The 60,948-nt window shown below is 37.9% G+C and overlaps 3 protein-coding genes, 1 long non-coding RNA gene and 1 other non-coding gene across 9 annotated transcripts; 2 read left to right on the forward strand and 3 right to left on the reverse strand.

Annotated features, from left to right (window-relative positions):
* Nucleotides 1-12,470: 12,470 nt before the first annotated feature.
* LOC148781206 (uncharacterized) lies at nucleotides 12,471-13,602 on the forward strand. Of its 2 annotated transcripts, XR_016058842.1 has the most exons (3): nucleotides 12,471-12,561; nucleotides 12,863-12,983; nucleotides 13,434-13,602. It is a non-coding gene; the product is annotated as an uncharacterized LOC148781206 (long non-coding RNA). The 2 variants fall into 2 exon arrangements; XR_016058841.1 differs by lacking the exon at nucleotides 12,471-12,561 and having other exon boundaries at nucleotides 12,785-12,983.
* Nucleotides 13,603-13,894: 292 nt separating this feature from the next.
* On the reverse strand, nucleotides 13,895-19,349 carry LOC18447320 (uncharacterized). Its single transcript, XM_088871158.1, is given in 5 exon segments — nucleotides 13,895-14,637; nucleotides 15,426-16,559; nucleotides 16,592-18,316; nucleotides 18,319-18,393; nucleotides 18,396-19,349. Coding segments are annotated over 5 exon segments (3,579 nt in total). The 5' UTR covers nucleotides 18,700-19,349; the 3' UTR covers nucleotides 13,895-14,296.
* Nucleotides 19,350-20,196: 847 nt separating this feature from the next.
* Nucleotides 20,197-26,772, reverse strand: LOC18447321 (uncharacterized). The gene is made up of 2 exons (XM_088871157.1): nucleotides 21,637-26,772; nucleotides 20,197-20,909 (listed from the first exon to the last, which is right to left on the reverse strand). The coding sequence occupies exons 1-2, from the start codon at nucleotides 24,911-24,913 to the stop codon at nucleotides 20,569-20,571; spliced, it is 3,618 nt and encodes a 1,205-aa protein (XP_088727283.1). The 5' UTR covers nucleotides 24,914-26,772; the 3' UTR covers nucleotides 20,197-20,568.
* A 9,450-nt stretch (nucleotides 26,773-36,222) lies between these two features.
* On the reverse strand, nucleotides 36,223-36,295 carry TRNAE-CUC (transfer RNA glutamic acid (anticodon CUC)). The gene has a single exon. It is a non-coding gene; the product is annotated as a tRNA-Glu (tRNA).
* Nucleotides 36,296-39,673: 3,378 nt separating this feature from the next.
* LOC18447323 (uncharacterized) lies at nucleotides 39,674-60,624 on the forward strand. 4 transcript variants are annotated; one of them, XM_088871159.1, is made up of 12 exons: nucleotides 39,674-39,988; nucleotides 40,061-40,755; nucleotides 43,438-43,598; nucleotides 44,993-45,139; nucleotides 45,296-45,361; nucleotides 45,574-45,659; nucleotides 54,497-54,563; nucleotides 58,434-58,646; nucleotides 59,116-59,181; nucleotides 59,353-59,432; nucleotides 59,782-60,077; nucleotides 60,229-60,624. In XM_088871159.1, the coding sequence occupies exons 1-4, from the start codon at nucleotides 39,856-39,858 to the stop codon at nucleotides 45,003-45,005; spliced, it is 1,002 nt and encodes a 333-aa protein (XP_088727285.1). In that variant the 5' UTR covers nucleotides 39,674-39,855; the 3' UTR covers nucleotides 45,006-45,139; nucleotides 45,296-45,361; nucleotides 45,574-45,659; nucleotides 54,497-54,563; nucleotides 58,434-58,646; nucleotides 59,116-59,181; nucleotides 59,353-59,432; nucleotides 59,782-60,077; nucleotides 60,229-60,624. The 4 variants fall into 4 exon arrangements, with proteins under 4 accessions (XP_088727285.1, XP_011628196.1, XP_088727287.1 ...); XM_011629894.3 differs by having other exon boundaries at nucleotides 45,079-45,139; XM_088871161.1 differs by lacking the exon at nucleotides 44,993-45,139.
* Nucleotides 60,625-60,948: the final 324 nt, after the last annotated feature.

The following is a 60,948-nucleotide window of genomic DNA, read 5'->3' on the forward strand; positions in this document are numbered from 1 at the left end:
TTTGATAACATTAAAGTAAAATACTGGTTGATTCGGAATACTAAAGGTAACCATTTTCTTGTAACAATCAATACTTGCATGGTATGCAAAAAGTCAATCTTTGCCTAATATTACACCAAAATCTTGAATTTCTAGGAGTATTAAATCAACCAACAATTCCTTTTCTTCTATCTTTATTACACAGGATTTGTACACTATATTGGTGTCACTTGAATTTCCCATCGGTGTGGCTACCTCTAGAATGTATTCTAATTGTTCTGGTTCTACCTTTAAGTGGCATACAAAGTGTGGTGACACAAATGAATGAGTAGATCCAAGATCAATCAAAACATGAGCTACTTTTTGGAAGATAGTAAGAATACCTTGAATCACTGATTTTGAGGCCCGAGCGTCTTGCTAGGTGATCGTAAATACTCTTCCCTTCATCTGAGGCTTTTGAGCTATCTCTCCCTACTTTAGAAGCCGTTGCATCTATAAGCTAGGACATTCTCTAATCTGGTGCCCCAATTTTCCACATGTAAAACAAGCTCCAGTATTCCAATAATAAGGGTTCGATCCATGGTTTTTTTCCATATTTTTTACATGGTTCTATTGGGCTTTGAAGTGGCAAGAGCTTTGGCTTCTTGCTTACCTTTTCAAGCTGTTGTCGATTAGATGGTGTGAGTCTAACCTGACTTTTCTGATTTTTCATCTTTTGGTAATCTTCGAAGTCTTTTTCGACAATTTGGGCTCGATCCACTATTTCAGCATAAGTTCTCAATTTTAAGACTGATATTCTGCTTCTAATAGTTAGTTTGAGACCCCTTTCAAAAAATTTCATCTTTCTTGCCTCATTGTTAATCCTAGCCAATTCAGTGAACTTGGCCTCGTACTGTGCTACTGTCCGGTTTCCTTGGATTAATTCCAGAAATTCCATTTCTTTTTTGTCTCGGATAAAATCTGGGAAATACTTTTCATTAAATGCCTTTAGAAATACTTCCCAAGTCAAGGGTTTATTTTATTTGACCAATACTCCTTTTGCCTTTCGCCACCAATGTTGTGCTTCACCTTCTAACATAAAAACTGCCAAGGCCACCTTCCTATCATCAGGACATTTCATTACCTCGAATATTTTCTCCAATTGCATAATCTATCCCTTGGCTTCCAGTGAGTTTACAGCACCCTTAAAAGAATGTGGGTTCAATTTATTAAATTGTTCGATATTACTCTCACCATTTCCCGTAACAGATTGCCTGGGTGAATTGTTGTTTTCCATCTGATGTTGCATTAGAGTAAGCATATTTTCCAAGGCTTTGTGAATTCCTTCCATATTAGCTTCAGCTATTCTGGATCTTGACTTCGTCCCGGTCTGTACACACAATAAATGTGATTTTAAGTACATTCTTTTTTTAAATTTCCTAAGAATCTTAAACCTATTGCTCTGATACCATAATTTGCCACGCCCCAAGAATTACAATACTGATATTCCTGAGATGTGATAGTCCAAACATGTATACATCTCTTGATAGGACAAATTTACAGTGGTGAATTCCTACAAAGTAATAAAAGAAAGTTTAAGCACAACTACAATATCTTTCAGAGTTGATCCTAACGAGCACTCAAAATGAAACCGCAGTTATCCTGAAAAAATGTTTACCATAATTTGATGAGTTTGGCTACTCAGTAAGTGATCATCATAATCCTAAAAATAATCATGGTTGAAAGATATCAATATTTTGAAAAAGGAGATCTATTGACAGAAATGCATCAACAGTATCACTTTAAAAAATGCATAATTAATTATAATTCGAATAATTTAAATGCATCTAACATTTTAACGGCAGTGCATAATTTAAAAGATTTCACAAAATACCCTGCTGGCATCCCAAGTAGGTCACCTATATACCACATCAGAATCCTGATGGGTCCACTTAATCCCTATCGGCGTCCCAGATAGATCCACTTAATCCCTGCAGGTCCACTTATACCTCACCGGCGTATCGGATGAGTCCACTTAATCCCTACTGGCGTACCGGATAAGTCCACTTATACCTCATCGGCGAACGGGATGAGTCCACTTGCATACTTAAAGTATTTATAGATCTCATTAAACATTTGAAAGCAGTAATATCATGTATTCAACATATCACTGAAATTATTAATATGAATTTCACTGAAACCATTAATAACAATCACTTTCAATAACATTTAAAAAATAACCAGTTAAATATTTTGGGCTCAAATTTAGAAAGGTAGCAGTTCGTAAAGACATTCTAGCATAATTGCCAATCTAATATGTATAGAAAAACTCTTATAGAAATTCAAGAATACGGAATTATCACAATTTATGGGATGTCAATTCGCAAATAAACATTTCACAGACAATGCTAAAATCAATTGCAAAAATATTAGTTTTCAAATAATAAGGCAGTCATTTGTACACGAAATTTACAATGTCTAAATATCCAAAAACAGTAGAAAAAAATCTCACAATTTTACTAAAAGCGAAAATATCACATTTATTTCTAATAATTTTACAGTATCTAAAATTTTCTAACAATGGACAAGAAAAATAAATAAATTTATTTCTAAGAATTTACAGCATTTAAAATTTCTAACATAGATAAAATATCACAATTTTATTAAAAAGATTATTTTTCAAAATAATGAGGTCGCTTGCGCATAAAATTTATCGTGCCTAAAATTCATGATAATAAGCAGAAGTAATTATTTCATTTCATTTTTAAAAAGAACGGATTATTTTTCAAGATAATGAAGTCACTTACCTAAAATATTTGAGAAGGAGCTTTCGATAAAAATTCGGCTAGAGAGAGAAATAGCTCACTGCGTTTCGACTAGAGAGAAATATCTCAAAAATTTTCTAGGGTGGGAGTCCTCGCCTCTCGTATTTAAATTCTTAAGATACCTTATTATACTATTTTATTAAGTTACACCTCATACATGAGGTGTGACAATTATATTACACATGAGACGTTTAAAGCCCACGTCCACTAAAGGATGTGGTAATGAAAGGAAAAGTTAACAAAAGTGGTGATGGTCCCTAAGGACCATAATACTTATATGGACCATCACACTATAAAGAATTATTTATTTATTTATTTATTTATTTTTGAAAGTTTAGTATTGTTACACTAAAGGCTACCATTTTCTTGTAACAATCAATACTTGCATGGTATGCAGAAAGCCAATCCATGCCTAACATTACATCAAAATCTTGAATTCCTAGAAGTATTAAATCAACCAACAATTCCTTTCTTCTATCTTTATTACACAGGATTTGTACACTATATTGGTGTCACTTGAATTTCCCATCGGTGTGGCTACCTCTAGAATGTATTTTAATTGTTCTGGTTCTACCTTTTAGTGGCATGCAAAGTGTGGTGACACAAATGAATGAGTAGATCCAGGATTCATCAGAACATGAGCTACTTTTTGGAAGATAATAAGAATACCTTGGATCACTGATTTTGAAGCTTGAGCGTCTTGCTCAGTGATCGCAAATACTCTTTCCTTCATTTGAGGCTTTTGAGCTATCTCTCTCTGCTTTAGAAGCTGATGCATATGTAAGCTAGGACATTATCTAATCTGGGCCCCAATTTTCCACATATAAAACAGGCTCCAGTATTTCAATAACAAGGGCTCGATCTATGGTTTTTCCCACATTTTTTACATTGGGCTTTGAAGTGACAAGGGCTTTGGTGTGGGTCTAACATGACTTTTCTGATTTTTCATCTTTTGGTAATCTTCGAAATCTTTTTCGACAATTTGGGCTCGATCCACTATTTTAGCATAAGTTCTCAATTTTAAGACTGATATTCTACTTTTAATAGCTGGTCTGAGACCCCATTCAAATTTTTTTCACCTTTTTTGCCTCATTGTTAATCATATGTGGTGCAAACCTGGCCAATTCAGTAAACTTGGCCTGGCCTCGTACTGCGCTACTGTCCAGCTTCCTTGGATTAATTCCAGAAATTCCATTTCTTTTTAGTCTCGAATAAAATCTGGGAAATACTTTTCATTAAATGCCTCTAGAAATACCTCCTAAGTCAATGATTTATTATCTTTGACCAATACTCCTTTTACCATTCGCCACCAATGTTGTGCTTCTCCTTCTAACATAAAAACTGCCAATGCCACATTCCTATCATCAGGACATTCCATTACTTCGAATATTTTCTCCAATTGCATAATCCATCCCTCGGCTTCCAGTGAGTTTACAGCACCCTTTAAAGAAGGTGGGTTCAATTTCTTAAATTGTTCGATATTACTCCTACCATTTCCCGTAACTGACTGCCTGGGTGAATTGTTGTTTTCCATCTGATGTTGCATTAGAGCAACCATATTTTTCAAGGCTTTGTGAATTCTTTCCATATTAGCTTCAGCTATTCTGGATCTTGACTTCGTCCCGGTCTGTGCACGCAATAAATGTGATTTTAAGTACATTCTTTTTTAAAAAAATTTCTTAAGAATCTTAAACCTATTGCTCTGATACCATATTTGTCACGCCCCAAGAATTTATAATACTGATATTCCTGAGATGTGACAGTCAAAATATATATACATCTCTTTTTATGACAAATTTACAATGGCGAATTCTTACAAAGTAACAAAAGAAAGTTTAAGCACAACTACAATATCTTCCAGAGTTGATCCTGACGAGCACTCAAAATGAAACCGCAATTATCTTGAAAAAATGTTTACCATAATTTGATGAGTTTGGCTACTCAGTAAGTGATCATCATAATCCTAAAAATAATCATAGTTGAACGATATCAATATTTTGAAAAAGGAGATCTATTGACAGAAATGCATCAACAGTTTCACTTTCAAAAATGCATAATTAAGTATAATTCGAATAATTGAAATGCGTATAACATTTTAACGGCATTTCATAATTCAAAAGATTTCACAAAATACCCTACTAGCGTCCCAAGTAGGTTACCTATATACCCCATCAGAATCCTGATGGATCCACTTAATCCCTATCGGCGTCCTAAATAGGTCCACTTAATCCCTGCAGATCCACTTATACCTCACCAGCGTACCGGATGAGTCCACTTAATCCCTACCGGCATACCGAATAGGTCCACTTATACCCCACTGGTGAACCGGATGAGTCCACTTGCATACTTAAAGTATTCCTAAATCTTTTTAAACATTCGAAAGCAGCAATATCATGTACTCAACGTATCATTGAAATTATTAATATGAATTTCATTGAAACCATTAATAACAGTCACTTTCAATAACATTTAAAAAATAACCAATCAAATATTTTGGGCTCAAATTTAGAAAGATAGCAGTTCGTAAGACATTTTAGCATAAATGCCAATGTAATATGTATAGAAAAACTCTTATAGAAATTCAAGAATACGGAATTATCACAATTTATAGGATGTCAATTTGCAAATAAACATTTCATAAACAATGCTATAATCAAATGCAAAAATATTAATTTTCAAATAATAAGGCAGTCATTTGTACATGAATTTTACAATGTCTAAATATTCAAAAACAGTAGAAAGAAATCTCACAATTTTACTAAAAGTAGAAATATCACATTTATTTTTAATAATTTGACAGTATCTAAAATTCTCTAACAATAGATAAGAAAAATAAATAAATTTATTTCTAAGAATTTATAGCATTTAAAATTCTAACATAGATAAAATATCATAATTTTATTAAAAATATTATTTTTCAAAATAATAAGGTCTCTTGCTCATAAAATTTATCGCGCTTAAAATTCATGATAATATGCATAAGTAATTATTTCATTTCATTTTTAAAAAGAACGGATTATTTTTCAAGATAATGAAGTCACTTACATAAAATACTTGAGAGGGAGCTTCCGATAAAAATTCGGCTTGAGAGAGGGGCTCACTGTGTTTCAACTAGAGAGAGAAAGATCTCAAAAGTTTTCTAGGGTAAGAGTCCTCATCTCTTCGAATTTAAATTCTTAAGACATATTATTATACTATTTATTAACCTCCACCTCATACATGAGGTGCGACGATATTATTAAACGTGAAACATTTAGGCGACACGTCAAGTAAAGGACGTGGTAATGAAAGGAAAAAGTTAACAAAAGTGGTGATGGTCCCTAAGGACCATAATACTTATATGGACCATCACACTATAAAAAATTATTTATTTATTATTTTTTATTTTATTTTATTTTTTTAAAAAGTTTAGGATTGTTACAAAACTCCACCTTTGAGTTTCAAATGCCTCCCCAGCCGAGTTTGAGGGAGCGTAATCAAAAGAAAATATTATTATTATAGAATGTAGCAAGTAGGAAAGTATATATTGAAATATTGCCATTATAGAAAGTAGCAAGATTGGAAAGAGTATAGTACATGTAACAAGATAGAAAAATACATATTATACCATAATATTACCATTATATATACAATGAAAGAGCCACCACAATAAATGAAAGTGGAGCGCAATTATCTTTTCAAAAAATTCTTTTCTCTCTCTAATCCTTTAAAGCCCATCACCAATTTTCATTGTCCTCGGTATCAACTACAACAAAGGTAATAGGGAACATGTCATCATTTGCATTAGGTGATGCAGCAAACAAGGAGTGTCCCATGGTAATGTGCCTTCATTCTTGTACCATTGATGAAGAACAGTGGATAAAAACCACTGTTAAAGCCATACATTGATGATCGAAATGAAATGAATACTCGGCAGAGGCCACAGTTCAAATCCAATATGACTTTCTGGATCAGTCCTTAACAACAGATTTAGGTATGCTGGAAGTTTGTTGTATGACTTTTCTAGAGAGCCATGCAACTCTGAAACCATTATTCATTATATAAAAATCCAAGCCAAAGTCTCAAGATAGGTCATTAATCATCCCTAGAATCTCCTCTCCCAATTTCAATGGCATTGCAGGTAGAACTCTGTGTTGTTGGAGCTTCCATGTAAAATCAACATGTTCTTTATGTCACACTTATTGAATAAGATTAGGGGTGCTTCTTCTTTTTTGGGTAGAAATACGTAAGGATCTTCACAGGCATATTGACTAAGATTAAGAATCGTTCAACTCCTTGTTGTGTCATTACTTCTAAGCATGTTTCTCGACAAACTTCAAGGGGGAATGCATCACCAACGTTGTATTCCATTGACGCCGGTGTGATACTCAGCACCACATGCACAGATTATGAAATGGCTATTCCTTTCCATCTTTTTTCAATTTATTTGAACTACTTTGTAGATGTTATGGTTGTTAGTTACAAACTAGACTACTAATTAATAGTAAGGTTAAGAGAAAAACCTTCACATAATCCTCAATTTCTGTTGTTTGTAATCATCATTCACATAATCGCCAATGTCTTTTGTTTTTAATCATCACTGCCCTTGTAATCTATATCAACTAAAGGATTGAAGCAACAAAAGAGGCCAATACTTTTTAACAACATTTAGCATAATCTAATGCACAACACATTGCAGCACATGTCAAACTTCAAGAACTGAGTGAATGAATGCCGTACAAATGGAAGAAAAAATAGTCATTAGAATGACAGCTTGAAGGAAAAATCATCATCAGAAATAACAGCTTGAGTTCAGAGTTTAAAGTTTAAACCAACTCAATTTTGAGGAAATTGCAATTTCTATACATTCCAATAACCATTACTTTAATCATGAAAACAAAAGAAAGAACCATTATTTTAATCATGGAAACAAAACAACAATAGTAGTACAACCCCGGTACGTTTCGCTCGAATTTTCAGCTTATTTATGTGGTTTATTTCCGAAGGGGTTATGTGTGTCATGAAATACGAGAGAGAGGGGGTTTAAAAAAGAAAAAAAAAATACAAAAAAAAAATCATATACATGTAGAGTACCCAATTTCTTTGTGTAACAGTTACGACCTCATTTCGTATTTGAATGTTAATTAGTTTTTACAAATCCAAATAACAAAGCCAGGGGTAGAGAGAGATAATGTGTAGAGGATGAGGATGAGAATGAAAATGAGAGAGAAGGATTCATGGGAGGTGTGGGATGAGAAATAGAGGTTCACCGTGAGAAGAGGGGTATGGGCGCTTAGGGTTTCACACAGAGGGTGTGGGGTTTAAGATGGTAGAGAAAGAGATAGTCCATTAGTTTTGTACACACTTTCTAAGATGAAACTTTGTTATTGTCTATGTCATATAAAAAAAGGGATAATCTACAATCACAACTTTTCAAATACAAAGATTAATGTTACAATGAGTTGTGAATAATGGATTTATTAACCATGAGTTTGTTTTTTTTCTTAAATTACCTTTGGTGGTATCTTGCTCATCAAATAAGAGTATATGTGTAAATATAACTAAAAGATTAGAAGTACTTTTGTCATCTTCATAAAAGGTAAAGTTGAATTTTTTACTAAAAAATAAAAATATTCTACAAATAAAGTTCCAACACACTAACTTTCAAAATGCAATTGTACTTTTATAAAAATTTCAAATTTATCTTTACTTAATGATTAAATTATCTATTAAAATAAGGGGACAGTTTGTATAGAGCCTAGACTCTAAACAATCAAATTAGAGCGTACCTTCAAATAGTATCAAGAAATGTGGTTTCAATATTAGAAATTTTTTTGATAGCCTTAAAATATCTTTTTAAGTTTATTTATAAAGTTCAAAGTTTCAAAAATAATGTAGATCGACAGATCTATGAAAACTTGAAAATTGACGGTCCAAAAATTTGTTACAAAATACACTATTTCCAGAACTTGAAATATATTTTTTTCTCATGTCCATGCTTCTTGATGTCGAGATGATCAATTTGAAGATATTTGAACATCAAAACAACCTCTTTTAGTGAAATTTTTGAGATAGGCTCAAATTTGATTGTTTAGAGCCACAGCTCTATATAAACTTTTCCTTTAAAATAATTACTTAACAAGTAATAATTTTATGATAAAAACACTTATCTCAACTCATTGTAATATCAACCTTTGTATTTTGAGGGGTTAATTAATTCTAGACTAACCCTATAAATAAAATGGAAAAAAAAAAAAAAAGGCCTTTTCAACATTCTTATTTAATTTTTAAGTAATAATCCATTTTATGATTGATTTGGACACAAATCAATCTCATTTTTTTCAGTTTTTTTGGTGAGTAAGTGGGGAGAGGGTCTCTCACTTTTGATAAAAATTAAACCTAGGATGTAGCGTTACAAATCGTCAAACGCTAACGAATTAACCAAACGCTAACGAATTAACCCGGGCGCTCAATTTCTCTTAGCTCATAAAGAATGTACTTTTCATCAAATGTCGCATATGGGCAAGATCTTTTATCAAAATTCCATCATTGTTTGAATTTCAAAACCCACTTTCTTGCCGTCTCTCTTATTTCTCTTTTTTAACGTACTCTGTCTATTTTGATTTGTCACCCAAATCATCAGAAACTTGATTATGGTAAACAAATTCTTATAACAGTTTGTTTGATTAAAAAGCAAATTGGAAGAAATCTAGAGCCCAAATTTTAGGGGTTCTTTACCCGAAATTCGTTCAAATTCGTCTTTGAATGTTCCAATCACATTGACCTGCAAAGCCTTAAACATATTTTATTGAATCAAAACAAGAAATGATCTAAGATCATTTTTTGTTTTTTTATTTTTATTTTCTGCCATTCTGCTATTTTCTTGTCAAAATGTTTTTTGATTTTAGTGCTTTAGTTTTGATTTTAATTTATACATCAACCAATACTTGGTTTTGGAAATTTGATTTTATACATTTTCTTTATCTTTTGCTATTTTTTATGTGTTTTTTATGATTTTCTGAGAAAATGATTGGCCAAGTCAACTCAAATTTGTCCTAGCCGACTTGATGTCTCAACCAGTTCAACTCAAGAGGGTGGCTGGCGTTGGGTGTGTGTGGCCATTAAAGCCGAAATTGAACTTTTGAGATAAGGGAACATGTACTTAGTAGGAGTGTGGTCATGTGTGGACCATACTATGCAAACGATATTTGTTAATACCAGCATGAGCTTGACATGCTAAGTGAGCTGGTTGGAAAAAACCCATATTACCTGAATATAGAGATTAAACCGATAAGGTTTATAATAGGTCATCCCATGATGAAATCAGAGTATGCCTGGATGAGTTAGTCGAGGGACTGCGTGGCCCTTGTACATGATGGTGGCTTTCAGAGATGGGGCTAAAGCCTCTTCTATGTACCATCACATGGTATACTCATATAATAGTCATTTTCAGAAAAACAAACCATTTTTCAGTGTGAAGCTTGTGCATGTGCAAGAGATTACCCTTATGCACTATAGAGTTGTGGATTGCATCATGTTTAGGTGACCTTGGTACGTCTCTAGGGGAGAACTTAAAATCCATAAATTGATATTACGGCCCCTTACCTATTGGCTAGACTTTGGTGACCCACTAGTGAGCCCCTGCATAGAATGTGGGTCATGAGCAACCTTGGGTCGATTTGAGAAAGCAAGTGTGGACCGTAGTCCACGGTAGAAGGTGGAGTGCCTCAATGTTTGTTTATTTAATCCTATACCATATGGATCATTTTTTCATCAAAAGTATTTAATTATGTTTGTTTTTTATGTTATATTATTTTTAGAATTGTTATTTGAATTTTTTTGGATCTATGATTATTTTATTTATAAAAACAGAGATATTGATTTTATATTGATTTGAATATTAAAATGAATTTAATAAATTTTAAAATATTTATTTGAATTTAAAATTATTTGAAATTGCATGTAGGCCCGTTTGTGTACATGGACCTGCCATCAAGTTGGTGGGGCCCAAGAGATGCCATCATGGGTGGCATGCCCAACCTCTTGAATCTTTCCATTTTATTGTGATCAAGTTATTTAGCTTGAAGCCCAATATATTAAGTGTTTTGGAAAGACTCGATTTTTTAGGAAGTTTTGAAACATAATCAGGAATGTGTGAAGAAGTTTGTGCATGAGTATGGAAAGCACAATATTATAATTGATATTTTTTATTTATTTTAATTGATGGGAAATAGTTTAGAAAAAAAGGATAAAGGTTTTATCATATTCCATATGATCTTGATGGTCTATCTATGGAATAGATGGCTCGTATTTCTCATCCCACAAGTCACCCAAAGTCAATGGTGCACAAGAAGAGACAAACAATGGAAAATAATAAATCTTGAAGCACTATTAAAGAGGATGACCCCCACCAATATTCTCTACACCATATCTCTTCTCTCTCTCATAAGACTCACATAGGAGGCATGCCCCATATATAGTATCTCTCTCTCCCAACATAGAAACTTTCTCTCTCTTTTAGCAACTCTCTCTCTATCTCTGGTAAGAAAAAAAGGGCACGGCCCACTCATGGTTGTTTGGATTTCTCTCTCCCATCTTGTTGAGATGTTGCCTAAAGGCTTAAGGGTGTAGAAAGGATATAATATATCTCTCAACTAGGTTATCAAGGGGTTCTGCTTAAGTTTGAGATTTTGATTGAAAGGAGCTCTTGTTCTATTGGAGGTAATCTCCAACACTCTCTTTATTGTTTGTTGTCATATTTAAAATCTATTTTTATACCTAATTATGAAACTTTAAATTTCAAATAGGATACAAATGATCTATAAATACTTTAAAATACTGAAAATAGACAGTCCAGATAACTTGATATAAGATGTGCTATTTTTAATATTTGAAATTCTTTTTTTCTTTTATATTCATACATCTCAAGGTTTAGACGATCAATTGGAAGGTTTTCCAATGTGATGACACTCTCTTCTGAAGGATTTTTTTATGGTCATATCACTTCAATCATATAATGTTAAAGCAACAACCCACCTATTTTTTAAAAAAATATATTAAACAATCACTTAAGGGGTTCAAGGGATGGAACTCTTGAAATATTAAATACTGTGTTTGGATACAACAACACACTGTGTTTGGATGCCTCTTAAAAGCTAAAACCATGATACGGTGGAATTTAGCAAACTAACTGGTTGTAAAACTCAACATTTGAACGCTTGAACGGGTGGATTGAACCGGTTGAAAGTAGGATTTTATGTGATCTAGTCAGTATGTACCTATTTCATGTAAAGTATTTTTTTTATAATTTTTTAATATTTATTTATTTTTTATCAACAAATTTTTAAAACTTCAAGTGATTTGGATTTGTAGAAAAATAAAATAAAATTAAAACACTTCCGGACATCTATAATCGTCAGATCGGCCCAGATTCAATCTCGACCGTTGAGCTCATATGTTCATATGAGCTAGTGGACTAATCCCAGATTTGGGCTCATATGTTCATATGAGCTAGTGGGCTAATCCCAAATTTGTGCAAACTTTACCCTCGAATAAAACAAAAAAAATCATAGATTTGAGCATATAAGTGTGGGATTTATTTGGGTAATATTTTCCTTTCTCAAATGAAATTGGCAATAAAATGTTGGATGCCATGTTTATAAGCCCTAGGCCTTATGAGCAAAAAGTAAAGCTTAATCTCGAAATCTTGTTGGGAAAGCACTTAAAAATAGTCCGTAAATTGAGGTGATATCTATGGTATATCGGAAAGTTTTATTTGATGCCAGAACTATAATTTTTGGTGAGTCTTGCAGTGAGGCTATGCAGTTTTTCCTTGGCCTTATTTTAACCATTTTAACCTTTTTCTAAAATGTAACTAATTTTTGCTTATGGTATGGTTTGTATAAGGTTGCAACCTTAATTTTGGTTTTAAAAATTTTTTAAAATTATTTAAAAATCTATTTTCATATCTAATCTTAAAATTTTAAACTCTATAAATAGTTAAAATCAAGTAAATCTAGAAACATACGAAAATACTATTTCTGAGACTTAATTTTTTTTTTGGTAGTTCATTTATTTATTTCCTGACATTTTCATTGTAGTTAACGTGGTCAGGTGATCGTTACTTGGTTATCAAGGATTAGGGTTTGTGAAAATGCCAATTTCTTTTCTGTTCGCTGTGTCATCGGCTGATAGAGCTCGCATACCTTCTTTTGCTTCACTGTAAGTTGCTGATACGAATTGAGATGTTAAACCTTATAATGTCTAAATTTACCTGTAAATAGTAAGATTTCTTTGCACATTCATCATGTTCTTCTTTTTTTTGCACATTATGCTCATTTTTTGGGTTCGATTATTATGTAATTTTTTACTTTTAACGGCTAGTTTAATGGTAGAAAAGTACTAGGGCCTTTTACATTTGCATCATTTCTGTCTGATTTCAAGCAGAAGTTAGTAAAATTAAGGTATACCAGTATGAATGTTTATGCCATGATTTGTATTGCCTTCACACAAAATTCGCCCCCAACTTCGATTTTTTTTTTTTTTTTTCATTACTTAATGGTTTGTCTACCGCGTAAACCATATCAATCATATATGTTCACCTATAACTGAAAGTATGGTTCTATGCGGAAAACTCATTCTTTTATTATTGCCCATTGTTGGATTTGACAGGGACAAGAATTAGCTTGCCTTTTCATGAGGATTCGAAGAAGATCTTCACTTTTTGTTTCATACTTAATAACAATGAGTTTTATAGATGTTGTGGTGAATGTCGATTGTGAATTTGAAGGATCAATTGTATGTATATCAGTTTGTTTTAATGAATGATAGATGAATACCACTTTGTTAGCAGGTTTAATATTCATAGAATACATCTGGTCATGTTTTTCGTAAGTCACTTTGTGAGTAGGGTTAGTATTTATTCATAGTTGTTATCTGGTGTGGTTCTTTGGGCCCCCATTTTCCTCAACCACCAAAACAGCATCGTGGCTCAGAGTACTGATTCTTAATACCTTAGATTCCACATTCTAATTCCAGATTACTATACATCGAAGGAGTTAAAAATGAAAAAAAAAAAACCCAAATTTTTCCTCAAAAAAAGAAAGTAATCTCCTCATAACAATTTACACGTACTTTATTGAAAAACCATTTACAGATTTATGCTAGCCTGCTTGGCTACAATACATTATGGCCATAAATAGAAGGCTTACAAAATCATGTGCCTCAAGGAAAATTTAGATCCTCCAAGAAACACGTTGTTTGAAAAAACAAACCCTATGTTACATTTCAAATAAAACAAATCTATATTGCCGTACAGGACGTTTAATATAACTCCAACAAGTCCTTTGTGTGAGAAACAAGGGGAATCATGAATGCTTGCAACAGGATAAACTGCTTTCAAATTGTTGAATGACAGAAATTCACACTTTCCTTCTAGAAATAGTACTCAAATTCCCTTCGAACAAGTATATCTAACAACTCCTATGAAATAGAAAAGACTAAGTATTTGCCATCAATAAAAAAGAAGTTATTATTTACATGTATTTGCTCATTCTGATGGTGCCCAAGTGCTCTGAATGGAAGTCTTGTATAGGAGCTGATAACTCTTGTGATATGTATCTCATGGTAGGGCGAGACTCCGGAATGGTACGAATGCAAGCCATTGCTAGCATCACTGTGAAGACTACTTCCTCAGCCAGCTGATCAGTTGGGGGGAGGAGTCGTGGGTCCAATGCATCGCTTAAAATTACTTCTTGCCCATTTGATAAGCAATTGAGCAGCTCTCCTGGATGCTTTCCTGTCAATACCTCAAGAGCGATGACTCCAAAGCTATAGACATCACATTTCTCTGTCACCCTCATTGTATATGCGAGTTCTGCCATGAGAGAAACATGAGCTGATTTCAAGTAAGAGGAAATGAAGTTCGAGACTCTTTATAGATTAGGTCTGGAGGGTCAATGAAGTATGGCATACATTTAAGTCTGTGGAATGTCCGTTTTATCCTGCCAGACAGATGATTAATGAACAGTTTAAGTGGAGTTTTTACTGATTCAAATGCTTAAATGGGTTTTACCAGAGGAATCAAAACTCCATTCAACAGTGGCTACGCATCACCTTAGATGGATTTTAGAGCCAAAAACTACGGAACTTTTGATGATTGACCAATGTTTTATGGACTTCTGTAAAGTTTTAATGGGAATTCAGTTTGCAGTTTAAATAGGATGACCAAATATGTGTTGATATCTTGTGGTACATTTGAATTCAATGTATCTTGATATCTGATGGTACATGTGAATTAATTTGGTTGGTCTACCTCATCTTGGCTTATCGGTCAATCATTGTTTTGCAGTCTGGCCCAATAGAACCAATAGGCCAATTCTGGATCGATTTCTTCCCCAGTTTGGCCAAAATTTTGGACAAAAGTCCGAACATTTCAATGCACTCAAATTTTGTGTCTACATACTGAATATATGTGATGGTTGCAGGTGATAAACTATCATATATTTCAGGGTGCGATTAAATTGTTATACAAGCACCAGTGAATGTCCATGTTGTCAACATATTCTACATTCCCATCTATTCTTAGGTATGCTGGAGCAAGAATAGTACGAATATCTATGATTGCTCTCTCTCTCTCTCAATATGAGTATTCAAAGATCTTACCTGGTGCCATGTAGCCATATGTCCCTGCAGCTGCGGTCCAATTCGATGAATCTGGATTCAGCAACTTGGCAGTACCAAAGTCAGCGATGCAAGCCTCATAGTCTGAATCCAACAGCACATTGTTACTTGAGACATCCCTGTGCACAATAGGCGGCACACAATCATGGTGTAGGTAAGACAGGGCACGGGCCACTCCACGCACGACATGTAGCCTCTTCCTCCATGGCAGCTCTTTTGCCTCTTTCTCATCTTGGAGAACCCTAGCCACGCTTCCACCCTCCATATATCCATACGCCAAGTACATGAATCCTTGCTTTCCACAAAATCCATAAAGCTTGACGATATTCTGGTGCCTCACATTTGTGAGTGCCCTAATTTCATTTTCAAAGCTTTTCTGGACAACCATCTCGCCATTCTGAGGCAATTGCAACCTTTTCACAGCAACTATTTGGTCCTCCTGGAGCACAACCTTATACACTCTCCCATGGCCACCCTCCCCTACGCAAAAGTTCTCAGTTGCCTCAATAATATCATTAAATGTAAACTTCCCATCGCTACTCCATATCAGTGGCTCACTCTCGTCATTTGTTTCCTTGGATGATTTTGGAGTATGTAGGGTTTTGTGGCAGAGGGCAAATATTCCAGCCATGGGGGCTAGGAGGGCAAGGGCTGCAGCAATGGATACGACGATTGCAATCACAATTTTTTTGCTGTTTTTTGGTTGTAAAACTGGACTTTGGTTTTCATTACATGGGAGCAGTCCATTTATTTTGCCACATAACCTGGGGATTCCAGCAAGAGATGTTGCTGGAGCTCTTTGAAAGGCCAGAATATCTGGCAAGGGTCCTTCGAGATTGTTGTGTGATATATCGACTGACAATAAGCTGACCATGCCAGAAAGTGCTGGAATTTCACCAGATAAATTGTTGTGAGAGAGGTTGAGGTTCTCTAGTGAGCTTAGCTTTGAGAAATCTGATGTGATAGGACCCCAAATTGAGTTCCGGCTAAGGTCCAAAAGAGATTGTAAAGAGACCAGGCTTCCGATCTGGTAAGGTATGGTCCCATTCAAATCATTGTCCCTTAAATTTAGTGACAATAGTTTTGTGCATTTCCCAATTTCTTTTGGTATAGGCCCTGTGAGATTATTTCCCCAGAGGTCTAGATACCCTATATATTTCCCCAGAGGTCTAGATACCCTATACTAGCGAGTTGGCCGATTTCCATTGGGATATCACCAGAAAGTTTGTTATTGCTCAAGTTAAGCTTGAACATATGGGCCATCTCCATTAGCTCTTTGGGGATCTCCCCTGTCAAAACATTGGAAGATAAGCTGAAATCTTGAAGCATTGACAATCTGCCGAATTCAGGTGGGATCTCACCGGAAATTTGATTTCCTGTCATGTGTAAGAAGGTTAACTTCTGGCATTTGCTTCAATTTGTGGAGATCTCACCAGTAAGTTGGTTCTTACTCAAATCCATGTAGTTCAATTCAGGGTACACTCCAAAGGATTGCAATAAATCACCTGAAATTTGGTTCATTTCTAAACGAACTCTAATTAATGTTAAGCAGTTCCTTAGGCTTTCTGGTATGGTCCCTGTGAAGCTGTTGTTATTCGCTGTTAAATAAATGAGGCTCCTACTGTCGCAGATTCCTGAAGGCAAGGCTCCGGAAAAGTTGTTATTTGTGAAGCTGACATTTGTCAAGGGACTATTCCGGCCAAACTCTGCTGGACTTTGGCCAGAAAAGTTGTTCGTATAGGCATAGAACAGTTGAAGACTTGGGAGCTGAGAAATAGTTTTCGGTAATGAGCCTTGGAAGTTGTTAGAATTGTTATCAATGGCCGTTATGGATGTCAGATCTCCAATTGCCGGTGTGAGATTTTCAGTGACTTTATTGACGAAAAGGTTCAGAATTTTAAGCTGCTTCAGGTTGCCAATTGAAGAAGGAATGGAACCACTGAGCTGGTTCACTGAGAGGTCTAGTTCTATTAAATTTCTTAGATTTCCTATTTCAGTGGGAATGCTTCCACTAAGTTTATTCTTGAACAGGTAAAGGATTTGGAGCTTGGTAAGCAACCCGATTTCTGTTGGGATTTCCCCTGTGAGACTATTATCCTGGAGTTGTAGAGAGATGACCTGTGTCCAATTGGCCAAAAGCTCTGGCATGATTTCTCCAGTGATAAAGTTGCTTGAAAGTCCGAGTTCTTGGATTCTAGTAAGGGAAGCAAGAGAACTGGCTAAGTTTCCAGTGATGCTATTTACTGCCAGGGCAAGAAAATGCAGATTAGTGCAGAGGCCAAGTTCTGGAGGAATACTTGAATTCAATCCTGAGCCATGGATATCCAGCCTCTCAAGCATATGGAGTTGACCGAAAGAACTCGGAACCGGTCCACCTAATGGATTCTCATATATTTCGAGTACTTGAACAGTGGAGATTGAACCGAGCTCTTCCGGGATTGGACCCACTAGCTGGTTTTTCCCCATCAGGTGATCCCTGAGCTCAGTCAAGCTCGTTAGCTCCTTTGGAATCTGACCTGAAAAATTATTGGACGTTAGATTCAGGTACATAAGATTTTCCGGGTCAGAATCAAACCTGACAGGTATATCTCCAGTAAATTCGTTATTGGACAAGTCTAGGTAGGTCAGATTTTGGCATTGGAAGATGAATTCTGGCAGGTCTGGACCAAGTTTGTTGTAATTGAGAGAGAGGTTGGTTAGAGAAGGTATGGAGGAGGGGAACTGAGATGAGTCTGGGTTCCTCAAGAAATTCGAGCCAAGGTCAAGGTGTTGTATCTTCTGGAGGTTTCCAAGCTGGTAAGGTATGCTTCCATCGAGGCTGTTGCTTGAGAGACTTAGAGACAGAAGCTCTGTGAGGTTTCCGATGGATGGAGGATTGGACCTGTGAAATTGTTGCTTCCAAGATCCATGAGAGAGATCTTAGAGAGGCTGCCTATGCTTGCCGGAATCATTTGTTTAGGTTGAGATTAAGGTGGGTGAGGTTGGTGAAGGCTGAGAAGTTTAGGTTTTGTAGGGTTCCTTGGCGGCCTAGGTTTTTGAGGTTGATTTCTGATATGTTTCCCGAATTATTGCAGCGAATTCCAGTGAAGTTACAGGGGCTTCTTGCAGTGATCCAGGAGGAGAGAGCAGGTGCGACCAGGCTTGATTTCCATGCGACATGGGCTTGGACTTCATTAATTGCTTCCGCTATGTAGAGAGGAGAGACAAAGGGGACTCCGATAAGATACAGGAAGAATATCACAAGGTGTGTATCCATGGCTGCCTGTTCAGCTATGGTCCAAGGATCATGCTGGAATTATTGTCATAAAAGTATTAGAGGGTGGGAATAGGTGGAGTTGCTGATATAGAAAGTAATGGATTCAGAGTCGTGAATGGCTGAGACCGTTTGCAAGTAGTAATTAGTTATGTTTCTTTTTCCTTGTACCTTTGACTTACGTTACATATCACGATAAGAGAGAGTTGCGTGTGTGAAAAGGTGAGATTGATTTTCATGCCTTAGATTACTAAATGCCGCTGTTTGTCTTTTCTAGTTTTGACTTGTGAGGGGTGCATGTATTGTTGCATTTGGATTTTTGATTCAGGTGTCCCTAGCATATTCAAATGGAATGCTGTATCTTATTCGTGCTTGTAATAGAATATATAAGAGAAAATTGAAAACTATGCCTGATTATACCAAATGAGAGAAGGCCAGACATTTGCAACTGTCTCCTGATTTGAGATTGGCTAAGCAATTAAAGATATGGTAGGACCTGAAATGGATGGGTTTGACTTGGGATATTTTTTTGTTAGTGAGTCAAGTGTTTGTGAAAGTCCCAGCCTTGCCTAAAGCAGGTGTTGAATAAAGGAAGTTATGTGAAGGCACAAAAGCACCAGGGCAACAGCCTTACGGTTCTGAATTTTCAATTATTCTGGGTAATGGTCGGTAAAGAATTTTTCAATGATATATCTGGTTTTTCTTGCTAAGTTAGATTTATCTTTGCTCTTAATTCTATTTCTACCTTTATGGGTCGTTCCAAATTCCATATAAAGCACATTTCATAACCCCTTTTATATTTTGGCCGTCTCTGAATTCAGATGCTCAAGCATGTAAGAAATCAGGATATTTAGATGCGAAAAGTTTCTTTTCTCCCATGAATTGCATGGGGAAGATCAAAATTTAATAACGGTTTGCATTTCTAGAACATTAATTGCCAGCAGCGCATTTCCTTATGAGTAGCATGTAACAGAAAGTATAGAGGGGGGAGGCAGAAGTCTTGTGCTCGATTTGGTTTTCCAGTTCTGATAGGATTTTTCTTTTTCGTTTTGTCTTTTCTCATCATAGGATATGAAGACGGTGTTCAATCCATACTTTAGAAAAGACAAAGAGATGTTTTCATAAACTACTTAAAAACAAGGAAGTTTGTGGACCTTGTTCTGAAGAGGGATTAGAGATCAAAACATCGAGCTACGGATAACAGTTACATAGGATGTATAGTTGGACAGGTCATAATTCCTTGGGACATTATTTTCCTTAATGACCAAGTTTCCTTGTGTCATGAATTCTTTTTGTAAATCCCTTGATATCCTTTTTAAACATTTAGTCAGCCAATAGAAGGGGATCTATTCATTTCAACCATCCCCTGTAAGCCTCTTGGTTGTTATTCAGTATCATGGATCATGCCAAGAAAAGACTTTATAATCAGAGTTTGAGGTTAATTTACCTACGGAATCATTGGTCAAAAAAAATATTACAACAAAATTCTGGGCAGTCAGATTCTTCAATAAACAATAGGTATACTCCTTGTGATTTACGGATATATACATGCTGCTTTATGCAGCACAGGCTGGCGATAATAAGAGGTTCACAAATCATGTGCCTCAATAACTATTGACCTTCACAAATCCTCAGGCACTCTCAATAGGTTTATTGCTTCTATCAACACTTGAATGGTGAGAGAGAGGGATAAAACCCCATGAATTGCAATACAAAGAAACACACTCTAGACTCTACATGTGAGGAGAATAGGGTTTTCCTAACTCTTGGCCAAAAATATGCCGGGCCCCAATGCTCAAAAGAAAGGAGAGGAAAGTAATGCTTGTTTTTCTCAAGAAGACAAGAATACCATCTGATTGTTTGTGAGGTAATCTACAAATACTTACTCATCCTGATGGCACCCAAGGGCTCTGAAAGGAAGGTTTGGCTACGAGCTGATAGCTCTTGTGATATGTACCTCATAGTAGGGCGGGAATCTGGATTGGCTCGAGTGCATGACATAGCTAACATTACTGTACAGACTATTTCCTCAGCTAGCTGACCAGTTGGAGGGCTGAGTCGTGGGTCTAATGCATCCTTAAGGATTGCTTCTTGCCCTTGTGATAGGTTAGTGAGCAGCTCTCCAGGGTGCCTTCCTGTCAAGATTTCGAGGGCCACGACGCCGAAGCTATAGACATCACATTTCTCTGTCACCTTCATTGTGTATGCAAGCTCTGCCAGGAAAAAACATAGGTAAATCTAAGTAAAAGTTGCTTATCGGAAAAAAGAACAGGAATCTACAGATTGGTCTGGATGGTCAATAAGGCATAGCATACCATTTTACTCGCGTAGTTATGCTGCTCAATTGGGAAAATTTGAATTGAGTTTGTATTTGACTTCAAATTCCTTTATGGGTTTTAACAGGGAAGAAAGCTCATTCAACAGTGGCTAGGCATCCTCTTAGATATGTTTTCAGCAGGGCCAAAACCATATTCAACACTGATGATTGGCCATTGTTTAATGGGTTTTTATAAATATTATGTAAAATTTGCTTTGAAGTTTCAAGTGAGATTCAAAGCAAGTATTTCTGGAAATGGAATCAGTTTCTTGTCCATTGTTCTGTATTCTAGTCTAATTGAAGACCCATTCTTGATGCATTTCGTCCACATTTTGGCTGAAATTTTGACAGAATTTTAAATTTGTGCAGTTTGTCTTCAATGCATGGAACTTTTGTTGTAAATATCATACATGTGTGACAGTTGCAGAGTGAGACATGACTACAAATGTTTAAGGGCGTGGTTAGAGAAGCACTTCGCATGGGACCCATTAGTACTTCAAAGCTATGATATATTTTTCAAAGCTAAGCATGCTAGTGCCGTGTAGAGTTAATATAGGTTACCTCTCTCTCTCTCACACACACACACACACATGCACATCTCAGGATTCAAAGAGTTGTCTTACCGGGTGCCATGTAGCCATATGCCCCTGCAGCTGTGGTCCAATTTGATGAATCAGGATTCAGCAACTTGGCAGTGCCAAAATCAGCAATGCAAGCCTCATACTCTGTATCCAACAACACATTGTTACTGGACACATCTCGGTGCACAATTGGTGGCACACAGTCATGGTGTAGGTAAGCCAGAGCATGTGCAATTCCACCCACCACATGTAGCCTCTTCCCCCAGCCTAACTCTCTTGCCTCATCCTCTTCTTGGAGCACTCTAGCCACACTCCCGCGCTCCATATATCCATACACCAAATACATGTAACCATGCTGCCTGCAAAACCCGTAAAGCTTCACAATGTTCCTATGCCTCACCTCTGTGAGTGCCTTTATCTCATTCTCAAAGCTTTTCTGGCTAGTCAGGTCACCATTTTCCGGAGTGTGCATCCTTTTCACCGCAACAATTTGGCCCCCAAGGAGCATTGCCCTGTACACGCTCCCATGACCACCTTTCCCTATACAATACCTCTCATCAAAATTATCAGTCGCCTTTACAATGTCATTGTATGTCATTTTCCCTTCGCTGCTCCATATTGAGATCTCACTTCCAACATTTGTTTCACCAGCAAAATTTGACTTCTCTTGCGTTTTTCGACAAAGGCAAAAGATCCCAATGATGAGCAATGCAAGTGCGAGTGTAGCTGCAATGGGAACTGCAATTGTAATGGCAAGTTTCCTGTGATTATTTCTCTGTAAAGTGGGGCTCGATGACTCGCAAGGGTGGAGACCATTCTCTTGGCCACATAACCCCAAGTTTCCGGTCAAATAAGCAGCCGAGGCATTCTTAAAGGCTGAGATATCAGGCAAGGGGCCTTCTAGTTGGTTGTAAGAGATATCCGCTGTTGATAAGCTAAACATGTTTGAAAATGATGAGGGGATACCGCCTGATAAATTGTTGCGAGAGAGGTTCAGCATCTCCAGTGCAGTTAGCTTGCCAAAATCAGGCGATATGCGGCCTGAAAATGAGTTTTGGCTGAGGTCCAAAAGAGACTGTAATGAAACAAGGTTTCCGATTTGGTAAGGTATGGTTCCATTCAAACTATTGTCACTTAGATCCAATGATAACAGTTTGGAGCACTTTCCAATCTCTTCTGGGATTGGACCTGTCAGGTTATTTTTTGACAGGTCAAGGTTTGTTAGATTGGTGAGCTGGCCAATTTCCATGGGGATCTGCCCTGAAAGTCTGTTATCGCTCAAGTTAAGCTTGAACAGACGAATCATCTCCATTAGCTCTTTGGGGATCTCCCCTGTCAAAATATTGGAAGATAAGCTCAGGTCCGCCAGCTCGGTAAGCTGCCCGATTTCAGTTGGGATCTCCCCCGAAATTCGATTTCTGGCCATGTGTAAGTAGGTTAATTTCTCACACTTCCTCCAATCTGGCGAAATCTTTCCGGAAAATTGGTTATCGCTGAGGTCCATGTATACCAATTCTGGGTACACACCAAGAGCTTCGTCTAAGTTTCCTGAGAGCTGGTTCCTTTCTAACCGAACTCTAACGAGAGTTGAGCAATTCTTTAGGCTTTGAGGCAAGGGTCCAGTGACGTTGTTGGAGTCCACTGTAAAGTAAACCAGTTTGCCCCCATCACAGATTCCGGCAGGCAAGGTTCCGGAAAACGTATTATTTGACAAGCTGACATTTGTGAGGGGACTATGCTGGCCCAAATTAGCGGGAAGTTCGCCTGAGAACTTGTTGGTATAGGCATATAACAGTTCAACATATTCGAGGCTAGAGATTGTTTTGGGAAATGGGCCTTCAAAGTTGTTTTCACTGAGGTCAATTATTACAATAGATGTTAGGTTTCCAATCTCTAGAGGGAGATTTCCACTGAGTTTGTTCCCAAAAAGACTGAGGCGGGTGAGCTGGGCTAAGTTGCCTATAGATGAAGGAACCGGACCAGTTAGCTGGTTTGCAGAGAGGTCTAATTCGGTTAAGTTCCGTAGGTCTCCTATCTCGGAAGGAATACTTCCATGGAAGCTATTAGCAAACAAATAAAGTACTGTGAGCTTAGAGAGCCTACCAATTTCATGTGGGATTGTTCCGATGAGTTCATTCTCCTGAAGTTGTAGAGACATGAGTTCTGTCCAATTGACCAAGAGCTCGGGAGAGATTTCTCCTGTGATTTGGGTGCCAGAAAGACCAAATTCTCTCATTTTAGTGAGAGAAGAGAAGGAAGCTGGTATGGTCCCAGTTATATTATTATTGGCCAGGGCAAGATATGATAGATTAGTACAATAGCCGAGCTCTTGAGGTATACTGGAATTCAACAGAGCATTTCGGAGATCGAGCCTTTCGACCATTCGGAGCTGACCAAATGATCCAGGGATCGGTCCACCTAATGGGTTCTCATATAACTCGAGAATGCGAAGGTTGGACATCGAACCAAGCTCTTCTGGTATTGGCCCTTCTAGCATGTTCTTAGCCAACCGAAGGTCTTTTAGCTGGCGTAAATTTGTGAGCTCTTTAGGAATCTGACCCTCAAAGAAATTGACTGTCAAGTTTAGGTATTCAAGTTTTTTCACGGCAGAAGCTAACTGAACTGGAATTTCTCCACTGATATTGTTTTGTGAGAGATCAAGATAGGTGAGATTCGAGCATCTGAAAATGAATTCTGGTACACTGGGACCGAGAGAGTTCAGGTAGAGAGAGAGATTGCTTAGAGAGAGGAGAGAGAGGAAACGAGGGGAGTCTGGATTTTCCAAGTAGTTCGAGCCGAGGTCAAGGTGGCGTACCTTTTGAAGGTTTCCCATCTGGTAAGGGATGGGCCCATTGAGCGAATTATCTGAAAGGTTTAGAGAGAGAATCTCGGTGAGGTTTCCTATAGAAGAGGGAATTGAGCCTGTGAAGTTGTTATGAGCAAGGTCCAAGAGAAAGAGAGATGAGAGGGTGCCAATGCTTGAGGGGATAGAACCCACAAGGCTGTTTCGGTTGAGATTGAGAGTGGTAAGGGCAGGAAGAGCTGAGAAGTTCAGGTTTTCAATGTTTCCATTGAGATCGAGGCCTTGGAGGTCAATGACCGATACACGTCCAGCTCTGTTACACTGGATTCCAGTGAAGTTGCAGGGGTTTCCACCAATGTTCCATGAGGAGAGTGGCGGATCGACTAGGCTCGATTTCCAGGCTAGAAGGGCTTGGGCTTCAGTTTGGGCTGATGCTAGTGAGAGAGGAGAGAGAAAGGGGAGCGTGAGAAGAGAGAGAAAGAGTACGGGCAGTACTGGCTCAAGATCTCTGTCCATGACCACCGGTTCAGGCCAGTGTGGGTTTGGGGATCACACCATGGTGAGGGACGGGCATATAAGAGCCAGAGGGTCAACGGATCCAACTGGGGATGGAATTGTAGAGAGAGAAAGAGAGGTGTGAATGGGTGACGCTGGATTGTACGGAAGAATGGTTGGGTGGCGAGAGAGGAGTCGAGGGTGGGTTGTAGGTATTAAATACATGGGTGGCCATCTTCCCTTTCTTTCCACCTTTTTGACTTGGCCAACTATTTACGATAGACAAGACTGGTGTGAATGGTTGACAGTTGAGAATGGCTTGTGTGAAAAATGACACTTTCTATCTAGCTCCGACTTCTGAGTTGTGTATTGTAATTTTGTGCTGGAGCTTCTGATTTATTGAGGCGTCGGTTTTGAATAGGGGTTGTTCGGTGTCCATAGACATTGGAAAAATTGATGAATTCTAAGAGTGAAATTCACAAATATTTTCTTTTTTAGACAAATGTTACTGCTTTTGTTGATAACTATGAAAAAGTGAATTACATCATCAGAAACAATTAGAGACGGTAGAGAGGCTCCGCCTTTAGCCAACAAATCAGCCACACTATTAGCTTCGTAGCTTCGTGATAAAAATGAGAGAAAGACCGAAACAATAACTGCAATATCTATAATCTGTACGTTCTTATCATGAAACTCTCTGAATTTTAGTACACCATCTAATGACATTAGGGAGTCCCTTTCAATCATACAGCTATTGCCAAGATCTTTACTGATGAAAAGCTTCAACCTACTAAGCACTCAATTCTGTGTAGTTAGCCGTTGCAATATCTATCGGACCTATATAGGTAAATAAAATATTATCAAAGTAATTGCAATATCTATCGGACCTATATAGGTAAATAAAATATTATCAAAGTAATTGCGCATCACACCTCCAATCTCAACTCACAAATATCTCCCTGATTTCTTTGGTGAGTTGAATGGCATGAAGAGAGAAAGAGAGGATCTTCCTTGTACACAAGGACATGAACGGGGTTGCTTTGCCCACTCATCTCTCTCTCTAAAACATCTCTCTCCCTCTCTCTCTCTCTCTCTCTCTCTGGAAATAGGGTGGTCGGGGCATGGTGGCTCTGTAGAAAGTCGTTGAGTGGCATGGGTGGTTACGTTCACATTCCCGAACATTTTCCGTCTGAAGCATCCGAGAACGATGGGATTTGTGGAGCAAATGGTGGATTTGTTTGACTTCCTCATTTTCAATTTATAATATAATGTTATTAAAGGGGAGCGGTCACTCAAAAATTGCAGTGCCGACGTGCCTGCAGCTGGATTGGGAACCCAGCATTTTCTTAGGCAAATACTAGCATCAAGCCGAGTTTGTCAAAATAAATACATAAATAAAACTTTAGCGTAATCTAGGGTGTCCTTTGCTTCTTTTTCTTTTTTCGTTTTGTTAAATTATAAGCTCTAACAGATTTCCGATTCATTCCAGTCGGATGGACGCAAATCCTGAAACCGAGACCTGGTACTAGAACCACGAAAAGCATTGTATAAAAGCACGGTTCGGGTATGGGACTTAACCCATGCTCGAGCCATGTAACTTGGACCAAGTTCAAGTTACTTTGTTCGAGTCGGGCTATTTCCCGTGTAACTTGGGCCACATTTAAATGAGGTAACAAAAGTAGTGAAAAAATGGATTTGGAAAAAAAATCAATTTGTCATCATCATCGTCAGAGTTTTTTTCCAATTAATTTGGATCCGCTATACGAATTTTAGTGGAAGGGGGGGTATTTTAAAAATAGTCTAAAAAAAGGGAAAAACATAAAAATTAGTATTCATAAACAAACACTTATTAATCTTTGCCAAAATGATAGAAAACATAAAAAACACATTTCAAATAAATAAATAAATAAATAAATAAATATATATATATATAAAATACTATGCAACGTCTATAGGTGAAAATGAACAGTGATTTCGTTTACTCCTATCACTGTTCAAAGTTCATCACGTGGTCACGATTGTCCGTTAGTGTTTCATTTTTTATTTTTTTTCTACAAATTCGAATGACTTGAAATTTGGAATCTGTATTCATCAAAAATAGGGAAATTTTTAAAAAATATAAAAAAAATATTTTACATGAAAACAATTGATCAAAACACCCCTGAAAAGTTTTGGGGGTATTTTAGTTAATTTATTTTACGGATAATTATTTTTATATTTTTATTAGATGCGCTTCAGTAGGGTGTACATACTTTTCAAATTTTAGGTCATTCCGATTTGTAGAAAAAAAATAAAAAATAAAATACTATCGGACAGCTGTGACCATACGATGAAATTTTGACAATGATGAGGATTGATAAAATCACTACTTCGTTTATAGGCGTTAAGAAGATTTTTCTATATATATATATATATATATTTATTTATTGATGTCTTACAAATTTGGTGAATTCTTTTTTAAGTTCTTGATTTGAACCACCGCACCTGTTGACCGGATTCACCAAGGTGACGAGTCTGAGTTGGCTGGCACGAGTTTTTCGAACACAGTGAAGGAGAGGTTCGCTCTCTCTTGATATATGCTTTCAAATCAAGGAACATTTCAAGCACGTTCTTAGCAAGTCGATAACAGTAAGTATTATTATATTATGTAAATTAATATTAGGGATTGGGATAGTTGCCACCTTTGACCCAGCTTTTCAAAAACTGATGGTTCTTCTCCCCGCATCTCTCCTTTTCTTCTAGTAGGGCTGCGGTTTAAATGGGCCCCTTGGTAGCCATGGTTTTAGCATCTGGAAACCACTTAATACCCTAGAAAATCTATTTTTATTCCAAAAAATGGGTTTGGATTACCTAAAATGATCCGATAAGTTGAATCTCTTATTATTGAAATGGACATTCTTGCACGACTAATGATTTAGCTTACCATCTTGCAAAAACGAGTGTCATCTTATCCGAAGATAGAAAAATTGGCACAGACAAGACTATATATAGGGTTTTTTTTTTATCCATGATCGTGGGGTCCACAATATGGCTAGCAAGTCTCCTATTAAAAAGTAAATTTAAAAAAATATCCAATTTTTTGAAATTAATTGAGAACAAAGGACTTTAAAAGAGAATATTTTTTTCTTTTTTATATGATTTGTGCCATGACAAATGATATTGTCGTGTTTATTGAAATTTTTAACAAAAAAATTGGTCAATTAGGACACTAAATGCTACCATTGCATAATGTCTGATGAAGTAATTGTGTCCGTACAGCGAAATCAAATTATGCTCCCTTAACAAATTCTAAGTTTATTTGGTACAAGGTGGTTACAAATATAAAGAGACCATTTACCTTTGGTACAAGGTGATCACAATTAATCTTATGAAATTTGGTAGTTGTATTTATTTCATTGACCAAGCTCAAAGTTCAAAACAAATTTTTTTATACTTCGTGACAAACCCAAGCTATCAGATTTCACATCAGATGGTTGTAAGTAATTGTGACCTCCTTGTATTAAATGTAAATGGTTTCATTGTATATAATCCCTAAAAAAGATATTACAAATACATTTCTTAAGATTTTAATAATTTTTTTTACCTTTTTTATTTTTTATTTTTTAATATCTCAAAAAAACTCAAGCTCGGCCACTGCCCAAGCCCACAAAACTCGGCCAAGTTTTAGAGCACGGCTCTCTCTCTCTCTATCCCTCTATTTTGTTCAATTATAACATGAGGCATTACATATTTCCCAGACGTGGGATGCTTCTTAGAAGTCGACACCAGCTTTGGATGTTGAAAAAGGGCTCACTCTTTCTCCCATTGCTAAGAATTTCTTTGGCATTAATTCTCATGAGTTTTGCATAATAATTATGGGCTCTCACTTTTTCTAAGCGTTCCCTCCCATTTTCTCCCTTTCACTAACTATATTAATTTTCTATGCCCTTCCATGTTTTTATATTCCTCTAATAACTTCTTTTCAATTTTCTTTTTTGTTTACTTTGAAAAGTCTAACGAGCGTGTTGATAACTTATAAAGTATTTAGAGAGTTTATGAGGAAGATACTACAAAAAAATAAACAGCAATTTCGTCTATTCTCATCACTATCAAAAGCTCATCGCATAATCACGATTGTTCGGTGATAATTTATTTTTTAATTTTAATTTTTCTACAGATTAGAATGATTTGAAATTTGGAGCATGTGTTCATCAAAAATAGGTGAATCTATGAAAAATATCAAAAAATATTTTACTTAAAAAAAATTAACCAAAATACCTTCAAAAATTTTTGACAGTATTTTGATCAATTTTTTTCACGAATTATTATTTTTATATTTTTATTAAGTGCGTCTCACTAAGATGTATACATGCTCCAAATTTCAGGTCATTTCGATTTGTAAAAAAAAAATGAAAAAATGAAATACTACCGGACAATCGTGATCGTACGATAAACTTTGGACTGTGATGAAAGTAAGCAAAATCACTGTTAATTTTTGCCTATAGCTTTGGGAAGACTTTTCTACTTTATAATAAGGGAATATTATTAGGGTTTCTATTTGGTATGTGTAAAAATATTCTCGTAAAAGTATTTTCACATGAAAAAACTCCTTCAATTTACAAGTGATTTTTTAAAATCTAATTTTTTACTATTTTTAACTTCATTTTGATATGTTTTGCTTAATCTTACTTGAAACATTCATTTCCTATTTTTTGCATTTGTAAATGTTTTAACCTTTTTCTTCTGCTACAGTACTTGGCCCAACTCGGGTGTGGTTACTCGGACTTAAGCCAAGTACTTGGGTCGGGCTTGGGCCCACTACTCACCCCAAGTAAAGATTTTTAACACTGCTCTATAATATCATGATCGCAGCTGATTATTTGTTTCCTTGTTTCTGAAGATGATTGGACAGAATGGGTATTCATAACATTGGGTTTTAATTATATCCCTTTGTATAGAGCCTAGGATCCAAATAATCAAATTAGAGCCTACCTTTAAATGGTATCGAGAAATATGGATTCAGTACTGAAAATCTTTTTGATAGCCTTAAAATATATTTTCATATTTATTTATAAAGTTTAAAGCTCAAAAAATAGTGTAGATCGAGAGATCTATGAGAACATGAAAATCTTGAAAATTGACAGTCCAAAAATACGTTGCAAAATACACCATTTTTGAAACTTGAAATCTATTTTTTTTTATTATGCCTATGCATCTTGATGTCGAGATGATCAATTTGAGGATATTTAGGCATCAAAACAACCTCTTCTAGTGAAAATTTTGAGGTAGGCTCGAATTTGATTGTTTAGAGCCTCAAGCTCTTTGTATAAATTTTTCCCCTCTCTAAATTGCTATGCTTTTGCCGTTCAAAAAAATTGCTATGCTTTTCCTTAAAGAAATTTGCCTGGTGGGCCTGCGAACTCATGCCTTTGCTTCCATTGGTTTTATATATATATAAATATAAATATAAATATAAATATATATATATATATATATATATATATATTCTAAACTTCACAACATTTCAAATTACAAAGGTTCAAGATAGAGAGAGTTGTGAATGGTGGATTTATTAATTTTGTAGTCTATTTTTTAAAACAGTTATTTTTGTGGGGCAATTTTGTAAATATTTACTACAAGACAAAAGGTACTTTTATTATCTCCGTAAGGGGTAAAATTGAAATTTTAACTAAATAACAAAGGCATTCTACAAATAAAATTTTAGGATACTAACTTTCAAAATGCCATTGTACTTTTGTGAAAATTTTAAATTTGTCATTGCTTAATGGTAAAGTTGTATATTTAAATAGTTTTTTAATAAAAAAATAATGATTGTTTTAATAAATACACCCATCACAACCCCTTCTAACTTGAACTTTTGTATTTTGAGGGGTTGTTAACTCTAGACAAACCCATATATATATATATATAGCTTTCAAGTCTCAAAAAGTTAAAACGATAATCTTATACAACATTATTTGAACTGTCTAGATTCAAAATTTTCAAGTATTTTTAGATCTACCTGATCTTTACTGTTTTGAGAGTTTTAAATTTCATTAGGGGAAAAATAAATTTTCAAGCTATCATAAGAATCTTTGACACGAAACCGCATCTTTAAATAGAGTTTAGAAGTAAACCTTATTTTGATTGTTCGTTTAAAGTTGATGCCTTGTATAAACCACACAGATGCATAAATAAATAGCCGGCGATGGAGATTGTTGGGGAAGGCCATTGAAGCTGCCCCCACAACAAACTTTGTAACTCTGTAAAGTTGTGTTAGAATGGTATCCATGTCTTCTTCCAATAGTCATTATAAACACTCCTAAATTATCACACGTTGGAATTTTGATAACTAAAAAACTTTCAAATCATAGTGCACTTTCTCTAAACTAAAAAAAAGAAAAATCTTACTGCACTTTCTTGTGGAGAATGAACCTAATTGGCAATTGACAAAGTAGAGTTGGAATTAAATAGAACAAGTAATGACTGTTAAAAGTCTGATCCTGAAGTCTTCACACGAAACTGAGAAAATCAGCTTCTCTCTATCAATATCAAGAAAATCGGCTTCTTTCTATCAATATTAAAATGAAATTTCTCTCTCTCTAAATAAAGTCTTCACAGATTTGGAAGTGACCTATCCTTCCTAAAGTCCAGGCTCTTATTTGATTGGTGTTGCAAGATACAGTGCTGACTTTGGATAATCTAATAAAGAGGGTAGAAAATTCCGGCAAATGTTTGTCTAATACAATTAGGGATATTCATTAAATGTCATCAAGTCATGGAATAGGTATGGATGTTGAAGTCTCCTTGGGTGGAAGTCATTGATTTGGCTAGTTCCTTGATTATCTCCTTCAATCACATTTATAGAGAAGCTTATAAGGTTGCTAATCTATTGGCTAAGAGTGGCGCTTCTCTTCCATATTTTAGATCTAATATTATAAATGACTCTGATTGTAACCTCTCTAATTAAGGAATAAAAAGTTTTGAATCTATCAAAAAAAAAGAAAAAAGAAAATAAAATCTCTCTCTCTCTCTCTCATCAGCTCCTTTCCATCAAATATCGAATTGAAAAATCTATCTCCACAGATTAAGAGAGGTGTTATTTTTTATAAGAGAGATTGGACCTTGTTAAACGTACTGTCTCCTTCAATGATCTCGTTGCTCCAATGGCTTTCAGGAAGGCAGTGTAGCTTTTTTATGGACGTTTGGGTAACATGAAACATGAAAATTTTTTCATGCGGTCAAATGTAGAAATATGTGGTGGCAATGGGCAGGAGGGCTAGCCGGGCCCAACACGTCAGCTCGGCCCTAAGAAACCTAGGGGCAAGGGCATAAAATATGGCCCGAGGGCCAGGCTGGGGCCGGGCAACCACGACCCGAGGGTAGGGCAAGGTTGGGCATGAGCCAAGGTCGGCTCCACCTAGCCCTCTTTTTCTTTGTTTCCCTCTTTTATTATTTCAATTTTTATTTGGCGCAACCTGGCCCTTAGCGCTAGGCCGGGCTTGAACCAAGTTTTACGAGCTTTTCACACGAATTTGTCCCAACCTATATTTTCACACCAATTGGTGTGAAAAAACTCCCACACCTAATCACAAGGGAAGTTCTTTCTTTTAGAAATATTTTTATGCGTACCAAACTTGCAATAAACTATCTGACTCACAAGTCTACGTTAAAATTCTCCTTGTCTGTGCCCAATTTCTTTTATTAATTCCTCTTTCCCTTCGAACCTGATTGGATCCTTGGAAAAAATTGTCTAGCAAAACTTCTTTTTTATAAAATATATTTGCACAAAAAATATTGTTTGTAAATAGCTTTTTGTTGTTTGGATAGCATCTTGATGCAACCTAGAAGATATACTTCTAAGTGGAAAAATGTTTAAATGCAATATTTTTTGGAGTGGAAATGAGGTAGAGATAGAGAGAGACGTGAAATAAATATATAAGGATTTTTAAGCATGAGAAAAGAAAGAGAGATGCGTAGGGGAAGAGAGAGAGAGAGTCGGGTTAGGGAAAGTTGGATTAGCATGGAGAGAGTGTACACGAGGGGGAGAGATGAGAAGAGATTTCCCTTTTTTGTCCGAGCCCCAACCAGCTATATGCCATTTTAAGTGAAGGGGAAATTAATTTTTTGTTTTGAAAAAAAAAGTAGTTTTTCTAATTTGGGCTCAAAATAGAGAAAATAATTTCTGGCACAAAAAATACCCGTGCTAAAATTAGTCAAAAAGGCAGAAATGGGCAATCCCCTTAGAAAGCTGTTTCCCAATTAATTGTTTCTAGCGATCCAAATGGTCCATTGAGGTTAAGTTGCCAGGTCATCGACCCCATTTTGTGCTCAAACAAAGGATATTTGCATTATCATGAATAAACATAAACTTCAAACAACTTTCCAATACAAAAGGAACTAAAATTCCTCTACGAGACCTATAAAAAAGACCCACTTATAGGATTTTATCTCCTTCATCAGTATAGGGTCACATTCTAAATTGTTGAAACCGTTTCCTCCATTAAATCTCCTTGTTAACATGTGAGCTGAGGTTTATATGTGGTGCCCATCTTATAATACACATGCAAGGCGCACCTCTAAATTTTGTCGAGATGTATTTTCGCACCAACTTGCCATTATTTTGTCCAAAAGAGAGATCACAAATGTGATGCTCAGTGCAATTTGAAGACAAGGGCCCCTATGGAAAGTCACTGCAAATGTAATTTTAGAGAAATTTACGTACAGTCCATATTGGGGGGGGGGGTCAATTACAAAGGGGTATCACGTTTGTTTCAAATTACGAACAGTACCCCCCTTGCGGCTTTTTTTTTTTCCCAAGTTACTCCTGTCCAGTAATACAAACACCAACATATGGGGTTTATATCTTGCAAAGCACAAATATCGGACAACTAATTGATATCCCCAAAGCCAGGAAGCCCTCTCTCTCTATATATAACCGGAGGTACACTCAATCAACTATGTTGCTGATCTTAGCGATACAAAAATGGCAACACAAACGTGTGATAATCAACAAAGTGTTTTGCCAAATTTTGAGAAATTTCTCTCAGAGGGTTGAGTGAAGGGTTCGAAATCTGATGGTCAATAAAACGGAGAAAACGGGGCAAAATTTTGATGAATTTTTAGGATTCCAAATAGTTTTTTGGCCAATTTTTTGCCATTTTAGCTAAGCATAAAAGCTGGAATTGATTGATTTAACCGATATTTCTAAGTGATGTAGGTAATTTAGGTGAAATTTGCAGGGTTCCAGTCACCTTCCTGTGTATTTTAGGCCATAGGGTGAGATTTTCAGGCCAAAATTAAGACAACATTGCAGCTTGTTTTTCCCAGAGATTTAACTTTGGCTTTTATTTTTGTTGTCTTTAGTTTTTACTTTTCAAGTGTAATGTTTTCTTTGTTGGAGCATTATCTTTTTGCTTTGAGCTTTGAAGCTTTAACTTTTCAGAGATTGGAATGTGTTTGTTGGTGTGGCTTTGCAGGTAAAATCCCTAGGTGGAGATTTAGGAAATTCGGGGGTGAAATCAGATCCCTGAAGTGGAAATTCGAGGTGATTTAGGAGTTTCAAGGTTGCAGAAGTTGCATCTTTACTGCTCAACCGATAGCTTTGTTTCATTGTAAAAAGACTAGAGGATTTAAGTATCTCTCTCTACAGTGAACATGAAAAGCTTTTTTTATTCGGAGCTCAAATCCTTTTCAATCAAGCTGTAAACTGTGGTTGAATTGCGGATTCTTTCCATGACAGTGAACATTTAGGGTTTCTTTATTTTCTATATGGTGGACTTGTATTTGTAGATAGAGAGAATGATGACGTATAAATATTTGGGGTTATTTTGTAAAGCAAAGATAGGGTTTTTTGGTTTTGGAGATAGCAAATAGCTGTTTGGTATTTCAAACATCGGATAACTGTTTTGTTCTGTACGGTATAAACCTCACTTGTTTGGTGTTAAAATTACTGGACACGGAGATAACTTGAAAAAGCAATACGACAAAGAGAGATATAGTAAATAATTTGAGCCAAACATGATCTCATTTTGTAATTGACTCTTCCAATACAGTCCATAAATAAATTTCTCGTAATTTTATGTTGAGTTAAAAAGTTTCCTTTTGCACATAGATGGAAACCATGAGGCACACATTTTGACAAGACAGGTTTTCTTGGGGCTCATGGAGTTCAATTATGAGCTACACTTTTAGTTCTATTTTTTTGCTTTCCTTCCCTTTTTTTATTTTCCTTTGCTTTTTTTTTTTGGCAAAAGTATATATATGGTTGTAACTATCAAATGTAGAATTATAAATGCACCTCAAAAATCTATTGGAGCAAGTTGTTTTAATGCTGAAAAGCCCTCTAATTGATCATCTCAACATCGAGATGTATGCACACATTATCCAGATAGTACATTTTCAAGATTTGCATATATTTATATATCTACTTGATTTTAACTATTTTTGGAGTTTAAAATTTTGTACTTAGATATAAAAATAGATTTTTTGATAATCATAAGAATTTTTTACACCAAAATTGCATTTTTATGATAAATTTGGAAGTGCGCCTTAATTGAATTGTTAAGGTTGCAACCTTATAGAAACCACCCCCTATTTATTAGAGGTGCGCCTTAATTTGGAGGTGTGTTGGGTCTGGTCTGTTTAGCCTATCCCAATCCAGCCATGAGAGGCCCAAGACTGGCTCTGAGGGGGCACGGTTGGCCCACCCAGCCCAAGTTCGGTCTATTACCGGCCTTACTAATAAAAATGTGTTTTGCGCATAAGGGAACACATTTTTATACTATTGTACCCTGATGCATCAAACATCCATCTCTTGCACTTACCCACTCGTCCCAATCTCTACTTTCTTTCTTCTTCTTCTTATTTATTTATTTTAAATTCATGCTTCATTTTTTGCATCTTCTTATTTATTTATTTATTTTAATTTCATACTTCATTTTTGCTTCTTTAAAATTTGTATGGGGTGAGTCGGTTGACTCATATTGTGCATATGCGGGCCCCCACTTAAGTCTATTTTAAAAATGGATTTTTAATCCAAAATTTTAGAGATTCACGATCTATGTTAAGATGATTATGAAAAAAAAAAAAAAAAACTCAACATTTAAAATGTGAGTTTGTTTTTAATGAAAATTATGTTGATACTGAAAAAAGAAAAATAAACACTAAAAATAATTTTTTTAGCCGAGAGAGATAGCATTAAACTCGTTAATATACAAACTTCTAATAGGATGCAGGAAAATATTTTTATTTACTGTAGATAAAACTTAGTCAATTCAAAGTTAAAAAAATAAAACAATTGTATTAGTCAATTATAAATTAATTGTATAATTCGAAGTTAAAAAGGCAAATTCCGTTGCCGGGACTTGAACCCGGGTCTCTCGGGTGAGAGCCGAGTATCCTAACCAACTAGACTACAACGGATTGTGTTGAACGTACTACAAATATAAAACTTGACAAAAAACTAACGATTAGGTCCCGCACCCATGAGGGAATCATAACTTCATGACTAAAATGTCCCCACCATGAGTTTGGAAGCCGATAATATATCGGATTGGGCTCAAAAAATCAGATAAATTTATAATATTAAAATTTTTGAAATTCTAAAAAATAAAAATTATGTGAAACCATCAATAACTAATTCATCTATAAAAACTTTACTAGAATATTTAATTACGTCAATTAATTTAGATGCTTCGTGACTCTAATGCAATCCTTCAATATTAAATACATAATTAACTAGTATATACCAAAACAATTGTACCATATAAATCTACCCATTACATACCAATAACAAATATAATATATAAATTTATTCATTAAATAATTTAACTATAGTATGGTGACAAATATACTATATAAATTTATTCATTAATACTTAAACATCACATCTACGGTAGGTACAAAAATTTATTCGTTAATACACGATTTTTGTTTTCTCATTACAAGGATTTAACTATAGTATGGTGACTGTGATCACACCATAATTATGGTTAAAGTTTTATGAATTTCTTCAATTGAAAAGAGGCCCGTAGAAATTTGGGTTTCACAGTTGTGTTTACGGTTTAGAGAGAGGAGGAAGAAGGAAGAGAGAAAAGAAGGGCACCGTTTAAAGAGAGGAGGAAGAAGGAAGAGACGAAAATAGAGCTAGGCTCATAGCTGTTTATAGAGAGAAGAATAAGGGCTTCACAAACCTAATGGAAGAGGCCATAACTGATTTTTAGAAAGAGAAAAAGATGGGATGTTGATTTGAGATAGTTTGAAGAGAGTTTTTTTCTCTGATTTGGGATGTTCTTTGAGAGAAAATCCGAACGATACTAATTTGTCAAGAGGTCTTAACTGATTTTTAGAGAGAGAAAAAGAATACAATTTTCCATTTTTTTGGGGAAACACCATGCAGAGCTCAAAGGTTAGGTTTGGGGACTAATGATTTATGTACAATTGCTTGCTCATCTAAGTTTGCACAATGACACTGAAATCTGCATCTACTTGTTTAAATTTTTTAAAAAAGGGAAAAAAAATTCATACATTCAATCTGCAATTGTGGCTTTGAAGAACATAGTGGGGATACAAATTTCTATTTTAGGTTTTTTTCTTTTTAAATAATATATTTTTTTCAAAAGCATGAAAGTAGCAATGGCTGCAATGCACAAAAGGGCAAAAAAAAGTTTATCTTTCAAAAAAAAAAATTATAGGTAAAAAAAGATGCGATTTTTTGGCTGGATTTAAATCGTGTTATGAAAAAGCGTGTTTTAAACATTTTTAAGAAAACTACACGATTTTTTTCCAATCTTTTTTAAAAGTCGCCATTTAAAACTGTTTCCATAAAAACATCGATTTTTTGAAAAAATTGCTGATTAAACGGCGATTTACTAACTATAGTTAAAAATATTAACTGCAGGCCACTGGATGGAATTGAGTGGCCAATTCAAAGTTCAGAACTACTTTGATTTCTTATATGGTGTGGTTTATATGAGGCTCAGGCCCCAAACACTCAGAGTAAGACGTACCTTCAAACGGTATTGAAAGACATCGTTTTAGTACCAAAAGTCTTTTTGATGCTTTGAAAATTTATTTTTGATATCTAATTATACAATTTAAAGCTTAAAAAAAGTTTAGATCACGTAAATCTATAAATACTTAAAAAGCTTGAAAATTTACAGTCTAGATAATACATTACAAGATGCACTATTTCCAAACTGTGAAGTCCATGTTGTTTATATCCATTATCTCAAGGTTGAGATGATCGATTTTGGTGCTTTTAGTATGGAAACAACTTCTTCTAATGAATTTTTGAGGTGCGCTTTAGTGTGATTGTTTAGGGCCTCAATTTTATATAAACATTTTCATTAGGCAGTTTGAAACTATTAGTTCTGCTTTGATTCCTTACAATGAGGAATTAAATTTTTTTCTGTTGAACTTTGAGCCTAATAAATAGAACAAATATAACTGCCCTGAAGATTAATTGTGATGTCTATATACCAAGTATGAATAGTATTCTTGTACACTTTTTACACTTTTAAAAGGATGTGGTTTCTATAAAGCCTAGGCTTAAAAAAAAGAGTACACCCTCACCTTGAAATTTTATTAGGAAAACACACTATGTGTATGTGAAATCCCTATGATGGTTCTAAAATTTATTTCCACCGGTGATTATAAATTTTATAGCTCAAAAAGTTGTATAGATTTCGCAGATCTATGAACCACACTGCCCCTACAAAATTTCGGATTGCCATATCAAAACACAGGACTGCCCCTTCAAAATGCCGGACCGCAACTTCAAAATGCCAGGATTGCCCCTTCAAAATGCCGAACCACAACTTCAAAATGCCGGAACGTAACTTCAAAATGCTGAAACGTACCTTCAAAACTCTGGACCACCCATTCCAGCAAAAAAAATAATACCGCAACAAAAAAAATAATCGTTGGATAAAAAATCGCCCGATTGCTTGTTCAAAATGCCGGACCGCTCTCTCTAACAAAAATAATTTGCTATGTGAGGGAAGGGTATTTTTTGTTCAAAATAAGTTAATTTTTTGTGTAGGGGGTATTAGCTAGAAACATCATTTTTTGGGGGGGAGTTGCCAACAAAAGTTTGGTGGATGTAAAGTGGGTAAAAAGTCCATCTTAGGGGGTTTTAGCAATTTTCCCAATAATATACATTATTTTTAGATATTAGAATTATATTTTTTTCATATCCATAATAGTCGAGATTAAGATAATTGATATGAAGGTTTTTGGTCTCCAAAACTATGCTTTTCGATAAGATTTAAAATGCGGCTTTACTTCTTTTTCATAAGGCCTAGGCTTTATTTTTATCTTTTCTTTTTTAAATGCTGCTATGAGAGATATCAAAGTATTTTTTGCAAAAATCTAATACTATTTTGACTTAAAAACAAAAGTAAAAGGCAAGAATACAATTTCTATAAGGCCTAGGCTTTATGAAAACTAAGTAAAGCATCACATTATATTTCATCCCAAAAGCACTTTGGGGATTGTAATCTCCACTATGGTTCTAAAATAAATTTCCAACACAGACAATGAAACTATACATATATGAAACTATATATATTGTAGATCTATGAACACTTATTTTTAAGTCTTGATTACAATATACACAAGTTTTAGAGCATGGAAATCTTATTTTCTTCAGAAATATAATTTTTAAATGATTTGAAGGTTTTGGAGAGTTGCGTACTCGCTTATTTTGATACGGCTCATCCCCATGAGAACAATTTTAAAAAACCAGACGGTGGCTGCTGCCCAGGCCTTATTTGTAAATTTCATAGTAGAAAAACCCTCGTTTTTCAGTTTCTGACTGTGGAGTCCCTCCCTCGCTCAGCCCATGGCCGACTGAGGAAATGAGACTCCGCCAGTGAGAGCGAGCTTCGCGAATGAGACACAGAGAGAGAAAAGAGTTCAGCCCATAAATCTCTCTCTACTGTATATTGAATCTATCTCATTTTCTTAGAGAGAGAGAGGGCATGGCGCAGTGGCGCATAATTCCTCGGCCTCTGTTGGAGACGGTCCTGAACAACTACGGTCGGTCCCCTAAAGTTCCTCAGCCCCTCATCTTCCATGGTCCCAGAGGCGCCGGCAAGACCACAATCCTCCACAGTACTAATCTCTATCTCTTTATCTCTCTCTCTCTCTCTCTCTTCTCTTACAGTCTCCACTTTCTCATCTCAGGGCTACTTGACAACTGGTGCAAGCCCCCCCATGCCACTGCATACCTCGACCTCCATTCTCTTCACAGCAATAACAATCATCCCCGACAACAACCACCACCCCAATGGCACCACTCGCCCCCTACAATATCCCTAACCTCCCTTCGCATCCACCTTGAACAATCTCTCGAAGCCCTAACTCTAAAAGCCATCCGACTCGGCTCCATCAGCTCCTCCCAAGTGTACACCACCCTCCTCAAATGGCATGGCATAGACTCAGCCCTTCGCCAAATTCTCAACCAATATACTAACCATGCGCTACCTCGTGCACACACAGCTGACCTCTGGCGCCTGGTCATCAGTACTTTGCACAAAGGCAACCAATCCTTAGAAACCGAGCGTCGAGCCCGCTTAGCTGAGCTCAGGGACTGGTTTGATGTTCTGAGCCCCGATAGCTCGGTTTATGTGCACCCCAAGGGTGGTGGGTTTGGGCTCGATGTAAAGAACAAGGACGAGGAGGCCTGCTTTGAGGAAGCGCTTCTGGCCTTGCGATTGGCCAAAGAAGTGTTGTGTAGGAAAGAGAAGTGGAGGGAGGGGGCGATCAGGGAGCTCAATCGCAATGGTGGGTTCTCGAGATCGCTCACCAATGCGGCCACAGATTGGCCCTCACTATTGCTTGAGTTGCTTTCGGCCTCATCAGAGCTTGGATTCTTCCAGGTCTGTGCATTTTCGATTAATATGTTTATGATGAAATGCCATTCTTGTTTCTCTTTGTATCCCAATTCAATTGTTTTTAGGAAATAGTAACACAAACTGATTGAAAAAGCAACAAGAACAATGGCAAGAAGAACAATAATAACAATGTAGTAGCAGTGGCTGTACCAGCAACAAAAATATTAGTTGGAGTGGTGGTCTTTTCTCTTTGTATCCCAATTTAACTGTCTTTTGGAAATAGTAACACAACTCATTGCAAAAGAAACAAGTACAAGCACGAGAAGATCACCAATAACAACGTGGTAGTAGCAGCAACAAGAATAGCATTTGGAATGGTGGTGGCGGCTTACTGGTCGTCACAGTAGTACTGGTAGTGTTGGTGATGGGTGGTAGTAGTAATATCAGGAGCAGCAGGACCGGTTAGTGCTGTTAAGGGTGCTTAGCAGTAACATTAGTTGTAGACTAGTAGTAGTCATTGTTGTTGTAGAAGTAGCTAGTGGTAATACTAGCATTCGTTCTAGTTATTGTTGTATGGTAATTGTAGTTGTAATATTTCTTGTAGCTTAGTAGTATTAGCACCAAAATTGGCCTGATGGTAATTATTCATTGTAATAATAGCATAATTAGTGGTGGCGGTAGTAGTAGTAGTAGTTGCAGCTGCCACAGTGGTGGTAACAGCAGCAACAGTAGTAGTAGTTGTTGTAGTAGTAATTCTTTTACGATAGTAATTGTAATAGTAGTACTAGCATCAGGATCAGCAGTTTGTGTGTTTCCCATTTTATGTTTTTGTAATCATGTCAGCTTAGTACATGTTTTTTCATTGATTGGAACTGCTGAATGTCAATCTGTGCATTACAACTCCCATATTTGATTTGGTAGCAATATGGATTTTATGCGGAGTCAGTTTTTTGATGAATGCAATGTCTCAAAGCTAGTATTGAATATCCAAGTTTCCTATGATACTGACAATTCTCAAACTGAAGACAAATATGATGACTGTCAGAAGAAACAAGATATATTTATTTATTGCATGGTGAGAATCTCGTCATCGTTTTTTATGTATTTAAGACTATCAGTTTGATTTTGGGATGACTCTAGCCAACGTGTTGCATCCTTCATGATTTATTTGAATACTTCGAGGTAATTATGAGGCCAATCGATGTGGTTGCCTAATGTTCTTTGTTTTTTCTTCATAGGGCAAGCCTGGGATAAATATACTTTAGCATGAATAACCGTGTGTATGTGTTTTTATTTTGACTTCCATGGAACTATTTTTTCTGCTGCTAAGTTCTCACTAACTCTCAATGCTTATTTAGTTCAACATCTTCAAAATAAAACCATATACTATTCATTTTTTTGGATGACCTTCAACCTTGATCTCCGATTCTCATTGAAAGACTTTCTTGCTTTTCTTTCCTGGGAGGTATGGTTGGGATCTTAGAGTTTTGGGGTTGTATCCCTTTAAACATTTTCTGCGTACTAACTTTATGTGTTTATGATTATCAAAAAAATAAGTTGAATGCCACAAAAGATGAAATAAATACCATATGCTCTCATTCCACTGATTCAACTTCCTTGGTGATCAAGACATGCTAAAAAGCTCTGCTGGTATTATTATGATATTGATTCTTGACAACTTAGGGTATGTTTGACAAAACAGGACTTAAATATTCAGAAATCTGAGAATTTGAATAAAGGCTTTGTTGGCTTCAAGAACCTCAAATGCCCCTTCACTAACAGCAGCCAATGTCAACCTTGCTAGTCGGGTTTTCAACTCGATTGCCTGTAAGCCAGGCAACCCTACAACTGAATCTGAGCTTGACTCAGTTTCATGTCTTTCTTTGTGACATTCTCTGGAGTATATGATCTTCATCACAATCTTCAGACTCTAAAGAGCTTGGAGCGTGGACCAGTTTCTCAACTGGTGATTTAGAGTCATGCGTTCAGAAGAATAAGGCTCCATTACTTCACATCTTTCATGTTTATTCTCAAAAAATCTTCAGATCCCACCTGGATTATTGTTAGGCCCATGAATCTTTGAAACTTCCTTTCATATTGATTCAATTTCCTTAGCAGCAGATGATTGATGACCACCATAGCTTCTTGTCACTGGACAGGCCGCCCCTGAAATCGAGGGTCCTCTATTTTTAGGCATTATTAATCAAGGCTCTTCTTAATTTCAGTAGCGGGGACAATTATTTTTGGTGAGATTGACAGCTGAATGTGGTTGAACAAACTATCCTCTTTCGACACAAATGCATTTGTAGCTGCTTGCTCTTGATGGTTAATCTAACATAGTGGAAAGAATGGGCTAATATTGGGACAGGAAATGGAAAGCCGGCCAATATTGTTTCTAGTATTCCCAAAAATTTAACTCGAGTTGAAATTTTTGGGATACGGATATTAGGCGATTAATTGAATCTTAAAAGATATGTTTTGACCCTTTCAAATAGGGTTCATAAGCTTCCACAATTCAAATTATCTTAGATTCTATAGTATCTTTAGATATTAGGATATTTGGGTGCCCTAAACCATACCCTTAATATAACAAAAGAAATTCTGAAATCGTGTGAACTGGGTAATCTTTGAGCTGTTTCTCTATTCAATGCAAGTTATCAAATGACTTATAAATGTTAGTTGGTGGTTTATGTTTTGACTTTTCTTTAAACTGATTTGCGTGAACAGCCCAAACTAATCATAAACAACATTGACATTCTTCGCAAGGCAGTCTTGACAGACAATTCAATGGTCAATGCCTCTATGTATCATGACAGCTTTCTGTGGAGGTTAGTTTCTCTGGGTGTGAATGAGAGGTGCTTACCTGTGATACTATCAACCTCGGACAGGTACTTGGACATTTTTTTTCTTTTTGGGGCAGTCTACAGTACATTGTTACATATTTTGGGAATATATTGATAGCTATCAATATGCAATTTCAGGACGTAGGACGTGTTTGTTGAAATATTGAAACTTTGGTTCTTTTGATACTTGTCTTTAACCTTGAAATATGAATTAGCAAATATGATTCAAGAAAACTTAAGCATGATCCGTATCAGATCTTCTCCTAGCATTAGTTGAAATAAATTAAGCATGTTATGAGTTGCTTCTTGTATGATTGTTTTGCCACTGTCTCCTCTCCTATTGCTTCTGTTTTGCATCCCTCCATAAACTTATTACTGTGCTTGCCATTAGATATACAATTTTGTTGTCATAGAAACTATTAAATCATAGGAATCAAGCGCTTTGAAACAGGAATCCCATAAATTGTAGATCTTAAACAGGTATGTTTGCATTTTGCACTACTTAAGAAATTCCGTTTAAGAAGCAATAAATAATTGTGCCCAAACTATCTCAAAGCCATCTCAGGTATTGACCTAAGACTTACAAAGCACCTACCTGTTTTTCTCTCTCAGCAAGATTAAGAAATAGTTGAAGGTTAGTAGCAATCCACAGTAATACAAGAAAGAAATCTCTCAATGCCATATGGCCCGAGTTTGTATCCAATAAAGACCCACAATACAGTTCTCCACCATTGATGCTGGCCTTCGGTATAACCACACAAATTAAAGAATGTGTGAGTGGCATTAAGCAAAGAAATGGTAATTCATATTTCTAGGGCTTATTACAACTTTCCAACTAACTTCTAATTACAATGCTGCTGTCACTGACCTTCAAGTTCTATACCATATGATAGGTTTGATTCCAAAGTCCATACCTCCTGCCAAAATTCTTTTAGGAATTCCTTTCAATGTGCAATTTTACACTCTTGGGAATATAAATAACTGATAGAAGAGCTATTGATTCCTACAGAGAAGTTAGAAAATAACTGGTGGATAGATGTATCAGAGGCTGAGATGGGAATGTTCTATGGGAAAAATTTTGCTTGCCATATCTAATGTACTTTGTTCCCAATCCTTTCTTGAATATCAATGGACAAACTAACGTGACATGTTTTCCCTCACACAAATTTGGGGAAGCCTGAGAGTAGATCTCAAATTTACTGAATGTCCTCAATCCCAATTCTTTTTCTAGATTTTCTTGGACTCACGTAGTTATATTTTCAAAAGACTTGTTTTACAGATGACCTTCTTGTATCCATTTATAATAACCGTTTTCTATTGTGCTTTTGCATATACTTAACTTGATGTTAAATGATGTTTACATAAATTTCTTCCTAATGCAGATCCAATATCGTGTATACATTGATGGTATCATTAGTTATTTCTTTTATGTCTTCCAGAATGATGAAATAGTTTCATGTGATAAGTATTCTCTTGAAGAGGTGTTATTGTTCTTTTGAAGACGCTTAATGTCCTCATGTTCCAGCTACTATTCATATCACATCTATCGAGATTTTGCATTTCCAGATGTTTTCATCTCTCGTGAGGTATTTAGGTGGCACCTATTTGTTTTCTTCATCTTTTTGAATTGTATGAGATGGGATTTTTTGTCTAATGGTTTCCATTATTGCCTAGAGAAGCTGCTAAAATATATCATGTTTAGAAATTTGTATTGATCTGCTTGTAATCCATATTAACTGAAGAACTATGGATGGACGGTTCAAGAAGCTAAGATGCATATGGTTGATGATTTCTTTAGTGAGGAGGAGGTGAGCACAGCTATCTTATATTTAGTCACAAAAATTTCTCCTTCCATTATAAGTGCAAAGAGTTGGAAAATTATCTGACTGCTGATTGTAACTTATCCTATATGGTTTTTTAGCTGGAAAATAGAGAGTACCCTAGAAATGGTTTTTTTTGGCATTTGTTAGATGTTGCATTTCATTAGCATACTAACTTGGTTGTGGTGATGGAAAACCAGTGGACTATTGTCGCTGATGTGTTGGGGCCAAACCCTCGACATCTTTCCGAGTTGTATTCAATCATGCAGACCGAGGAATATGAAAGGTAATTTTTTTTTTTTGAGAATGTTAACCTTAAATTGAGAGAATGGAACAGTACTTAAAAAACCTAGGCGGACCACAAAGTCGGGTGCTCTAGGGAAAGAGAACAAAAAATGAAGACCAAAATCCTCCTAATAGAAGGTTACAATGTGAAAACAACAACTAATAAAAGGTGGTCCATAATTCCCAGCAAGGGAAACTTGTGAACTGCTAAAATTCCTCCCGTGAACTGTTTCTTTAGCTAGGGCGTTTGCTTCCTGGTTGCCCTTCCTCCAGGTATGCTTCCATGAAGTCCATATCCCTGCACAGGTAATGAATGTGATCAAAGATGTCCGCTACGGTCCAAGGCGGAGGTGAAGAGGGGATTCTTTGGGCCCACAGAATAGTGTTCTGCGAGTCACCCTCTATCACAATTGAGTGTGGGCTTATTGTTTGTAGGAGCTTTAGTCCTTCCAAGAGGGCGTGGGCCTCGGCTGCCACCGAGTTGGTGTGCTGCCACCGTGTTGCCTAAATAGTCTCTGACTATGGCTCCCACTCTCGAAGGACTTGGATTCCTGAGGGAGCATCCGTCGAAGTTCAGTTTGAAATGGTCTAGCGGTGGGGGAATCCAACAGGAAGCCCGGGCTAGGCGTTTGCGATTGTCTTAGGACTACAGACCAATCTTGAAAGAAAGTCGTGGTGGTGACTCCTTTGAAACTGTGGTGGTTTGTTGCCCAGAAGACAATTGTGGATTTTAGCTCTGTGAAAATTTTGTTCCACCTGGAGCATTCACCCTAAACACTCTATTGTTTCTCTCGATCCATGGCAGCTGCCACCATGGATTTCCAAAGGAGAATCCCAGGTTTAGGCCAAGGAAAGGGCTGGACAGATGAAAGGATGGACGGGATATGTTCAGGTGTGACCCATTGAATGTCGAAAAGTTTGAGAATACCCCCCAGAGGTTGTGAGCAAAGGGACAATGTAGGAGCAGGTGGTTGTTTGTTTCTTCGGCAGCCAAACACACGACACGTCGGTTAGGGAGTGGGATGCCCCTATGCTGTATTTGATCAACTATTAACACTCTTTGGGAGCGTGCTAGCCACATGAAAATCTGAATTTTTTTTTGGGGGGGGGTGGGGGGGCGCTATGGAAACCCAAGCCTGAGAGACTGTAGAAGAGGGTGCAGCAGGAGCAGTTGAAACTTGTGAAAGACTATGATATAATAAGGAAACCGAGAAGCTATCGAAGCCCGAAGGGACCAAATGATCCTGTCTAGGCCACTGTTTGCAAGATAGATGGCCTGGAGTTCAGCATCTAGTTTTGCGAAGTGGGAAATTTCCAAGTCGTTTAGAGCCCTTCGGAACACGGGGTTCCCATATCTCAAAGGCCCCGCTAGGACCATCTCATCTTCAACAGTAGCCTGCTGTGTACGAGACAATGAGTACAAATCTGGGAATCTGTACTTGAGGGAAGCGTGTCCAAGCCAAAGGTCTTGCCAGAAGAGGATGCGATTCCCCTATCTAGGATGAAACTTTATGCAAGAATGGAAGTGGTGGTGTGCTGCATAGATGGATCGCCAAATTCCAGAAGATCTCTGGTTGGGCTTGAAGTCAGGGATCCACGGTGTGGTGGGTGTTCGGTATTTGCGATGGAGGATGGTGTTCCACAGTTGGTCCCTTTGGGTGGTCAAGCGCCAGCTCCATTTGTCTAGGAGTTCCATATTTTGCATCCTAAGATTTTTGATCCCTAATCCCCTCATTTTTTTGGAAAGCCAGAGTTTTTCCCAAGCTATGAGATTAAATTTGTTGGAGGAGGCATCCCTAGACCAAAAAAACCTTCTCATCAACTGTCCTAATCTTGTGCTAACTGCTACTGACTGTGAAACAAGAACGTTTGGTAGACTCGTATGTTAGCAAGGGTGGCTTTGATGAGGGTCAGTCTGCTTCCCGGAAAGAGGAAGCGACGTTTCCACCCGGCTAGCCTACAGTCTACCTTGTCGATTATGTGAGACCAAGGTATTTGGACAGAAGAGTATCTGTCCCACATGCCCAACTGTCTGCAAAAGAGTTGAGGGAGGTTTGATCGACATTAATCCCCATCATTTTGGATTTGTCGAAATTAACTTTGAATCCCGTCACAAACTTGAAACATCTAAGAAACAAGAAGAGATTTCTCGCATCTTCTGGATCAACATTGCAAAAAACTAGGGTGTCGTCCGCATATTGGAGATGCATGATTGTCGGCCCTTGGTTACCCACTTTGAACCCATGTAAGAGGCCAGCCAAATACATTCTTCAGATGGATTGACTGAAAACTTCGGCTGAGATTGCAAAGAGAAAGGGGGAGAGAGGGTCTCCTTGACAAAAGCCCCTGGTAGATGGGAAGAATCCCCTAGGGGAACAATTGATGAGAATGGAGAAGTGTGGATGAGAGTAGCTGGCCCTCATCCAAGATCTCCATCTCGAACCGAAACCCATTCTAGAGTGGGTTTCCTCAAGGATGGCCCAATCCACATGATCGTAAGCTTTCTCCCAGTCAAGCGTTACGAAAATTCCGGGTTCACTAGTTAGGTGGTCTAGAGTGAATGCATTCATGAGCCGCCAAAGCATTGTTAAGGATTTGACGATCTTTAATGAATGCATTTTGGGGGGGGGGGGGGGGGGGGAATTACCAAGGATAGGACTTATTTAAGTTGGGAGGAATGAGGGTTATGAAAGTGGCGTTCAGGGCTCGATGGATAACTCCCCTGGAAAAGAATTCTTCAAACATGGCTAGGAAATCATCTCGGAAGACTTCCCAATATTGTTTGAATAGGGCAATGGGGTATCTGTCAGGCCCTGGAGCTCTGTCTGAGTCTAACTGGAATAAGGCGAGCAATATTTCTGGCTCGGGTTATGAAAGTGGCGTTCAGGGCTCGATGGATAACTCCCCTGGCAAATAATTCTACAACCATGGCTAGGAAATCATCTCGGAAGACTTCCCAATATTGTTTGAATAGGGCAATGGGGTATCCATTAGGCCTTGGAGCTTTGTCTGAGTCTAACTGGGATAAGGCGAGCAATATTTCTGGCTCGGAAAAAGGTCTTTCGTGCCTAAAGGCTTTTTCAGGTGGTAACACTAAAAAGATAGATCCCCCATTGGAGTTTTGGTCCCTGTTAGGGCGGAGAAGAGGTTTTTGAAGTGGGCCAGGATGTGGTGCTCGACATCATGTGGTTGGTCTATGAGGTGATCTTCCACCAACAGGTGCGAGATGGTGTTATCTCTTGGCCTGCAATTGGCAGTTCTATGGATGAAGCCTGTATTGAGGTCTCCGACCTTCAACCATTTTATTCTGGATCGTTGATACCATAATATTTCTTGCTTCAGTTGGGATTGGTATAGAGTTCTAAGTTGAATTCTTTGAAGGAATTTTGATTCTGATTAGTTTCTGGATTCTTCAGTGATATCGAGAGCTTGGATGGCTTCGAGGGTGGCTCTTTTTTGGGGGTCGAGGAACCCCAGGAGGCTTGTACTCCAAGATTTGAGGCAAGCCTTGAGCACTTGGAGTTTGCATTGAATTCTGAAACCAGCCCAGCCTTGGACCGAGGTTGACAGATCCTGCCACCAGACTGGGAGTTGCGAGGCGAAGGTGGGTCTTCCAACCATGCAAGCTCGAACATAAATGGTTTGGCACCTCTTTGAGTAGGGTTGGTGTCCGGGAGAAGGGGACAATGGTCGAAGGTAGGCCTAGGTAAGGCTAAAGGATGGGTCGCAGGGAAGGAGTCATAGTCAACAGAGACTAGGAACCTGTCGAGTCTAGAGAGGGATGAGATAGTGGAGTCGTTGAACCACGTACATTGTGCTCCTTGAGTGGGGAGGTTTAGGAGGTTGTTAAGGCTAACGAAGTCTGAGAAGGTAGACATGGCTGGTGTGATTCCAGAGGAAGAATTCCTTTCGAAGGACCATCTTGTGACATTGAAGTCCCCCCCCTAAGCTCCAAATGGGGTGTGGAAGGGAGGCATCACTGTTGAGCTCGTCCCAAAGATGGTGCCTTAGCAAGTGTTGATTGGGCTCGTAAACGGCTGTGAATTTCCTTAGCAAGCCGTTGGAGATCCTTGACAGAAGTAAGGTCACCGAAAAACTTGCAATGTGAGAGGACGTTAGGGTGTGAGTAGTGGGGTCCCATATGACCCAAATGCCACCTGACGCCCCTTCTGCAGGTAAAGAGATCCACTGACATGGTCGGCGTCCCCATACCTGCCTAACCTGGAATAGGATAGGGTGGGGTGACTTTGTTTCGGTTAGGGCCAATACTGTGGGCTTGTGTTTGAAACAAAGATCTCTCACTGCTTGCTTTTTCTGGTCTTGTCCAAGACCACGAATATTCCAAGTGAGGATCAGCATGAGGGTGAAAGAGAAAGAGGAGAGTTCCATAGAGAACGTCTCACCAATTGGCCCAAAGTGGGAGCTTGTGATGTGGCTGTTGAGGAAGAGGGGGTGCAGGTGGAGACTCTATCAAAATTGATAGTGCATGAAAGTTGGTAAGTTCATGGCTTCCTTTCTTGCTTACTTGAAAATGCGACTTGACACCAGCCGAGAAGAATTTGTGGAAATGGGCATCTGGTCCTGAATGGGGGAAGCCCATGACTTTCATGATGTCCAAAATTTTTCCTTGGCTGTGGTTGACGCCGTTGACAACGTCTGAGTCCACTAACGGTGGCAAGAGAGGGTCCACCATGGTGTCGACAGACAGGAGAGAGTGAGAAGATGAAGCCGAGGCAGTCATAGGAGATGGTAAAGCCAACAGCCCCAGAGAAGGCGGCTCGTTTGTTGGGGTGGGTCTACAAATGTCGGAAGTAAGGCCGAAGGGGTCCGGGGAGGGAGGTTTCAGCCCTGGTGAACCGCCAATAGAGTCGTGGGAGGAGAAGGGGTGGTTCGTCTTTCGACCAAACTAGGCTGGGGTGGGTCTACAAATGCCGGAAGTAAGGCCGAAGGGGTCCGGGGAGGGAGGTTTCAGCCCGGGTGAACCGCCAATAGAGTCGTGGGAGGAGAAGGGGTGGTTCGTCTTTCGACCAAACTAGGTTGGGGTGGGTTGACAGTGGGTATTTGAACGGTGGAAGTTTATGGGGATGCAAGAGGAGAGAAAGTAGGGTTGGGGCAGGGGGCTGCTGGAGGAGGGGTGTTCTCTGGGAGAAGTAGAGCGTCAGGGGGTGGAGGAGCGAAGGTAGGGGTGGCAGAAAGTGGGGATAAAGAGTATCGGGTTGTCGATGGTCTCAATAGGGTCGAGATACGAGGCGGGGTTTACAGGGGTAGTGAAAAAAGGAGGTAGGAAAGAAATAGGGGTGGGAGCAGGAGGTCCCGAGAGGATAAAGGGTATGGGTGCATCCGGTGGAAGAGAAGGTAATGGAGAGAGGAGGATAGAGTTGGGTGGAGGTGGGCCAACAGGGATGGGAACATAGATGATAACAGGGTCGCCACTATGGGGATTTGTGGGGTAACTTATTATGATTGGGGTGGGGGCTGAGATGAGGTTAGCAAATGGGTTGCCCTCCATGTCCACCGGCCTAGTTTCCACCTTCTCTGGGGAAGGAAATGGTGCTGTGTCACCTCCGGGTGATGTTTCCACTTCTTCCCTGAAATCTATGAGTAGAGTCTAGGATGGAGGCGAAGGATGGGGTCCAGCAAGAAAAGGGGAGAGAAAAGGTCCAGGCGAGCAAGGTGGCGTTTGAGGAGGGGTGACCCCTGAGGTAGGCAAGGGAGGAAGGCATGATGAGTTGGGAATGTCGAGGCAGGGTTTTGTAGGTTGGGGTGGCTTGTGTTGGCAAGTCGCGAGCATGGAAGGAGAGCTAGGGTGGGATGATATGGGGAGTACAGGGAGAGCGGAACCGTCTCAAAGAGGATTGGGTGAAGGGGAGAAGGAGGGATGGTAAGATGAGAATTTTGGAGAAGTGGTGAGGAAGAAGTGTGTTGACAAATGGCGGTGGTTAGTGAGGGATGGGGACAGGTGTCGAGGGTCCCCAGCCGGCAAAGGGAAGGGCAGGATATTGAGGCAGGATTTGGTGAGGAGGTAAAGGTGTCCTTTGGAGATACAATGACAGCTATGTCATCAATGGGAGGTGGCTGGAATGTGGGTGTATTAAATGAGGTTGCCGGCCCAGCCCTGCTCGAGAAAGCAAAAGGGTGTTGCGTGTCGTCCTTAGCAATTTTGACCAAGGCAAGTGGAACAAGGGGCATGGATTCTCGAGCTCGAGTAGTCGGCACCAAATCTCCTTGGACTGTGCGAGATGGCTGGGTGGGTGGGGGTGGTGGTTGGGGTGGAGGAGGTGGAGTTGGGCGGTGTGCGGTGGGTAGCCTTTGAGAGGGGGTGGATGGGGGTGACGGTTGTCTCGTCCGCCTTGTTTGCGGCCTGGTCTTCTCTTGGAAACGAGCTTCCACTACTCCTGATTTGCGGGGGTAGTCGACAGATTACGATTGACTACTGGAGCGACGAAGCTGGGAGTGGGCGGAGAGGCAGAAGACCAAGAAAGGAGAGCTTAGTAGTAAGCTCCTATGGATTCTAGCCAAAGGAAGGGAGGTATGCAATGCGGTTCGAGCACATCCATGATGAGCAGCAAAGTGCCTAGTGGCAGATTTTCCATGGACTTCTAATGGACAACCACAAAGGACCTGCAAGAGTTACCAATGGTCTTGAAGGTGTCAAGGCACCAAGCATGTAGAGGGGTAGAGGAGGTCGTGAGCCAAACCTTCTGCCGGTGAGACCCATTGGAGAGTTGCTTGCACTTGAGTTCTGGTTTTCGATACATTTGCGATCATCTCTCTGAGGATGAAAGACGCCCACTAAAGAGGATTTGTACAGGAGGATTCCTAGTGACGGAGAACCGGAGGGGGGGGGGGTTGTATGGGGGAGGGGGTGTGTGGGGGAGGGGGGGATGAAAGAAGCGGGAGGGAGCAGGGGAGGTTGAACATACATGATTCTATATGAGGTTACCAAAACATATTATTAAAAAAAAAAAAAAAAACTTGTAATCAAAGACCACTAATAAAAGAACTCACATAAAGAGTGTGAGCATAAGCTCCATTTCAAATATGATACTAGCACAATAAAAGGTAATTTGAATCCTTGAGATATGAGACGGTTCTCAAGGATATCAACCCAATCCTAGGAGTTGTAGAAGCATTACTATTTCAAAGAAGGTACATTCTTATCCAAAGCGAGTTCAAATAACAGAAAGCAGGTTAATACACCATCTGAGCAATTTTCACTCCTAGATTACCCAATCCTAGTAATTTGAATCCTTGAGAGACATGATATGATGATCATGTTTTTCTTTTGAAATTGATATTGAAATATGTACTTCACTTTGCATATGGTTTCCATAGCATCACCAGTAATAGGAATATCATCAATGCGCACAGGCAAAATAGTAGTCATGCTGCCAACATGTTTCGCATGAAACAAGGAATCTTTTTTTTGAAACTGTTAACTATTCTATAAGTAAAAGGGGGAAGATACAGGTGGAGAATAGATGCCACCCACAGGCCGGGGGCACCAATTCAAGAAAATAGGCTTCCCACCAAATGGGAGCCCTATACCAAAAATGGGGCTAAGCCTGAAAACGTTGCTGTCATGGGCATCTTTAGTGAGGTTGTCTGCCTCGGTGTTGGATTCCCGCCAAGTATACCTTCCATAAAACGACCATGTCCTTGCAAATATATATAATTTGGCCATAAATATGGGCGAGGGACCACGGGCAAGGTGAGGAGCCTGAGGCCCAAATGATAACGTTTTGTTCGTCTCCGTCTATGATCAGAGGCTGGCTCCAAAGGGGATTGAATTGTTTGAAGCCTTCCAGGAGGGCTGAGGACTCAACTGACTGGGAGTCAGCATGACTGATATGCTTGGAATAGAATGTGAGGACAAGTCCATTATGGTCTGCCTCCTACACCTGCCAGTTCTTGGTTGCCAAGGGAGCAACCATCGAAATTCAGTTTGGTCTGTCCCTGAGGGGGTGGGGCCCAGTGGTGAGTCTGAGGGAAATGTGGTGGACGAGTGTGGAGCAAGGTTAGCCAATTTTGGAGGAAGGTTGAAGTAGGGTAACCCTTGAACCTCTTGTGGTTGGTGGCCCAAAAAATGACCGAAGATGTGATCTTCTTAATGAGAGAAGCCGTCGAACACTTCTCGCCTTTGAAAATTCTAGAATTTCTTTCAGTCCAAAGGACCCAAATGGTAGCTGCTGCTGAGGCTTTCCACAGAATCCTACCGGCTTTGGGCCAAGGACTCGATTGAGTCAAATGAAGAAGTGCCGGAATGGAGGGTGGGGTGACCCACTACCAGCTCAACAGATGGAGTAATGCCCCCCAAAGACCCTGGACCACGGGACAATGGAGGAAGAGGTTTTTTTTTCATGAAACAAGGAAATCAATGATGCATTGACTATATTCCCATTTAAGCACTTCATGAAACCATTTAGAACCAGCTCAAAGAGCTTTTTTGATACCACATATTTCCTTTTAAGGCGACAGACCCTGGAAGAATTCGATCTAATATAGTTCATGGGTTCATATTAAAGTATTTAATCTAGGTCCTATTTCATTGAAATATTGACCTTGTTTTGGCTTTGCATTTTTGGTTGGCAACTTCTTTCCACTTGATAAATCCAAATGATTACAAGATAAGCATTATGGGGAGATTTTTATTAAGAATTATTGATGTATTCCTCTGGAAGTTCCTTTTGATTTTTGATGATTCCATTGGTACTTGATTCCCAGCTTATTATGTAAATTAAATGTGCAGCTTTGGTTAACCAGGTTACATCTGGAATTTCAAACTTTTATTAAGAGCTCACAATAGTGATACTCTGTTGCTATTTTTGTTTCATGTAGGATAGAGGAGAATGATTTGGAAAATTCTTTTGAAGACGTTGTGGATGCATATCTGGCTCATTTACAAGTGAGTATTCCCAGTATTGGGTTTTTTTAACCCTTTTCTGTCAGCTCCTTTGCTTTATCATCATCATCATTATTATTTGCCTTTAGCTGCTTACTCTTTTTTTAGCATCTTTTATTGCTGATCTCATTTTTATTATTCTATTTTAGTACTTGTAGTTACTTATTTTTCATATTTGAGGACTTTCTCTTGTCTGTATTGCTAGTTGGTGTTATTTATAATGGAGGGGCCATCCTATGATGACATGGTTTTGTCTCATGGTAAAAACTGTCTCATTAAGTCTACTATTACCTGAATTTTATGTAGTACACGCCAATATGGCTATATGGATTTGGAGTATCATGGACAACATGCTCGGGTAGATGTAGATTGTAAAAAGGTAGAGAGAGTGGATGAGTGTGCTTCATTATGCTAATGGTATTTTGGAAGGTTATTTTTGTGTCAAGAGTAATGAGGCAAATGGGGTCCTCTCTCCCCATTTTTATTCATCACCTCAAGATTTCACAATGTTTGCTCTTCAGGGAGGCTATTTACAATTAATCATTGTGGTATTTGGCTTGTTTGGTACGGTTGATATCTTGACTGCTAAATACCTCAACTTAGAGGATTTTTATTCTTGAGCTTGCTTTCTTTTTGATAAATTTTTTATTCTTGAGCTTGTATGTGATATGTAGAAGCAATGAGATAATGGAGCACGTTGGGGACAGACATCTTTGTTTTGTTTGGGATTAATTAGATGTATAGATTCTCTGTTGGGGAGGGTGGAAAGAAGTAAGGGGGTGGGAGGGAGTTGTGTATTTAGAAGGATTAGGCTACAAAGCAACTTCTGATTGAGGTTAGGAGCAGGATTGCGCCCAATCTACAAAAGAACCTGCCCCTAAGGTTGACAGTCATTTAGGACTCTAGACTCCAAGACTATAGATGCACTTTCTGGAACCTGGAAATCGTCTCAAGTTAGTGAATCGTAGAAAGGGAATCACTTGATGTGATTAAATGGGACACCTTGGTGTCATCTGGTTCACTGGGGATTGCAGATGTACTGGTGGGAATTCTGGAGTTCAATAAGAGATCCTCTTTCGACACTTGTGTAGGCATGTCAATGAAGCAATATACTTGTTTGCTTAGAAGGGGGTTTCTTTGTGGCACCGAGCATGCATCATTCATTCCCTACTTACTAATATTGCTGATGCTTCAATATTACTTATCAGAACAAATTAGTGGGTATATATTTACGGAGGCTGATTTGTATTGTTCGATTGTATCTGCCAACTGATTAAGCTTTTAATCATTTTGGTTTATTTAATTATATTTTTGATAGCTCTGTTTGGTTGAAATAGTACAATTTCTTAAACTTTGCATGTGAAACCATATTCTTGCCTTTCCAAGTATTCTCTGTGGTTGTGAATCTGTGATTCAAGACGTGTTTTAAATAGTGTCTTAAATATAGTATGCGGCCCGAAGCGTTGTGGGGGTTTATGTGGCTTGATGCGGTCTAGATGTAGGTGCATCACCCCGATGCAGTCAATAAATATAAAAAAATGCTAAAAAATCTAAATTTTTTTGTTATTACATAGGAAAAAATATGGAGGTCATTTATGTGCTAGTAGGTATTTATTTATTCATTAATTCCAAAAATGTCAGCTGTCGGAGCTTATGTATCCACTATCCCCTGATAGATCATAGAAGACGTTAGAAACTAGAAAATAGAAACTTGAAACTAACTTCATAAAACATTCAACAACCATAATCACAAATTCGAAACTACAAACTTTAAAGTTACAAAATACAAATTAAAAGTCCATAAAGATTAAATAGTTCAAAAGTCAAAACAAACCATCATCATTTCTCAAATCTTGAGATTCTAAATATCGATGTCTTCTCGGCCCTTGAAACCCTTGATTTGTTATAAACAAATCAACAACCAAAGATCAACCAAGACAAAATGCAAGAATTTCAAAAAATAAAATTTCTGCCACTTTTTATTTTTGGTCGATTTGATCTCCTAAATGGCTGATTTTGGTGGTTTAGAGGGGTTTAATCCCCTCCCCCCCCCCCACCTCAGGGCTTAAAAAGACCAAAATACCCCTTGAAGGGGTATTTTTCATTTCGCACGGAGGCCGCATATGCACCTTATGCGGGTTATGCGTTATGTGGCCGCATATGCAGTGGGATGCGGCACATAGGCGGGCACATCCCACCGATTCGCATATGCGGTGTCAGGTGATGCGGTTGCCAGCACATCCTGCATGATGCGGTCGCATTTTAAAACACTAGTTTTAAAACACATGGAATCACTCTAGAATTCAGTGAGTTATTGGAGCAAGTTGGCTTAGTGAGTCCCGAATCAACACGCCAAGTCTTGCCCCAAGTTCAAAAATCACATAAAAATGAAAAAGAAAAGTCAGGAAAAAAGAAAAAGGAAGACACATAAAAATTATAAAAAACTATATACAAAATGGAAAACGATAAAAATTTTGATTGTCATAAGTAGATTGAGTTGCTTCGTAATGTTTATCATACACTCATTGCAAATTATTTCTTGAACCTCAAATCCAAGAGTTTGAGTGTAGTTCCAGCTTTGGATTCGATTAATAACAAAACTAGGCCCAGGAACAAATTTTCAGGGTGCATGGAGCTAGGGTAGTAGAAAACAAGCAAGAAAAGGGGTTGGCCAAACCCTATTTCAATAGTAAAAATCTCTCAATTCCAAGATTTTGAATGTTTCTTTGTTGAATCTACGATTTGGATCCTGCAAAGGATAAAAACTATAGTTAGGGACAAATTTCCAGGGCAATACTTTCAATGGCAAGGACATGCAATAATGAGGGTTCAGATCTCGGTGCCCTTTTATTTTCTGAAAAAGTGTCGGACTTGGTGGGTCCTTGTGGACTCTCCTGGACTCCCTCGAGTGCAACACAAAATTGTCTGAGTCACTGTTAGGAGACAGGCAATTTGGTCCACAGTAGGGATCCCAGCAGGTTTGGGGCCCTTCAAAACCGGCAGGCTCTCTCCCATGTTCAAGTTGGACTCAGGAGTTTTGAAATACTGGATTCCAATTGCCCTGGTGATAGTTTGAACATTTTGAAGGGAGAATGTTTTTGTTGTTAGAAAATATATTTAGTCGATGTTACTATTATCGAAGAGTATCATGTTCATTTGTTTTGTGGTATGCATGTGAGTGCGGGGGTTCTCTTTGGAACAAACTTGTTCACATTCAATGGGATGCATAAACTTGTTCACATTCTTAGTTTGATCTCTGTTACAGAACTATTGAAAGTTGAAAACTTCTCCACTACGGTGAAATGCTTCTTGTGGCCAATGAAAGTCTGAAACTAGACTTTTTATAGAGCTAGCCAGGACTCATGGAAGCACTTAAATTTTGATTTTTTTCCTCTGAACTTTGGTTTGCTATTCTATCAGATGCAATTGCTTGATTGCTACAATATATAATCAGCTTTTACCTATTGAGCTTGGATTTGTGGAAGTATACCTGTTTGCGGGTGCCAGAAGTATCTCAGAATTCCGTCTCCATCTCTACTGAAACTACTGAAAATGTTTTCATAAAAGTAGGTATACAGCATACAAAGAGTTCTTGCCCTTGCTTTTCTCTAAAGACTCGGTGTCTTTGAACACTCCTTTTTTTTTGGGTAAATATGCATGCCTGATACTTTTATTTTTTTATTCTTTATTTTGATGGTTGCATTGGTCATCCTATCTTTCAATTATACTTTTTGTTGTTCTTAACCACTTCCTACTACCTAAAAGTTATCAATATTTATTTATTTTGTGGGTTTGGGTTGATGAGTCCAAGATGTCCTCGTACCGGTATATTATCTTTGTACTCATGGATTGTTATGCTTTTTCCTTTGATAGGTGACTGTCGTTAATCCTGCCATGGAAGCGGCGCTCATTATTCTTCAAAATTTTGCTTTTGATGCTTCCAATGGAAAAATATCGGAGGATAGATTGCGCTTTGGAGCTCCCTGGAGACACCCACCTCATTCCAACAGCAAGAGGAGTTCTCTGTTCTGGGCAAAGCTTCAGTTAATGGATTTTATTCAGTCGCTGGTGAATACTGGATTTGGGGTATGCAATTTTATTGATCACATTCAAATTAACAAGCAGTTGGAATTGTTTGGCCACATGTCTTACTCAGCACTATGCACATTTTTAGACTTCAGTAACCATGTTTTCTGAATGTAAGCTCGGGAAAAGAAGCTCTCAAGTAAATAACACGAATCACCATACATTTCGATTGATCATCAAGTTCCAACATGCTTCACACTTCTAGTTATAAGAGAGAATTGCAGAAGTAACTATTGCAGATTTAGTAAAATGGGGAACCTGGAAATGTGTCTGTTGCTGGTTGGCTCTTCGGATTTGCCATCTTGGAACTAGCATCCACCATTTGAAGCTTGATATCAATGCCTTATCTTTCTGTATATTTTCTATGCCTTCATCTTGAGTGGTGTGATTATACTCAACCCAGGTTTTTGCTGTTTAGTTGGAAATGCTTGGTGCTTGACCTCGGTATTGGGGCTTCTATCATGTGCAGGTGAACTATTTTGCTGATTGTAGCCTTGAAATATTGGATGATCCTTGCACAAACGCCATGCTGGAGGTACTGAAATTCTTTCATGAATAGACCCTAGTGGCATTATGCTCTTTGCCAAAAGTCTAGATTCTGAGTTTGAATGCAAAGCTACACTCGTGTGTGTGTGTGTGTGAGAGAGAGAGAGAGAGTGAGAGAGAGAGACCAGTAACAATTAAGCAGTTTCTTATCCCACTGCAGGTCGGTTTGTTATATATGCAACGAGATCCATCTTACATTCGCCCCATCAGCCGTGGTATTCAAAGGTGTCTTATCAGATGGTAAGCTCCATAACCTGTATGTATTAGCTCACTTTTGTGTAGTGGATACCATAGATGGAATCAAAACTACAGTATCTTTATCAACTTTGAAGAATTTTGCTTTTGGAGAAAAAAAAAAAAAACCATTGATCCTCTCAACCGGTAAATCAACTTTAGTGAATCTACTATAAATTACAAATACAAACCATCAAGAAAAGATAATGGACAATTGAACTAATTTCACAGCCCAACTCATCCCTGGTTAAGGATAGACCAACTGACCCAATTTATCATTTAATCTTCTATGTGATATGTCATTGGTCATATTCTGGTGGAGATCACATCGTGTATTTTTTTTCTTGAATGGCAGGTTGGTCCAGGAGAAGATGCAGCTGAGGCTTGGAGAATCTGCCTTATATATGTGGCATCGTGTCTTTCGAGGACGGAGTTATCGCCATTTGTTGAAAGAAATTGGATACTCTTTCTGAAATCAAAGTTGAATATCGACTCTGTTCAAATAAAAAAGAAAAAGTAAAGAGATAGCTCCCTCACCATATTTAGTTATCCCATTCATTCATTCACTTTAGTTGTTCAGATTATGAAGATGGCTTCTGCCTCTCTCAAGTGTACCAATTTTTGGCCATCTCACTCACATGGAGCCCAAAGGTACCATGATTTGGAATGTAGATCTTGAGCTTCTTGATGTAAAGCCATATATATATATATATATATATATATATATATATATATATATATATTTATTTATTTTATTTTGTTATGTATTTTTGATTGGATAAACATTACTCATTTTGTGCAGGTGAGGTGCAGTCCGAGAGGGTCAGGGCTTACTATTCTATAAACTGGGCAAAAAGAGTCAAATCAGTGGTATGGAGTTTCCCGATGTGTATGAATTTTGAATATGGGCGACCTAAAACAGGGGTACCGGCAAGGACCAAAAATATTGCCTACTCTAATAGAGAGAGTATGGAGAGCCTGAATTGGTTTTTTTTTCTCAATCAATTGATTGAAAAATTAACTTTGATATGGTTCAAAAATGCCTGTGAAGTTTTAATAAAGCACTCTTAAACCTTTTGGTTTCTGAGTTTGTTTGACTCTCTGCTCTATGAGCTGTTGACATTGATCATTGTATGTGCTATCTAATCACAATTTTGTATTTGCTATCTCAATACAATTTTTCTTTCGGGTTGGTTTACGGCTCCTCTCTCTCTCTTCCTGCTATTCAATCACAATTCTGAATTTGCTACCTCTCTCTTATGCATCTATCTCTTACTCTTTCTGCTGTGCTTGCTTGTTCCCTCACTCTTGACACTCTTAACCGAGATGCACAACACAGACGTACAATCAATTCGCTGTTGTAAAGCATGTAACCCTAAAAACAATGAAAACAAAACTTTTTAACCTGTCCCAACTCTTGGGCATTTTCATATTATTCAGTGATCAAAATATGCATACAATACAATTTTATGAATCAAGAAGTCAGTAATTCAGAGGTCTGCACCCCTTCTTTGGCCAACCC

Source organism: Amborella trichopoda, chromosome 7, assembly GCF_054954075.1.
Source record: "Amborella trichopoda isolate Santa Cruz 75 chromosome 7, AtrichopodaSantaCruz75HAP2 v2.0, whole genome shotgun sequence".
In the NCBI taxonomy this organism is placed as follows: Eukaryota; Viridiplantae; Streptophyta; class Magnoliopsida; order Amborellales; family Amborellaceae; genus Amborella; species Amborella trichopoda.

What these genes read in the sequence shown, in the direction of transcription:
- LOC18447323 (XM_011629894.3), top strand. Translation starts at nt 39,856, where the DNA reads ATGGCGCAGTGGCGCATAATTCCTCGGCCTCTGTTGGAGACGGTCCTG. An exon ending in CAAGACCACAATCCTCCACA is followed by an intron (nt 39,989 to 40,060) that starts GTACTAATCTCT and finishes TTCTCATCTCAG; the next exon opens with GGCTACTTGACAACTGGTGC. An exon ending in CAAAGGTGTCTTATCAGATG is followed by an intron (nt 59,433 to 59,781) that starts GTAAGCTCCATA and finishes CTTGAATGGCAG; the next exon opens with GTTGGTCCAGGAGAAGATGC.
- LOC18447321 (XM_088871157.1), bottom strand. Translation starts at nt 24,913, where the DNA reads ATGGACAGAGATCTTGAGCCAGTACTGCCCGTACTCTTTCTCTCTCTT. An exon ending in ATATGGCTACATGGCACCCG is followed by an intron (nt 20,910 to 21,636) that starts GTAAGACAACTC and finishes TTTTCCTGGCAG; the next exon opens with AGCTTGCATACACAATGAAG.